At 32.7% G+C, this 55,928-nt stretch overlaps 1 long non-coding RNA gene across 1 annotated transcript; it reads right to left on the minus strand.

Annotated features, from left to right (window-relative positions):
* Positions 1–18,082: 18,082 nt before the first annotated feature.
* LOC143075520 (uncharacterized) lies at positions 18,083–50,069 on the minus strand. Its single transcript, XR_012978335.1, has 15 exons — positions 49,895–50,069; positions 48,114–48,386; positions 46,895–47,053; positions 46,128–46,675; positions 45,087–45,152; positions 42,189–43,059; positions 40,538–41,748; positions 36,794–37,204; positions 35,643–35,739; positions 33,848–34,045; positions 30,388–30,698; positions 28,442–28,594; positions 26,916–27,138; positions 23,115–26,275; positions 18,083–20,659 (listed from the first exon to the last, which is right to left on the minus strand). It is a non-coding gene; the product is annotated as an uncharacterized LOC143075520 (long non-coding RNA).
* Positions 50,070–55,928: the final 5,859 nt, after the last annotated feature.

Consider the following 55,928-nt stretch of genomic DNA (forward strand, 5'->3'; position numbering starts at 1 on the left):
TTTTCTTTTACTCAAAACTCCTGTCCTGCCTATTTTTTTCAAATTTCATCCTAGCCCCCCATAAAAATCAAATGGTAGCTCCCTTACCGATGACAAAATGGAGGTCAAGTTCAATAATGACGATTTTGACTTTTACGGTTCAGGAGTTATGGTTCTTGGAAGATTGAAAAATGGAGTTTCCAGTCGTGTCCGTGCATTTACGCATGAACTGTTCTACCAAAGCTTCCCAAATTTTAATATATTGTTACTGATGACAAAATGGAGGTCAAGCTCAATAATGACGATTTTGACTTTTACGGTTCAGGAGTTATGGTTCTTGAAAGATTGAAAAATGGTGTTTCCAGTCGTGTCCGTGCATTTTCTCATAAACCATTCAACCAAAGCTTTTGAAATTTTTATATGTTGTTACTGATGACAAAATAGAGGTCAAGTTTAATAATGACGATTTTGACTTTTACCGTTTAGGAGTTATATAGTTCTTGAAAGATCGTAAAATGGCGTTTCCATTCACGTTGTTGCATTTACTAATGAACCATTCAATCTAAGCTTTTCAAATTTTAATATGTTGATACTGACTACAAAATGGAGGTCAAATTTGATATTGACGATTTTCACTTTCAGCATTCATCAGTTATGGTTCTTGTGATATTGCCAGGACACAAATAAATGTTAATAAATCCGGTTTGCTGTCGTTGTGACAGCCTCTTGTTATATTTTAACGTTGGGTGGTTATTTTGTTACATATAATCTAATAATTTCAACTATTAAGGTTTTGGATTTAAAAAAATAATACATTGCAAAATTTTGTATATTTAAATAAGAAGATGGGGTATGAGTGCCAATGAGACAACTCTCCTACCAAGTCATAATGTATAAAAAGGTAACGATTAAAGGTCAAAGTACGGCCTACAACACGGAGCTTTGGCTCACACCGAACAGCAAGCTATAAAGAGCCCCCAAAACGACAAGCGTTAAAAATAAAATCAAACTGGAAAACTAATTTATTACAATAATTCAAAATTCAAATTGATAAGAACCTGTGCCTATAAAAGGGATTTTTTTAAGTTATTTTAGTTTAAATAATTATTCTACATATATTAAATGTACCTTAAATAGAAAAAAAGTTACTAGTATCATATCACATGAGTATAAAATTGTCTCGGGCCATGTATGATTGAAAAAAAAAAAAATTTTGGTCAGTTTAGGTCATAACACATATTTACACATAAAATACCTTTATTTTTCCTATTTGCACATTTCTATGCTTAGATGTCATGATACAATATACAATTTACAATATATGCTGATGCAATGTTTTTTTTTTCCAACTTTTTGTGGAAAACTTGCTGAAATTTGAGTCCCAATAGGCATATACAATGGTGAGCCCAATGGTAGTATATGAAATGACACATATACACTTACCAACATAATTTTATTAACGGTTGGAAACTTTATTCATCAAAAAAATCACTGCTTTCAAAACATTTTTTGGTTAAAAGCTGTTAGAATTTATGTAATCTGGATAAATAATGTATGGGAACTTACATTTGTTTATAAATAAATACTTACTAGAACACACCCGCGAAATCGCGGGAAATGGAGCGTATATAAACTGTAAAAAATAAAACAAAATAACTGGAGAATTCCAGGTGAGGTATCAAAAGTCAAAGGTACTTGGGGACTGGGCACATTTTATTTGTTGCCCTCCCCCTTTTTTCCAAATACCGATTTTTATTTTTTCTGTTTTTCTGTATACTATGAACATACATATATATATATATACTATAATTACTATATAAAAGTGTCACTGATATATTATAAGTCACCCCAGTAAAAAGTAAAATCACAAAAAAACTATTGGAATTTATAGTAAATTATAGCAAATTTATACAATTCATTCATAGTATATATGTATGTAGTATACAGAAATATTTCAGTGACCACCGTGGATAGCAAACTATTGGAATTGATAATATATATAAATAGCAAATACACTTTATATATAGTATATGTATGATCATAGTATACCGAAAAACGCAAAAAAAATAATTGTTCTGTCCCAAGACGAACTTATTGCTTCGCATCACGGTGCGGAGCTATTAATTTCAGTAGACATACACGCCATCTTGAAATAATTACTGATCACTGATTGGTTACTTTATGGTGAGGCTGAGAATCAGCAACATCCATTGGTTTAAATAAGATAAAGAATTACAGACTTTTCTCGTTCAGGATAAGTCATTAAAAGCCGGGATATTAACTATGTGTATATCAGTTCCGATCAACTGTCATTAATTCATGTTCGTTTTATTATGCATATATTTCACACTGAAATTCGATATTAAAATATCAATTTTCTGTACACGTTTATTTGCTTTGTCAATCTGCAATATGCACGATTTGTTTTGCTAAACAATATCCATACACAACGTTTAAAAAAAAGCATTATCTGTATTTTATAACTTTTCCTAATCTAGGCACACCTCAAGAGGGGCACACTCATAACGCACACTCTCACAGATTTTTAGAAAGCTCAAACTTGTGCAATTTATGTTTAATTTCAAAAAGGCTTAAAGGGTAGCGGAAGTCTTTTATATTTCTCAAAATGTCAGTCCGATGACGGAAACAATATATGGACGCCTATATTTTCGTTTTCCTCCCAAAATAACCCAAACTGAAATACTTTAAGCAAGGATGATAAATGCTAGAACACACCCACGAAAGCACGGGCATCCAGAGCGTGGTTGAAAGTATGTAAAGTGTTGTAGGATGAAGTTTTGTGAAAAAAAATAATGACTTGAGAAAGGTAATAAAAGTTATAGGTACTTAGGGACAGGACAATTGTTTTTCAACCCCTTCTCCTTTTTCTATTTATTTCAATATGAACATACGTTTAGTATGTTATGAACGTACATTACTATAAATAAAGTGTGTTTTCTTTTTACTATCAATTCTCAGTTACCTAATCAATCCACGGCGGTCATTGATGTATTTATATTACATAGACTCTCTCTATTTAATATTCTTAGTGACTCGATGAATTTTTGTAAAAGATTTTATGACTGAAGAATTTCAGAAAAGGTATCAAAAGTTATTGGTACTTTGGGACATGACAATTGTTTTTCTAGCCCGGCTCCTAATTTTTTCCCTCAAAAACTCCTATTATTTTTTTTCTATTGGTTTCAAAAATGCGGTTATCGTTTTTTCTGTATATTATGAACATACATTACTATGATCTACTACAAATAAAGTGTATTTGCTTTTTACTATCAACTCTCAATTTACTAATCGATGCACGGCGGTCATTGACATATTATATAGACCCTCTCTATTTAATAAACTCAGTGACCGCCGTGGATAGTAAACTTGAAAATGATAGCAGATAGCAAAATAATACACGTTATTCATAGCCTTTGGTATATACAAAGTACAGAAAAAACGCAAACCGGATGTCTAGTCTGACTTAAAATTTCGTCCAATGACGGAAAAATATCCGGATGCATTTTTTTCGTTTTTCTCCCAAAATAACCCAAACTGAATAATCATAAGAATGGATGACAAATGCGACAATACATGGTACCTTTCGGACACAGAGGCATGATGATTAATTTATTGTGGACGGAAGAGAAGCGACACACAAAATGAGGTCTTCTCGTTTATTAGTATAGAAACCATAAGAATGGATGACAAATGCGACAATACATGGTACCTTTCGGACACAGAGGCATGATGATTAATTTATTGTGGACGGAAGAGAAGCGACACACAAAATGAGGTCTTCTCGTTTAATAGTATAGATAGATGTCACCTATACTGCATGTTGGTTTTTTTATATTTGAAGTAGATACTTAGATTGGATTTTATTATACTCCGCCACAAATATGACTAGATTATGTAGATATACCCGTGTCCGTCCATAAGTTTGTACAAATCTAACACACTATTGAACCTGAAATGTTTTATGTATGTTATTTCAAAAGCATAAAACGGATAAATTGACAGATATGAAGAAAAAAAATGTTCATTCAATACTGCATGTTTGGTTTGAGACCTTCCATTGATGAAGGTCACAGCAGTGATCTGGTGTATAACATTCAACTATCTTATTTGTTTTTATACATAAACAAGAGTACTCCTGTGGAATGAAAGCATTTGTCTATTTAAAATGACTCCTCTTATAATTAATTCATTGTACAACAATTATAGAAGCTGTCTTGTGTGTTATACTTGAGAGCATTATGTCTTAAAATATATATAAAAAGATGCGATATGAATGCTAATGCATGATGCGGTATGATTGCCAATGAGAAAATCCGATACTGCATAGCAAGCTGTAAAAAGAAATGACGAATGTAAAGCAATTTAAACAAGAAAACTATCAGCCTGATTTATGTACAAAACACCCACAAAAATATAATATACAGCAACAAAAGTCAACCACTGTATTACACGTTCCTGACTTGTGACAGACACAGACTACAATGTACATATTAATCTAAACCTTTTTACTTTTGCACAAAAACCAAGAAAAGGTTACATAATTCATGCAGATAATTATTATGCAGCCATTCAAATTTGTTGATGAAATTGATGTTTGGGATTTCCTATATATTAAACTTGGAGGAAAGAGGATGAATCAATTTTGTTTTGCTATGTTATCATTTAGTTGACTAGTAAAACTTGTTAATTGGTATGTCCTATTGACATTAGATCTAATAAGGAGCTTTTTGTCCAATGGGTCATAATCTACAAATTTTGTACTTTTCCTTTTAGATATTTAAAATTTCCTAGAATGTTTCCTACAATCTAACATGTCTAAGTCAGACTATTTTAACCATAGTTATTTTGCCAATTCAATTATATAATCAAAGGTCATGGTCACACCATTCATAAATTAATGTGCTTTTATGGTTGTGGTCGGAGTGTGAAACGAAAAAGTGATACGAAAATCTGCGTTAATTTGATTGTGATTTCTTCAATAATGCACAAAACACTCAACCATTTCACCTGATGATCTTCTTTTTTGTCAAATTGTATTAAATTCTGAAGCGTACAGAAAGTCTTAAAATGTTTTTAAAATACATCTTTGGTGTAATTGATTTAGAAATCAGTTTGGTTCTTTACAAAGTCAGATTTTGTCATGACTAAAACAAAGAAATTGTATCTACATTTCTATGTTTTATGTGTGTTGAAGAAGCTCTGTTCAAAAAGGAAAGTCCCTAATCAAATGGCAAATTCAAAAGCTCAAACCCATCAAACGAATGGATAACAACTGTCTTATTCCTGACTTGGTACAGGCATTGTTTTATTTAGAAAATGGTGGATAAAACTGGTTTTAAAGCTAGTTAAACCTCTCACTTGTATAACAGTCGTATCAATTTCATTATATTGACAACGCCTGACGATGTTTGAACACAACGAACAGACACAAAATGTAAAAATGTCAAAATAGGGGTACAGCCGTCAACATTGTGCTACAATCCTTATCAGCACAAAAACAATCAAATATGTAACAAAGAGGCAAAACATGGCATACAGACCAAGCATACTAGCAAACATTAACGACAAGAATACACAAATTTACCATAGTACAATAACACAATGACGGGATGTATAAGTACAGAGCCACGTCATATATGTATCAAAGAAACATAAAAAGGCATAGACAAAGCGTATTAGCAAAACTGAAAGACAAAAATACAAAAATGTTTTACAATAGCACAATAACGGGATGTATAAGTACAGAACCACGTCATATGTATCAAAGAAACACCAAAAGGCATATAGACAAAGCTCATAAGCAAAAATAAAAGAGAAGAATACCAGAATTATCATAGAACAATAACAAAATAACGGGATGTTCAAGTACAAAGTAGATTACAAAATTTGGCTCTTTATGTTTAATCTGTTTTTGTTGCACTTTGGTGTCCCTGTTGTTCCTGTTTTTATACTATAGTTGATGTGTTTCCTTCGGTTTTGGTTTGTAACCCGATTAGTTTTGTTTTTATCCTATAGTTATATGTTTCCCTCGGTTTTGGTTTGTAATCCGGATTAGTTTTTTTCTAATCGATTTATGACTTTTGAACACTAGTGTTGCCTTTATTTAAACATTGATATCATATAACTGCATATGGATTATATTGAAGATATACTCTTAACAAATATAAAAATATAACAAAGGTAAAATACAATCACATGTATGCTGATTTTGGTAAATCCCTATTAAATACAGTTGATCTTTAATTATCGCGTTCTCTTTAACTGTTTTCAAAAGGCAGCAATGCACCAGTTCTAATATTAAGTAAATAATATATAAATACATTACACCATATATTTGTTCTTTGTAACTGCCTATAAGCTACAGTTGACCCATTAGTAGTTAACCAATTACAGCAGATTCCAAAGAGTATGAAGCTACAGGTAGATTCTTTTGTTAGCTTCCTTGCTAGCTCAACCATGAAATCATTATTAGGTAAGGAACACAAGCATTTGGGAGGAGTCAATAGTTAAACAGTAAACCAATCAGAACTAGTGAAAGAAATAAACATTGTAAAACTAGTTTTACAATTAAGTTTCAAAATAAGTTTTCAATCTAAATTTAAAATTTATTTAAAATTATAAGCTAACTCACAAGCATGTTGTAGGTGTGTTTGATTTGCCAATTTTATTTCAATCAATTACTCAGTTCATTTATAAATCTAGTTATGTGTACGTACTCAAGTTTACAATGGTACAATCAAGGCGTAAATATAAGGTTTATGATTACTTCTGTAGCCTTTGAATAAAGATTTTTCAAACAGCAGTAGCATAAAAACAGAAAAGAAAAAAAATGTTTTTTTCTCTGATTTAAAAGATAAAAATAGTGAGAGATGTATTTTTCTAACAATGTTTTAAAATAGTCTACTAAATTGAGTTTAGATTGAGGATTCAACAATACGAAATTTCTTCTTTTATAGATACTGAATCGTGCTATACTCATAATAAAATTAGCGAAATAAGAATTAAAAACTTTACAAAAAACATGAGCCTCGTTTGGTTATAATCAAGCGTATTTACAAAGTGCACATAAAGTTAACTAAACATTCCTTCAGAAAATCTGAATTTTGACAGATTGACACAATTAATAAACACATGTTCTAAATCTCCTACAGATTGTGCACACACTGGACAAGTGTCATTATCAGACATGTAACATTTAAAAGTTAAACTTTGGTAAACAAAGTTCTATGAAGTACTTTAAAATTAAGTTCCCTGCATTCACCAGACATACTTAGACCACTTGACAACCCAGGCCCCCTCTTCCTTTCATATAAAACATATATAGATCCTGCAGATCAATACATTGCAGGTGACTAAAATTAAAGGAATGTAGCGTTTATTAATTGTAAGATAAAATGGTGTAAAGTAAATTGCTTTCTCATTGGTGTAACCTTTAATCAGAAATAAAATAAACAGACCTTTGTGCAAGATCCTACAACTTTCTTATAATAATACATAGTAGAGGGAACTTTTGTAAAAACACTTATAACTTTTATCAATACTGATTGTGTTTCTGTTTAAATTTCACAGTTGACATCTGGTTTACAATTCTACTAAAAATGCCTTATAAGGTACCAGTCAAATAAAAATAAAACTTTGTATTTACACAATGACAAACCTTACGTTAATATAATTATGTTATTTACACAAGTTTATGCCAATATTATTCCAATACTCTTACTTTATTGACTAAATTGTTTCAATGTTCCTGTCAAATTTATTATCAAATACACAATTCACAATGTTTCAAACATTTTGCGATATAACCTTGATGCAATTTTCACCCTTGTTTAAGGTTCATCATAACAAACGGACAAATAAGGCTGTTTTTACATGCCAAAAACTACTCTGAGTACAGACTTACCTGTGAAGTTGGAAAAGTTTTAATGCCTAGCATCCACTAGATATATTAAAGTTAAATGCATTTTCTGCTTCAGAAAGATAAAATCTCTTTTGGATTTTGATGGGCATTTTTTTCCTTTATGCATAAGGTGTGAAAATTAACTAAGTTGTGGTACAACTTTGAGATGCTCCCTCGGGTAAAAAAACTGGTTTGTATTGTTTTGATTGTCCTTAATTGACATGGACAAGAGGTATCTTCACAACTACAGGTGAGTTTAAGAGTTTATCTGAGTCAGTGAGTGGACAGTATCAAAGTTATTCAGGTGTTTGTTTATTTTTACACCCTCTGCAGAAAGGAAAAAAAATGTTCATCAAAAACCAAGAAAGATTTTATCTTTCTTAAGCACAAAATGCATTTAACTTTTATATATCTAGTGGATGCTAGGCCTTAAAACTTTCCAAACAGCACAGGTAAGTCTATACACAGAGTAGTTTTAGAGGTGAAAATACGGCCATATTTGTCCATTTGTTATGATGAACCTTAATATAGATTCCCCTCATCAAAAAAAGCTAATATGGTCTGTACTTCCAAACAAGGCCTCTCCACACGAGCAATGATGAAAACAAATTAAAGAATTCAATCATCGAATTTTAAATATGCGTAAAATACAACTCTACCTACGGGTCCTGGTTTGAGAGGTGAATGTAAGATGTTTGGAGTTTTTATTTTGTTGAGAAGTACATTAATAGCCACTTTCATGATGTTTATTTAGTCTATTCATACTGATGCAATTTTAAAAGTAGACTAATAGGTTGCCAAATGATTCCTCATGACCAAATTTATTTTGACAATTTGACAAACATGAATTTCTGTTGGTAAAATATATTTTTTTACACTTTGAATATTTTCAAAATTATCCAAATATGTACATTGAAGGACGCCTCCGGGTGCGGGAATTTCTCGCTACATTGAAGACCTGTTGGTGACCTTCTGCTGTTGTTTTTTTCTATGGTCTGGTTGTTGTCTCTTTGGCACATTCCCCATTTCCATTCTCAATTTTACATACATATCATTAATATAGTAACTTTCTTTGCATCACGGATTAGAGATAGACGAAATAGATGCAATTGGTTGATTTTTTTATTGTTAACACAACTCTCAGTTTTCAATTTAAGAAAACAATCTTTATTAAGATTGGGAACACATCATCACTGCAAAGGACCAATGCAGTGGCATATTTTACGCAGTGTATGGTCTTTAATGCATTTTGAGCTGCTTCCATATTTATTAACTCGACTGACGTCGCCTATTACATGATATTTAGAACAGTTTTTGTTACACCTTAAAGTTGCTTCAAACTTACCATCTCCTGGCTCCGTTTGAATAGTTACTCTGTGTTTTGAATGCGTAACACCACGTGACAGTAGCCTTACGGATGAAACTATTGACTTTAAATCTAATTTTGAACATATTTTTGCGTGATTTTTCAACAAAGAATTTAAATGATAAATGAAAAAGGAGGCTAACTGATTTCTCATTGTACTATTATCCATAGCAGATAAATGATAATTGCACGTACACCAGTGAAGAGATATTCCAGCATCCACACATGACCTCTCATGTGGTATCTCGCGAAACAATGATATTCCATAATTATGCGTTCGTTCATTATCCTGATTTAACAAATGAAGCAAAGTCGAAAACATATCAAAATGAGTGGTAAGTCGTCTAGCATTTCTTTTCAGATTATTAATTAAATTACTGTATTTATTTTTAAACCATTTTGGAACATATATAAACATCATAGGCAGCCTTTCTTCCAATTGTCCGATAAATGTCATCCTTACATTTCCAAACCGCATTCCATGATCTCCAAAGAACGCTAGAAATGTATTGTTTAGCAAATTATTCTCAAATAATTTTGTAAAAGTGTTCAATGTAATTGTATCCAAATTTCTGAGACCTTCTAGATAGTCATGTGACATTCGTACATGTTGTGAAAGAGAAAAATAGTGTTTATTCTTTAAGTTATATGCAAGGTCATACATTCTCTGGTGAAGTGTTTCAGATGTAGACTTACCATGCATGCATATATCCCATTGCGTAAAACCCTTCTCGTTAGCTTCATGGAACGGTCTGTCGTAGTAATCCGTTGGTTGTCGTTTAAAGCCTGCTAGAGTATAATGGAAAAGTCCGCCAGAAGTCAAATCTTCAGTAAAGTGAGTTAAATATCCATCCTTTGCATATTTTTTCCAAATGAAAGAACAATTATCCACTCCTTGTTTACTGTCTAAGCATGGTTGATTTTCATAGTAGTCACCTGTCAGTAACGGTACCATGTTGAGCATAGTATTATCTGCCACCTTGTTGTAGCCAAGCATTTCAACAGCTTCTAATGTGTCTGTAAGATATTTCCGTGTCTTAGGTAAATATCGCAACGAATTAATTCGAGAAGCTGAATCAATCATAACTAGTAAGACATTCAAACGGTCTTTTATTCCAAATCGACTATTTTGATTTGACAAAACAGTTGACTGTGCATTAGTTTTGCTATTGACGTTTTTAGTTGTGTTGCTTTCTGATAATTGTTTGCTGTTGTTATTTGTCTCAATGTCGTTTTTAACCTTAAAGATGAAATGCATATGAAAATTTTCAGAAATAACATCCCCAGAAAAGTTGTAGCACTCAACTTTTATAAACTCGTCCTTTATATCAATAAAACGATAAAATGGTTTGCTTCGTTTCCCGAATTCATAACTATCTTTCTTTCTGTAGATTGGTTTTAATCGACAGTAGGATAAACTTTTAGGCTTCCTAGTCTGATTCAACAGCAATGTGTTTCCTCGGATATAAGTTAATTCTTTCCTATCGTCACACGTATCAGCCTCTTTGTTTAACTTTAAGAGATGCTTAATGCTTATATGAAAAGGATTCACATTTAGAATTTGACATTTCTTAGAATCGACTAGAAATTTCCATGTTTGAGGGGACCAATTTTTCAAAGAAACAGTTTTGGCAGCCGCGGTCGCTGTTAACACTTTACCGCTCCCATCAACTGGGATATCTCTGTTCTTATTAAAATGGAAAAGACTACGGTAAACATAGTTATCAGATAACAGAATAACAGAGAGACAAAGAACAAATACTAGTACTTTAACGCGTTTTAACATTTTCTTAAATGACGCTTTAAAAACAGGAAACACTTTGGACACAATGTACATTCCTTTTGAATTTTCTTCAGATTTAAAACTTATACATTATATGTAAAAGCTAACCAAAATCAGATATTTCACTCTGCTGCGTTGATTTTTATGTTACACACAGTAGCAACTTTGAAATCTGAACATAACTTATTAGGGGTCATGTTTAATGACCTTTCAGCAACCAATCAAATATCTCCCATATAAAGGTTTCGGTATTTTTACTATACTGTAATCTATAAAAATATTGTATTAGTTCTAAATATAGTTCTGATCGTATGTACAAACCTGATTGTAAAAATTTCTCAAATTAAGAAAACAATATTGTTTTATTCATTTTTAGAAATATCTAATCATTTAAAAAATGGTGACATCTGTTAATCTTTGATGCGGTGAAAATTTTACCAACCATGAAAAACAAATACAACTGAGTAAACTGACATATCTGTTGTATTCTTTATTTTTAGTACGAAAGAATTGATGTGATCAACATAAGAGATGTTCTGTGCATCAATACTTTAAACCAAACACTACACGTTTTGTTATAAACTGATGAAGTCTTAAACTGAAACTTGAGAAGATACAAATTTATAAAACTGATCATGACATTTGAAGAGGCAAATAATTTGTGTTTTAATATTTTTTTTCATTTTGAAAAACTATTCCATTTATCATGAGGGCCAAAAAACCTGATGTGATTACTTTTTTTTAAATATATTTGTTATTTGCGAAACCATATTTTGTTGGTAATGCCCAACGTGATGAATTCCTGGCTCAATATCTTAGTTTTAGCCTTTATTCCATCGCTTACACGTAATCTTATCGAAAAAAATATTGTTAGCTAGTTACAGAATAAAAAAAAAAGGTAGCAACATGACACCTCTCCTATATATATATGAACGTATCGCATATTGATTCCAATGAAGCAATTTAGCTCTCGAAAAATCATCTAAAAATGTAAATTTTGTACATTCAGAGCTACACAACTTTTTCATCGAGTTGTATTGTTTTTTCTCTCTCATAAAGTCTTGTTTAACAAAGTAGGGTTTGCTCCTCACATTTAACAGTCATTTTAAACTACATCGGTATTTTTTTTTAGAACAAAGTTCAACTTATTATTTCAATGTGTCTTTGTGTACCAGTCATTGTAATAATCCCGAAAAAAGAAATACACTGATAGTTGTAAATAAAAACGACCGTAGTTTACCGTAGATTATCGCTGTTCTAATCTCGTAAATCGATAAGAATTGAATAAACTTCTCAAAGAGACAAGAACGTGTGTTGACAGGGTAAGTGTCTTCTGCTAAGCTGGCATTACTAGCCATGCAAATTCTAAACACAGTCAAAATGAAGTGGTATAAGTGCCGAGAGACAATTCTCCATCCAAGTCACAATTTGTAAAAACTAAACCGGTATAGGTAAAAGAACAGCTTTTAACACAGAGTCTTTGCCCACACCGAACAGCAAGCTATAAACGGTCCCATAAATGACTAGTGTAAAACCATCTAAACAGAAAAACCAACGGTCTTATCTACATACATGTAAAAAACGAGAAACGAGAAACATTTATGAGCCACATAAATAGACGATAACCACTGAACATCAGATTCCTGACTCAGGACCGGTGCAAACAATTGCATCGGGTATAAGCGTTTTAACAGGCGCAAACCTTCACCTAAACCTAATACAGGTATCAAGTATTCCTGTCTTTAGTTACAGTTTCGTATAAAAGGAGAGATATTTCTCTTCAAATTGTTAGATGTCTATCAAACACTTAAATTTTTCCCTAATACTTAAGTTTATAAGCCCTGGTTATTAGATTTGTTAACTTATTTTTCAACAAAATAATAAGTGTTTCCTTCACAATAATAAAACATTAAACACTTATGAACAGCTTTCAAATAACCTTTGGTCAATGTGGTTCTCAGTTTAAACAAAATTATTTTGGTTATAAAAACAAAGAAAAAAAGTTTAATTTAAGAGGTTGCAAGGTTACAAAGTGAAATTTTATTTTCATATTAAAAAACAAAACAAAAAAGCTGTACGAAGACAAAAATTCAAAGGTCAACCAAAGTTTTTTTTTTTTTTTTTTTTTTTTTTATGTCTAATCAAGGTTAAAAAGTATATGACAACACTGCATTATAGACCTTACTGTATTATTCCCTTGATTTGTGTAAATTGTACAAAGAAGATCGACTTGGTCCCCTTAGTATGGATGAAAAGTATCATTTTTGTCACAGTGTACTGTGAATGTGAAATTACAGTGATTTTATGTTCAACATAGTCACTGTAACGTTAGTCCTTTTAATCGCTCAACTTTAGGCAGCCTTAAGATATAATATAATTCGGGTTGACCTTTATTAGTTTACGATGCAATTGTATTAATGAAGCATTCATTATACTGTGAAATATCTTATGCAGTTTACATTATTCATTTTTGGAAATGTTTGTTGTGTCGTGTTCGCTTTGCGAAGATACAATTTAGGTGTTATTACCGGATGAGAGGTAATGAGCATAGTAAGACATACTGAAGCTAACATAGCTCATCATGGAAATAAAGGTGAGATGCTCCAAAAATTTAGTTATCGTCGACCTATGTCATCATGAAAATCGAAATTTAAGTTATGTGTATTTGAAACATACGGGAAACAGATATTCATAAATGCCAATATAAACAAATTAAGAAACACATCAATTTTGAAATCGCCGTCAACAATAATTCAAACTAATCAATAAAATAAAATACATATCACTACAACTATATAAACAGAAACTGTTCGAAAATTTTTAAGACACCGTCCATATTCAAAACATATTGACAAGCTTCATGTCTATGCATTTGTTAACGATAATGATAACGAGGATGGTATGCAAAGCATTATTAAACACTTACCATAGGTAAAAAAATGTCTTGTTGAAAACAAACTATTTGTAACTATAAAACGGCTATTTTTTTAAATGATCCAAGGCAAACTATTCCATAAAACCAATGTTCGTATCTTCTGTTTTCAGGTGCAGTTAGACTTCTACGTTCATATAATGTAAAACAAATGAGATATAGCAAATGGGATTTATTTTAACAAATCTAGCAAATTGGGGATAAATTGAAGATGTATGTCTCTATATAACATCCACTCTAAAATTTCAAGGAGCTCAACACAGTTCAACAATGCCGTGCTGTCGGGACAACCAACTATTTCAGAGTATTGAAAAGAAACTAGGATCACTTCCGTACAGGCTTGAACTATTTTCTGTAAATGATAGACTAAAAAGGAGAGGCGAAAGTTACCCAACGTTAATTCAAACTCATAATTTGCAAGATTTGTGACGACAGCAAACACTGAAATGTCTTTCTAAATCAATTTCCGTTCTTGTTGAACTGTTTGGTTTTGAAGAGAAGTGATTTTCGTATCTATGTTAAATAACTAAAAAAAACCTCGTTAGCTTTAAGGGAGCTAAAGAAATACACGGTAGAACTCGAGATATTTTATAAATGCCTTATATGCTAAATGTTGGCCATATCAGTTTTTGTCAAATGGATGAATGTATTAAAGGTGTCGATGAACCTGGAATTAGTCTGCAGCCTGGCACAAAATTTCTATAAATGGATTGCAAGAGGAGATACTTTACACATGCAAACCATATAAAACCATGTGTGCTTGTTCGGATTTCAGGATATTTTGTCAGAGGATAACGATTTACAAGAATATTCGACTATTATATGCCAAAGACAGAATTACAAGCTGATATGAGTACCCTAGGATTTGAAAAGTGACAAACACGTGAAGTCACAGAGCCGTCTCGCATATTATAAACGCGAGGTTACATGACACTTGAGAAGTCATGAGGTTGCAATTTAATACTTTAACACGAAGTCACAGTACACAAACACCAGAAGTCACAGTACCCTTATACAGATCGTAAACGTAAAGTTACAATACATTTGCAAAACTGTATCGACTAAGTATATGCATTCGGAGTAAAACTAATTGTAACAGGATGCTGTTACGAAGTCTCCAGAACAAAGCTTCAATAACTCGCCATTCCTATGGTCCCATATTCATTTGATTTAAATGTTTGTCTCATACAAGAATATATATGGTTTATGAATGGGGATTTCCACCATTTAAAGTATTCAATCAGAAGGGGGTGGTGGTGACACCCAAGGACTTTACCTACATTTCATTTGATTTGTTTTATTGTTCCATACAAGAATATATATGGTTTAGGGGTGGGGATCTCAACCATTTAAAAGTTTTTCAAACATAACGGGTTTGGCTGACCCCTATGAACTCTCTATATTTCATTTGTGTTTTATTGTTCCATACATGAATAAATATGGTTTAGGGTTGCGGGTCTTGACCGTTTACAAGTTTTCAAACAAGAGGGGTTGGGGCTGACCCCCTGGAGACTTCCCTTTAATTAATTTCATTTATTTTATTTTCCCCTACAAGAATATATATGGTTAAGGGATGGGGATCTGGACCGTTTACAAGATACTAGCACTTTCTCAAATTTAACCGGGTCGGGATGACCTCCAGGGACTTCCCTTTGATTTGATTTGATTTGTTTTATTGTCCCATTGAAGAATGTATATGGTTTAAGGGTGGGGATCTCAAACATTTACAAGTTTTTCAAACATAACGGGTGGGGCTGACCCCTATTAACTCTCCCTATATTTCATTTGATGTGTTTATTGTTCCATACAAGAATATATATAGTTTAGGGGTGGGGATCTTGACCGTTTACAAGTTTTCAAACAAGAGGGGGTGGGACTGACCCCTATCGACTTCCCGTTTATTTTATTTCATTTGTTTTATTGTCCCCTACAAGAATATATATGGTTAAGGGGTGGGGATCTGGAACGTTTACAAGAAACTAGCACATTCTCAAATTGAACGGGGTTGGGGTGACCCCAGGGACTTCCCTTTAATTTCATTTTATTTGTTTCATTGTCTTATACAATAAAATATATGGTTTAGGGTTGGGATCTGGACCGTTTACAAGATAAAAGAACTTTCTCAAATTAAACGGGATGGGGTTGAACCTCAGGGACTTCCCTTTGATTTCATTTGATTTGTCTTATTGTACCATTGAAGAATAAATATGGTTTAGGGATGGGGATCTGGACCGTTTACAAGATAATAGCACATTCTCAAATTGAACGGGGTGGGGGTGACCCCAGGGACTTCCCTTTAATTTCATTTTATTTGTTTCATTGTCTTTTACAATAAAATATATGGTTAAGGGTGGGGATCTGGACCGTTTACAAGATAATAGCACTTTCTCAAATTAAACGGGATGGGGTTGAACCCCAGGGACTTCCCTTTGATTTCATTTGATTTGTCTTATTGTCCCATTGAAGAATATATATGGTTCAGGGATGGGGATCTGGACCGTTTACAAGATAATAGCATATTCTCAAATTGAAGGGGGTGGGGAGGACCCCCAAAGCGACTCACCCTATATTTCATGTGATTTGTTTTGTTGTCCTATGATGATTTCTGAAAACTACGTGTTTCTATCACTTACAGTTTTCAAGTTATATCTATAATACTAAAATAACGAGGCCCAATTTATTAGCCGTCATCACGTTAAAACGACGAATCAAAGAATTCAACTTTATATATAACTAATATTGTACAAAGGTGTAGATTAAAAATTACACCACTCCAGGCCCTTTTGTTTTCCAAGTAATTAATATTGCCAATAATTAAGAAGTTCCGTGTCGAGTCCGATACCGATACCAATAGTATATTCACCTGTAACAGTTAAATATTACCTTATCTGTACGTTCCGCATCTGACAGGCGCACCACCAAACGGTGTATTTAGGATTATGCTTTATACACGGGTCATAATCACAGGGTTGACACTACTAAATTCGATCACTCATTGTCAAATTGTTAACGATTGTAGTATTTTAATCAGTAAGACTTTCTAAGATAACAATACGAATACTAAAAATCTGGACTGAAAATAAGGCGTATAGGTACAGTTTTCAATTTGTTAGCGGGCATGACGTAAAACAGCGAATCAAAGAATTCAACTTTATTTATAACTTATATAGGACAATGCTGTATATATACTTTAATTCAGTCACGGACCCGCGATATCACGGGTGTGTTCTAGTTCATTTAAAAATTTTAGAAAAAAAATTCCCATTGGGTTCTATAGGAAACCCCGCCCCTCTTTCTGCCCCCCCCCCCATTTAAAAAAAAATAATATCCCTTAATAGACCCCAATGCACAAACGAAAGATTGATGGCTCACCTAAAAATATAAGTCTAACATTCTTTGAAATCCTAAGTAAATCTGACAAGCGGTTTTGGAGAAATGCTGCGGACAAGTTCATTTTTAAAGTGGCGGAAGAAAAAGAATAAAGATAACTAGATTTGCCATTGCAAGCAATAGCGGATTAAAGTATTCTGTTTTATTTGAATCTGTAAGTACTCTGCTAATAAACCGAATCCGTTATCAGAACCTAAACCGAAACCGAAACCTAGGAAACTTGAGTGAGTTTGGAATCTCCCTTGTAAGATTCAAATAATTATTATACTTCTTAATCTAATAGTACTATACCGAAGATTATGTGCGTAATCAATTTATATGAATCCTTTTGAACAGACGGTTTAATCCACCATTTTCTACATAAGAAAATGTCTGTATCAAGTCGTGAATATGACAGTTGTTATCCATTCGTCTGATGTGTTTGAGCATTTGCCCTTTGATTAGAGACCTTCTTTTTTGAATTTTCCTCGGTATTCAGTATTTTTGCGATTTTATTTTATTTTTTTGAAAGTGTTGGCTGAGCTCATGGTGTAGTATGATACATTACGATGTACTGCAGTTCTTTATAATACAAAGAAAACGAATAAAAAAATAACTCCTGAAACTGAAGTTTAAGTAGGGCAAAAAGAGAAAAAATGTTATAGCGTTAAAATATTTGCTGCGCCTGATTCAATCGTTTTGGCAATTGGAAATTCTAAACATAACTCCAAGTAAAAAAGTAATAACTAAATTTATTAGGTCTTTCTACAGATAACAATTACAAAGCCAGTGGTCATCATAATAACTATTTTTCATATTAATACTATACTAATATAAAAAAAAAATATCGTTACATGAAAAAACACAATAGAAGAACATGACAAATGTGTATATTAGCCTATGTAAAAAAAAAAAACACTCAATACATGGTTTTGGAATTTATATCTTGGGGTAGTTTAAGGACAGTTAATTATGCACATTTTACTAGGTTGCCATGTGGTATTCATCAAACGCGCGCAATGACATATGTATTTTATTCTAAAGTGAAAGCGGATGAAAGATATCAATTTAATGTCAAGCACATTTTACTAGGTTGCCATGTGGTTTTCATCAAACGCGTGCAATGACATATGTATTTTATTCTAAAGTGAAAGCGGATGAAAGATATCAATTTAATGTCAAACAAATGCAGAACGAATAACATAATATGACAGTAATTAAGCATGTTGTTATGCCAGAAAAAGAATGTGATCTAAGGTCAAATTCTAAGATCTAAGAATGATTTTAAAGGGGAGCAGAACGTATTGAAAAAAATGACGATACTATTTATCTGAGTATGAAACAAATTAAGGCCAAGATTCTAGATTTAATTTGGAAACTGATTATGTTCTCAAATATGTATCTTTTAAAGAGTAAGTTTACTTTTGACTTCGTTTGTGTGACCTTTTAATCAAGATTCGTATTTTAGTCGGAAATGTGTGTGTAATCAGTTGGTGCTCAGACACAATTATTTTCACCCTAAGAATAATGGAATATGCATAACATGTGCATACTGTTTATTAATAATGTGTTTGATAAATCTCAATTGAATAATTAGAAATCGGGATAGAAGAGGTAGAAGATGATACCAATTACATATTAAATTAAAGAACCTTAGTGAGCGCGCTCACATACCCCACGCCCCCACATTGTCACTGGACAAATGAATAACTCATAGAAAAAATTAATCATAATTTCCTGTCGATATGCACATCTACATAGTATGTCATTAATATCTACAAAGTTTCATGAAATTCTGTTGCGTGGTTTCAGAGGAGTTGCGATGACAAGAATATGACTGACGGGTCAAAGCCATTATACCCTCCCTAACTTCGTTGCGAGGGGTATAATAACAGCTCGTGAGTCGAAGAGATAATCGCGTCACTGTTAGAAAACTAAAGTTTGAGCTACATGAATACCACGAAAGACTGGAGTAATCTCATGTGATCTGGAAGAACAGGCAGATCCTGATTTGTAATAATTTCATAACCTTTTATGGAAAGAGCGTTAATTTTAATAACGTGTATCTATTGATCAGTTTATGATGGCTATTATAAACCTAAAATTCCCAACATTTGTATTATTACAATACACATGTATGTGCGTACTTTGACGAATATTTATTGGTCTCAAAGTTTGATCAACCAAACGAGAAGGTAATTGCATATTTAAAATTGCATGTGTTATAAGTAAATGGATCTTGAAGTATAAATTTAACACTGGTTCCGATCAACAGGATCAAACCAAATGGAAAAGATTGATATTATGTTGAAATGTGTATATTCTTTAATTTTCTATACCCCGCTGATTGCAATCGCGTTACCGTATTGTTTGTTTGTTTGTTTTGTTAATAGGCAAAAGTAAACACTATTAAACTAAATTCAACAATTGTAAAACATATTGGACACATAAATTTAAGTGAATATGTGGTGCCCAGGTAAAAAATGGTTAAGTGCGTAACTTTATTCTTGCTGTCTAGTTTTCGGTAGCCACGATTTACTTATAACATTTGGAATACTTATATAACTGACAAATACTGTTAATCTTACAAAATAAAACTTGGTTCATAACGTCCAGTTATACAAAATACTTAATATGGTGTAGTTTTTGGAGGACTATACAACTCTTGAATTACTTACAAGACTTTATCTATTTTCTAAATGATATATCATCGAAAAAGAGACCTTTCGAATGCAAAACCAAATATTGAAGTTAAAACTTTTAAACATAATTAAACAGCAAAATCCATGAGTTTTAAATAGGTAAAATCCTAAATTATCCTATGAAATATTCGATGTATTCAGCTATGTACAGTCTGTTAACTTCCAGTTTAGTGTCATTAGGTTACAGTGGGAAAACAATACTTAATGTCTGGACGTGGTATGATTGCCAATTAGACAACCATTCACCAAGGTGCAAGCAACAATAAGCAACCATACGGCCTTCAATAAGTCTCATCTCACAGCAAATTTCTTTAAAATTATGTAATGGGAATTTAAAGATATAAAATAGTATTTACAAAATTGAAAATGTCGCGTCGCAAGAATCTGTATGCATGATGTATTCTTTAAATAAAGTTCATTTGACGGTTTGACAAAATATTGAAACAGTCTTATTTGTATATGACTTTGTAGAGTTCTAATCAACAACATTCACATCAATTTTGCGCCAATTATTCTTTCCTCTCCCTTTATTTCTGCGTTTCTTCATTTTGTTCTGTGGTTTGTATTCTATTTCAACTATATCGTTGTGTGGTTCTGCAATATCGGTCTGAAACAATTAAGAATATTGAGAAGATGGGAAACGAATAACATTCATATATAGTATATACATTTATATATAGTAAATGCATTGCGTAAAGCGATAGATCAATTAAAAACTCAAAAGAGACTGTACTTGTTATGTTTTTCTATTCAGACCTAGTTAAGGTGGTACCCAACACTACAGGGAGATAACTCTGTAATATCAGCTAAACGTTTTAATTACGTTATGTTGTGAAGGCAATACTAAGCTTCTCAATGATCAAAATTGGTGTTTGTCAAACTGCTATATAACCAGTGTATTTTTTTCTGATAAAAGGCTTGGTTCAATTTTTTTTTATTTTTCTATATTTTTGTAAAAGTGTCAAAGTGAATACTTTGTCAAAATTTTATGAAAATTAAACGAGCCAAATTAATTTTAGTGAAAGTGTTGGGTACCACCTTAAGTCATTTGAAATAGATATTGTTATGACTTGAACCCGAAGGGTAATCTAGTTGATGTTATGTCCCATTTGACCCTGTGGATACAGTGGAGCTGAATTTTAAAAGTCAAAATATGAAATTTTCTGTGAATTTTTGCAGAAATGTTTTTACAAATTTTAAAGAGGACCATCATTATAACTCTAGAAGTGAGTAATAGATTGCAATCACCTTGTCCGTCAGTTCCTCTGACTGTCCGTTCGTTCGTCCAAAAAATATATTCATCACACTTTTCTTAAATATATTCTACTATAATTAATTACTTCCCATTTGCCTGACAATAATGAGTTGTAACGTGCACAGAATTTTCGGATCTATCAGATATATATATGTACTTCTTGTTTGACAACATGTTGTATGTATTTTATCACTTGTGTGGTTTAAACCCACCACATTATGTAGGTGCTTGTTCCAAATTAGAAGCCTGTAATTCAGTGTTTGATGTTGTTGATGTTGTTTTTTTTTTGTGTTTTTTTTTTAGGCTATTTTTTGTGGACATAAATCAGGCTGTTAATTTTCTATCAAGAATTATTTCGCATTTGTCATTTCGGGGCCTTTTATTGATTTCTTTGCGGCATATAGTATAGTCCTTTACACATCCTCACAAACAATATTGCTACAGGTAACAGACTCAATAGTTTCTAGGAGTTTGTATTTATGACAATTAAAAGAAATTTTGAAACTAGTCATATATTAAAAGTAAGCGTGTGATATACGATAATTATGCAAATGCATCTTGCCCTATCCCTTCATTTATTGAGAGTATTGCTTTAGAAGCTTGTTATACATGCTAATTGGTTTTTTTTTTTCAAATGTATTCTATATTTTGATAAAAAAAAAATCCCCCCAAAAAAATCAAATCCCATGACATACAAAAGCTACAGCTTCTTATATCAGTTTTAGAGTGTTAAACATACACCCTCACATGGAATAGTTACACAAAATCTACTTATTTTTTCTACAACTAAGTTTTAGAGCAGATTGGTGTGTATTTTCAACTATCAATTCGTGTAAATAGATAAAGGAAGATGTGGTGTGAGTGCTAATGAGACAACTCTCCATTCAAATAACAATTTATAAAAGGAAAACATTTTAGGTCAATGAACGGCCTTCAACACAGAGTCTTGGCTCACACCGAACAAAAAGCTATAAAGAGCCCCGAAATTACTTGTGTAAAACCATTCAAACGGGAAAACCAACGGTCTAATCTATATAAAAAAAACGAGAAACGAGAAACACGTATATATTACATAAACAAACGACAACTACTGTACATCAGATTCCTGACTAAGGACAGGTGCAAACATTTGCAAATGTTTGTTGAAAAATTTAAGGTAAAATAATTCTATATAAACTAATAATCAGTTAAAATGTCTTACTTCCTTATATACAAGAAAAAACATTAATTTGTTAATTTTAAGACATTTTAAAACTATTTTACAATTTTTCAATTATCATTTTTATTCAAATAATAATTTCTTTTCATTGCCATTTATTGACCAAACACAACAGTATAAAGCGTTTTATGGACTGTTCAAATGTCTTCAAACTTGGGAAAATCGCAACTCTTTTAAGTTGGAGGTTTAGATGTAAATTTCGCATCAAGATTTTCATGTCACAACGTTTTACCATCACACTTCATCGTCAATAGTAAAAATCGAATCGCTGGGTCAGGCAGATATATGTACTCCAGTATGCAATGTAAGAATCAATGTTCGAGTAATAATGAAATATAATGCTAAGTAATATGAAATAAATATTGAAATGTATAGCTCAGTCAAGACAATACAAAACAATCTTTTCCTAAAAATGAATTTTAAAAGTATACTAGTAGCAGTCAATTTACAGTTTACGTATAAAAAGAAAATCAGCAGATATAAAGTAAACGTATCTGCTCAAAGTCCATTAGATTATAAAGTTACACAGATATGAATAAAAGGAAAGGTCATGTTGATGCATACAATGGAACATACTACGTTACATACCTTAAGCTCTACACTGGATAATTCTTTAACGCTATCTCTTAATTCAGATTTAAGCTGTAGAAGTTGATGCAACTTTTTCTCCACATTTTTAATTGTCTTCCATTGTTTTGATTTTATCATTTCAGCTAACTCTGTATTACAATCTTCAAAACGTGTGAGCAGTTTGCTTATTCTGATTTCATCTTGTCCATACCTTTCACTTATATCGCCGGACGATAATTCGTATTTAGCTATAAATTGACCAACCTTTTCTAAACCGGGTTTAATATACTTCTTATAATCTTCATAAAATATCTGAACCTGTTTCATATTTGTCTTATGAGAAAGAGATGTTGTGTGTTCTTCGAATGCTTGCATTGTCAATCGTGCTTGATCTTCAGAGGTCGACGACAAAGACCTTACAAAATCTCGGTTATCCTTGGATTCTAACGAAACCGATCTCTGTGACAAATACCGAGCGGAATGTTGTTCATTTGGTATGCTAGATTGAGATTTTGCTGAAGTTGCTACTGGGAAATGTTCCGTCGTTGTGGAAGACAGCGACCTTGCAATAGATTTCAAACTCATTGAAACTGTTGATGATGTTTGACTTGCATGGTCGTGCTCATGATTTGTGGTTATTCCAGCACCGTCTTCTTCCTCGTCGTTACCAAAACCTTCAAAAGAACAGCCACAAACATAACAGCCTGCTTCATTTACTGACACGACAGCAAACAAGAGATCATCTGAATCTAAAAATTCGTCGTTTCCAATGGATACTTTGGATTGTAGGTTTTCCTTAACCTTCAAAGTTTGTAATATGAAATTTTCTATTTTTTTCTTTTCAACTGTCACTTGATCTTCACGAACGGTTCTTATTTCTTCATCGTCGATTTCAATTTCTTGTTGTATTGTTTGGATCTCTTCGTTTGTCTCTTGAGCATAAGAGGTGGGATCTGATAGTATTCGTATAGTTTGTGGAAGGAAAAAACTATCTCGAGTATTAAATACCGACTCAATTTGTTCTCTTGAAATATGCTTCTTCTGATTATCCCATGCACATTTTATCAAGCTATCCCCTTTTTGCTTTAACAAATTGTTTACACAAACGCAGATATTTGCTATACCAGAGGAATTCTGTATTCCACGTATAGCTTCATAAATATTTCTTGGATATCTTTCACTATTTTCTAAAAACGCAAATTCCTTAAGAAGAAATGGCTCCAGTTGGTATGACATGCCTTCTTCCATATTTATGATGTATACCATACTCAATAATATCACATCTTCTGCCATGTCAATTATTGAGGACAGAGCTTTATCGTCTCTTGTTAATTGTTCTGACGACTTATTTAAGTGCAGATATTTATCAAGACGTTTGAAAATTATACCTAAGATGTTGATATTTCCACTAATTCCGGCCAATATCTCAATATTTTTTTCTAAAAAGTCTGGTATATCGTCACTAATTGACGTTTCTTTGCTGGCGCAAATTATTGCGTCAGTTGTCCATGCGTTTGAATAAAACATGCATCGCTCGACGAATTTTGAAGTTGTGATATATGACGACGGAATAACAAAATGACATTTCTTTCCAGACTTCTGCATTCCGCAAAATTTCGATTGCATACTGAGACCAATTAAAGTGAAATATCTAACCCAAATTAAAAGTAATGTCAATTCTGGCATTGTTTCCTCTGATTGTTGTTTATTTATCCTCGAAATAAAAATGCTGAACTTTTTTAAGGCTCTGTATGGATTGTGGTATAACTTTAAATAATCAACACTTTCTTGAAATGATCGAACAACGGACAACGCAAATGGATCTTGTACATTTATTTTTGAGAAGAAGCCACTGATATAAGCTTCCTGTCGAGTTAAAGTATTTTTCTTTCTCTCATGTAAGACTGTACTCTCGAGATTTGTCAGACAGTCGTTTACTTTCTGTTGTAGACCGAATACCTTTTTGAAGAAAATTAATTCGAACAATCGAGCTACACTTTTCTCTATCTTTTTAGAGGATGCCATTTCCGATTCAAAGTAAATTTCCATTTGAGACCGTACACCAATCAAGATTTCGAACAAGTCTGGTTTTGTATTACTGATATGTGGTACAGTATGAATCAAATCTTCCATTAGTCGTCTGCATTTTAAAAACTGGAAACTTCTTTGTTCAGACTGATTTATCATAAGGTTTTGCTCAAAGTTAAGGTCTAGCTTTGTATTACAGTCGTTTAAAATTTGTTCCAGCTTTACATTGTGCATGTCCAAACGAATGAGCTGCAAAAAATCACTATGAGTGAAAGAAACTTTGGTTTTAATGACTCTCGGAGAGCTATCTTTAAAGTGTGGCGATTTTAGAGTCGGTGTAGACAACGTTTTCAGTTTTTGTCGTTCCTCCTCAATTGATTTTCTTATTTTATATAACCATAATTTGGTTTTTTTTAAAAGGTCTTCAACAATCAGTTTATAAATAGCAGGTACATCATCGACAACTGTCTTAACAGTTTTGGGAGTTACTGGATCGCGAACCTTTGTCAGAACTTCAAGTATACGAGGTTTGTGGATAGGATTGTAATAATGTTTGCCAATTTCAATTTTTACACCATTATCCCTTAAAAACTGTTCCTTTTTTTGCTCCGTAAATCGTGTTGATAGTTTTGATAGTTTTGATAATGGGACTAAAATGAGAAAGATTTTAAACAAGTTTTCCATTCCTATCATAACTTTTGATAAGTTTGTGTCTACTTTTAGGTTGGAATTATTGACCATCCAACTAAGACACTCCAATTTTCCTACTTCATTTGAATGCGGTTTTCTTTTCACAAAGCAATTGAATGCAGTTCCAATAAATCTTTGCTGACCAGTTAGCCTTCCAAGAAGCAAGTTTGATTTCCCGATCTCGTCAGTTACTTCTCCGTAATTGCATTTCCGGTCCCTGTTCTTGTTTCGGCATTTATTAAAGTAAAAAATTGCTTCTTCTAACTGTGTAGTCATCTCCTTCGTATTCGTACTGTAAGAGCATAAAGCACTCCCATCAGGTCTAATGGTGATTTGTGTGAGAGAATCTAAATATAAACATATGCCTATCATATATGTTTCTTTGTCTTTTCGAAACAGCGGAAGTGCTTCTTGTGCATAACCGTAGTCAACATATAGACTGGCCGCTTTTCTTGTCTGTCCTAGGAATAAAATAAATAAAATGAAATATGAAATATCAACATATATATCACAGCTAAAAATTAAACTTGACTGTGGTCAAACCTTCAGATCAATGATCTAGATGATTGGATCTTATCAAGTTATTGTTAATAATTTTCTTTCACACGTTTTGAATACAATACAATATATTGAAAATTGAAAAATTCATGTATATCACTTTGTGTCAATGGTCTAGGTTCTTTTTGTTTTTGTTTAGATTAACTCTATAATAGTACCACCATTTGTTTTTGTTGTGATTGATTATCGTTACATGTGTTCAATAAAATATGATAAGTTTGTCAGTGGTGTTATTATTGAAGTTCGGTTAATTGCAATTAATGATAAATGAATTACACTTATTGTCAGATAAACAATGATTTGGCTTTCTGTAGTAGTAGTTCACACAAGGACATAAAAGAAAACAAGTAGTAGATTCATTAACCTCTGATATTCGTTCTGTAATTTAGTGAACTAGTGTGTTATTTAAACAAACAGTTATTTCCTATGTAACTTTTCAAATCTCCTTATAGATACTGGTTATTATAATTTTAAACAATTGAAATACAATAATGTACTATTTGATAAAACTGGTTTAGAAAGCAGAACTTGATAATCATTTACCATTTTCCAATAAAATAGATGCTGCAAGCTTAATATAATCATTTTCACCATCGAATTTTTTTTCCAGGAACATCACTCTGCAAGAAATATCACGAATTCTATTCAAAGCTTTTTTCATTGCGTTGCGATTTCCCTGTGTATGATAATACTCAGCAGCATTCCTATTTATTTGATCTTCAGTTTGATTATCCCGTACTTTTGTTTTTTCTGGGTTAGGGTTCTCCTGAAACATCCAATAAGACGTTATAAGAAGTGTGCATATAAATAGACAGGTGTACATATTTTAAAAAATCTTGCATTTAAAAGAGTCATATACACTTTTTACCTCGTTAAAATGCTCAGAGAAAAAAGACAAGACATTCTTTATGTATCTTGATTCTAGTCATTTGAAAAATTTACAAATGAAAAAGGTAGGTCAAATATTGACAGTGAACTTAGTGCATGAAATCGATTAATAACGCTTAATACGGATGTAGATTTTTGTAGTATACGCATCAAAAACAATATCAACATGTATTGATATAAAACCAATATCAATTTCATGATAACGATTGTTTTGGGGTAATTTTAGTAATAAACTAGAGGCTCTCCAGAGCCTGTATCACTCACCTGACTCTACTTTTGAAATCATATAAAAAAGGTAAAATCATAACAGATACTTAAATAATGATTGAGGCCAAATTTGGTTGAACATTGCATTCCATTTAGTGGTTCTCTACGAGAAGACATTTATATTTATTTCCTAAAGGGTCCTATGTTAAAGTAAGTCCCCCGCTGGTGGCCATCTTGGATTACGGATCGTCTTCAAACTAACAACACTTGGTCAGAATCGCATAAGAAACATTCATGCTATGTTTGAATTCATTCTATTCAGTGGTTCTCTAAAAGAAGACATTTGTTTGTATTTCCCTTAGGGTTCCTATGTTAAACTAAGTCCTCCATTAACGGCCATCTTGGTTGATGGAAAGGCAACAAAGTAACAACACTAGGTCAACACCTCATAAGGATCATTCATGCTATGTTTGGTTTCATTCCATTCATTGGTTCTCTAAAAGAAGACATTTGTATGTATTTTCCATGGGGCCCTAAGTTAAACTAAGTCCCCCGCTGGTGGCCATTTTAGATGATGGATCGGCTACAAAGTAACAAAACTTGGTCAGACCTCATAAGGAACATTCATGCCATGTTTAGTTCCATTCCATTTAGTGGTTCTCTAGAAGAAGTTCAAAATGTAAAAAGTTAACGACGACGACGGACGACGGATCCAAAGGGATGAGAATAGCTCCCTTCGGGCCAGGTGAGCTAAAAATTGTAAACATGTCATTTACAGATTTACAGTTCTATAGAGGGATGTGGTCGTCAATTGGCGTTTTGACGGTCGAAAAAAAAAAAGTTTATATTCATCTGCGTTTTTTTTTAAACATTTCATTCGTTTTTATTATTAGCTCAAGAAAGTAGATAGTGATTTTGCATTCAAGCACTTAATATAATTTAAGACAGTCCAGTATCTAAATTGTACTTCTCACCTGATATCTGTGTAGTGAATGAATAGCTTCTTCAAACTGTTTGTTTTCAAGATGTACATCAATGGATTTTTCGTAACGTCCAGCACGTTCGTAATATTTACAACTTTCTTGGGGTTTCTTTGTTCTTCTATACATTTCAGCGGCTTTTTCGAACTTTTGAAATAAAAGAAGAATCTTAAATACATGAAAAACATGACCCAGTGACACTACTCTATATTGAACAAAAATAAATCATATCATTATATAAACGACTTTCTCATGTTTATTTCTATTTGTGTTTTCTACTGTTTTTGACTTTACAACTTTGAAAAAAAGTGCGGTCGAAAAAAGATTATCTTGCCACACAATCATTTAATGCAGTAAAAGTTATGAAAGGCATATAGAAATTAAGGTGTATTTCGAACTAGTTTAGCAGGCTGGAATTCACTCAAATTATTTGCTGAAAAAAACTTTTGTATTACATAGTTGAACCGTTTAGAATCATGTTAATACCCATGATTAGTAACCCTCTTCAGAAGAATTGGACAGCGGTCCCTTGTGTGTTATATTTGTGTTAAAACATTATCGTAACTATAAAGACAAATAGCTAACGTTAAATCGGTATCGGCAAAATCAGTTACAGTAAATCGATATCGGTCAAACAGAAGTAGGTATCTGAAAAGTGATAACACGTGACACTTCAATACTGTCAAGCTATAATTTACAAATACATTGCGTAAAACAGGATCTCATAAAATTGTGAAGAAAATATGTGTTTGAACACACGCACATGCGAAGAGATGGATACGCAATAAATCTCTACTCAAGATTGGATATAAAATATAATTGCGATATGAAAAATTACATAATTGTGACATATTGGTAAATTCAAATGAGACAGCAACATAAGTATTTAAAAACCGAAAAAAATGTAGAGTTCACTATGCATCTGAAAGAGAGACAAAAGATACCAAAGGGGCGTTCAATCTCATAAGTAAAAAATAAACTGACATGGCTAAGAAACAGACACACAACAATGGATGTGCCAAGTGATGAGAAAAGCTCAATTAAACCTCTGTGTCTTAGAGTCTTTTGTAGACGAGTTTATTTACAACCACTGGGTCGACGACACTGTTGGTAAAGTTTTAATTCCCCGAAGGTATCACCAGCTCAGTAGTCAGCACTTCTGTGCTAACATGAATTATCATTGATATGGTCCTATTTCTAAATGAAAAGTTTTGAATTTTTGAAATACTAAGGCTTTTTTATTAGGAATAGATAACCTTAGCTGTATTTGGCAAAATGTTTAGAAATTTTGATCATCAATGCTCTTCAACTTCGTACTTTATTTGGCCTTTGTAACGTTTTTGGATTCGAGCGTAACTGATGAATCTTTTGTAGACGAAACGCGCGTCTGGCGTAAATACAATATCCAATTTGGTATCCATGGTTTATTTGGGCCATGTGAGCTAAAAATGTAAGCTAAGGTTAATTGGACGATATTTGCCATTTCGTGATGGCATTATGTAACTTTACCGTTATCCTCTTTTGAAAACAATCAACTTGAGTTTCATAATTCAATAATCTAAATAACTGATTTTAAGAAAAAGAATTATGATAAAGATGCAATTGCTACTACCAAACACAAAACATGGCATTGTGTAAGGTATGAAAGCACAATCTGGTCAAATTCGAAATTCACATTTGTTTTTGAATAAGTCTTTAAACATTTTTATAATAAAAAAATGATAAATGCCCTTTTAATTTAGAAATACATATGGTTGTTGGTATTTTTATTTCAATTCTAAATTTGTTATCGCCTGAATATATATTTGGCCATCATTCATAAAATACAGTACCTTACATAATGGAAAAATGTCTGTGTACGACTTTGTACGTATTGACAGATTCAGTTATTGAAACTATAACATAAATAACGATATCAAAGAGTTATCTTTTATACTAACCTGTTCTCTTTTCTCATATAGTTCAGCAGCTAGATCAAATTGTTTTGCTGTTTCTAGACATTTTGCAGCCTCCTTGGTTTTTTTTGCCTCTAAAAATTTCAAAGTTGCCTGAAAAAGTTCCTCTTTCCATTGGGGACTATTTTGAGATAGAGTGCTATAAATGTTGTAATGTTGATAGGCATGTGCTACGTCTTCCATTCTTGAATCGCCTGCAGTTTTAAAGCATTTTACAGCCTGAATATACATCTTCAATTTCATAAATTCCTCTCCTTTATCAACCCATTCTCTTGGTGTAGACTTTCTTGTAAAAGCTGAAAACAAAGAACAGTGAATTTATGAAGCAGAAACTAAAGCCTCGGTCACACCTTACCGGATAGCACGAACGGACGCCTAACGGATGAAAATAAAAGTTGTCCGTTGACAAAATTGTTATCCGTTGGGAGTCCGTTGATGTACTGACCGAATGAAACGGACGTGTAACGGATGCATAACGGACACACATCGGATATGCAACATACGAGAAACGGACACGTACCGGACAGAACGGATGTCGAACGTACATCCAACGGACGAATACCGCATAAAACGGACAACTAACGGAAGTGTACCGGATAAAACGGATGAACAAGATATACGGGAAAATCAAAAGCGACAATAATAATACACGTAAATCGCATAAATATTCAAAATGTTTCTGTGTAACTGGTTTTGGTTTGTTCTTCAAAATTCCGCAAAAGGGCAGTGTCTGGCCTGAATAAGAACTGCTAGATTGTGAAGACGTGCCTATACTCTAAGATTGATTATGAATAATAAGAATTCATGAACCTTAAGAAATCTGACATACCAATAATTGGCATTTTTGACGCGAAATTTTCAATAGGTATTTACCCGTTTCAGATCTGTTCATCATCCGTTTTATCGGTTATACGTCCGGTAGAAGTCCGTTTCTCATCCGTTCAACATCCGTTTTATCCGTTAAACGTGCGGTAGAAGTCCGTTGGTGAATTTATCTTCCAGACCTCTAACGGATGTATAACGGACACGTAACGGATACAAAACGGAAACGAAACGGACGAGTACCGTACAAAACGGACGCCTAACGGACGTTCAACGGACATTTTATCCGTTGGACGTTCGTTCAAAGTTTTGAACATGCTAAAAATTTTCCACCGGACAGAACGAACGTCAACGGATAAAACGTACACTTAACGGACATGCAACGGATATGGACGGACGTCTAACGGACATGAACAGATTGAAAAAAAGTTATACTTTAGGCGTCCGTTCGAGCTATCCGGTAATGTGTGACCGAGGCTTAACACAGATTTCTGAGAAACACTAAAAGCACTTTAAAATAAATAAAAAAAAACAATAAAAGGTGACATACGATGTTCCCGACTTACGACAGTTGCAAATCTATGTGTCGGGTTAACAATTTGTTTTTGTTTATAAATTTAGGTAGCACTCCACAGTTAGGTGTGTAGTTTCGCATTTTGGCCCCTGTGGATTTTTCAAATATGAGAGCTAGTGTGCAATAATATTAATTTTTGGATAGCTGAGTATTAAAATAGCCTTTGTATTGAGTTTATATGAACATCAGGGTTATGTAATGCATGTAATATAGGCTGTTTTCTGTATGACAGTCCGTATTTGCATGTCCCTACCATACATTGGTCCGGCAATTATTGTAATGTTTTTTTCCAACTTTTTATCGCACGAACTTTGTGATTGGATTTTACGAAAAAATGAGGCGAAAGACACCCATTTTTTATTTGATCATTAGAAAGATTTATGAAAACAGTTTCTAAAAAGGTATCACTCAAAGGCATTGAAATTCTAGTTTGATCCAAATTTTGGGGGGATATGTGACATGTTCACCCCCCTTTTTTCAATATTTTATGGTAAATAAATGCAGAATGTTGCCATGAATACACATAAAAGGAATTAATTTTCACCCTTTTAACTTTTGAAAATCAAATCTATGGAAGATACTGATTACATACATATGTACATGTACAACACAAACAGTTAGGTTAATGTATTAGAAATCCCGGAATAGGAGATGATAAAACATTTTGTGGCTCAGTTTTAATTTTATTTTCTAACTGTGGAGTGCTACCTTAGCTATCAAATCTCAATCAGTTGACCAACAAGCTATAAACAAGATAACATTCGACAACAACTAGTACAATCAAGAACTAAACTCAACTACTTACAAGAAGATAACTAAATCGGATAAATCAACTATTCTGCATCCAAAAATAATAGCAAAAAAAAAATAAACCCGGAGAGCAAAGCAAAATTACGCGAGTTGCTGATATGAAATAAAGCTGGTCTACAATTTACCTACAGCAAGTACTATTTGTGTCATAGTTTTTATATTTTGTCATTTTGCTGCGTATCTACTACATTGCTGCGACTACTTCAATATATTTGGTATTGGCAAGAAAATTGTATGTTATTAATACTTGCTGTACAAAATTTAGAATTTCGAATTAAAAAATATATCCTCCTCATGCAAAGCTCATTAACTTGCCCATGTTTGGCTATACTTTTTGTACTTTTAATTTATTAATCTCTTAATTGTATTATTATGGCATATTGGAACTAAATTTACAGTTTTAGAATAGGTTGGTTTCAAACCTTATTAAATATATGTCTAAGGAGATTGTAAAACAAGCAACTGATTCAGCAACACAACGACTTAATAATAGTAGTACTCTTAACCTAATCATTCATGTCATGTTGAACTTTCAACACTATACAAATATAGCCTTTGTATGAGGTCGATACAAGTATATATTGACCTGAAAGAAGCATATTGACTGAGGACGAAGTCCGAGGTCGATATACTTCTTTGGGTCGATATATCCTGTATTGACCTCACACAAAGGCTATATTTGTTATATTATTAATTTCCGACAATGTTTGTATCAAAATCGTCATTTAGGTCTGTTGGAACTTTATAGATATTACATTGTCTCCTTGACAATAACAATATATTAGTTGTTATTTCATTTACTTTTTTTTTTTTGACATCTTATGTATTTGAATATTTTTTTTCGTCTAACAATCGATCACAGATATCATTTGTTTCAAAACGTTAAACAATATCCTGAAATTCATTACATGACGTCAAAAAGTATATCGGTTTTTAGATATCCTAAAAATAACCGTGCAATATGCTTTTTGTCGGTCAATATGCTTTTTGCTATCCGCCGTTTTCTCTCTACCTTCGAAAATACAGTTTAACATGTGACTATCCCTAAACGAATCAAATTTGTTAAAATATACGAATTAATAATATTATATTATATTATGAAACATAAAAAAATATCACTATCAATATCCTACTTGCCACCGTTTTAGCCATCCATACTCCAAAATACTAAGCATGTGTTTACCCCCCCCCCCCCCCTCCCCCCGATGATTTCTGAAATATGCAATATTTTGATTTTACATTTCACTTCCTTATCTTCTTCAACAAGTTCAACAAGATGTAATGCCTGAAAGTATTCGAACATTGGCTTCCTCTGTTCTTTATCTTCGTCATATATCCAAACATTTTGCCTGGCTCTTGTAATTGCTGTGTACAGCTGCTTTAATTCCGAATTTAATACTTTATGTTGTTTCGGATTGAACGGCAAAGGTCGTAAATCTGAAATGTTTAGAAAAGGTTTAGAAACATCAGAAGTAAATTACAAAAAAAAATATCCGACATACATGTTTTTTCTTTAAGAATCTTTTTTTCAACAGAGCTGTTTGATTTCATGATTACTGTTTAACTTGTATGTTTGTTTGACCGGCATTTTTTTAAACAAATTTAGTGAAAAACACAACCTGATATTTTCCCCATACGTGTAGGATTTAGTGGTTTTGCGAATTGCGTGGTTTTGAACTAAAAATGTATTATTGACGGATGCATGTCATAATTTTTCCTCAGTGAACCTCTGACACTCTTTTAATGTTTTGTATACTTTAGACTACGTAACACAGTAACATATGTTATGACATAGTTGTTGAGGTTCCAATTGTGGTAGAATTGTTGACCAATCATAAAATTTGGAACAATTGTAATCCGTAATATAAATATAAGAAGATGAGTGCCAATGAAACAAAAGAGGGACGAAAGATACCAAAGGGACAGTCAAACTCATAAATCTAAAACAACTGTCTCATGTTCTTGTTTGGCTTTATAGATATTTTGATATGAGCGTCACTGATTAGTCTTATGTAGACGAAACGCGCGTGTGGCGTACTTAATTATAATCCTGGTACCTTTGATAACCACAATTTGTAAAACAAAACTATTATAGGTTTGAGTACGGTCTTCAACACAAAACCTACACCGAACAGCAAGCTTTAAAGGGTCCCAAAAAAGACATTTGTAAAACCATTCTAACGGGAAAACCAACGGTCCCAGCTTGAAAAGAATTATGTCTTTGTAATTGGACCTTTCAATTTTAAAATGTAATCGTGCATTAGCTACGAGTTTGACCAAAACAAATATGTGGATTTTGTTTTATTTCAATCATTTCTAAGGTATATATTTATATATACATATTTGTTTGGTTTAATTTCGTCAAAATAAGCCCAACAAAAAGTGTCCATGATGTATCCATGGTGCACGGATGCCCCATCCGCACGATCATTTTCTATGTTCAGTTGACCGTGAAATTGTGGTTAAAAATCTAATTTGGCATTAAAATTAGAAAGGTCATATCATCGGAATATGTGTACTAAGTTTCAAGTTGATTGGACTTTAACTTCATCAAAAACTACCTCGACCAAAAACTTTAACCTGAAGCGCGACAGACAAACGAACGGACGAACGGACGGACGGACGGACGAACGGACGGACGGACGGACGAACGGACGGACAGACGAACGCACACACCAGAAAACATAATGCCCATAAAGGAACATAAAAAACCTTCGCTAGTGTATTTAATGGCTTGCAAGTTAATATTTAACTCATTTGAATCCATTTTAATGTTACCTTTTAACTTGATCGTTAGTGGAGAAGGATGAACGCGTGTTTATCATGTAGGTAATTCATTAAAAAGAAATATATTAGAGCACTAAAAGTGAAACAATGGAACAAGCAGCAAAATTGAATTTATATAACACACTATAACTATAACTGAAACAGATTCTAATTTTTTTCTCTTTCCATTTTGTAATAAAAGATTTATTTTGTTTACATATATAAAATTGTCTTCATATTAAATGTATGCTAAATCCATTGTTTTTACCTGTTGACATTTGCAAAGGTATGTTTGATTCATTTTTGGAGTCTTTCTTTACAAGCTTTTCGAGAAACGATAAAACAACTCTCCATTCTTTTGTGGCCTGAAAATACATGTTATTTTGTTAACGGATTTCAAAATAAACATCAAAGTTTGTACAGCCAATTACTTTAACTTATTTATAATATATAGAACAAACCCGTTTAACCCGTTACATCGCGCACAAATGACTGAATGTTGGTCTAACTTTAGCCGTAATGTTAAGTATTCGCATTGTCATCTGATTAAATCATGTAGTGAAAAAGGTTATAATTTTTCTCTGTTTCGATGGCGTTCTTTCTGTTCTTGATTTCTTTTTGTTAAACACTATACTTTTTGTTGGGAGCTATACGGAAGGTATAGTGGGAAAGAGATCGCTTTTCTTTGTGAAGAACATAAGTGCTAATCATGACGATACTTAACTATTAGTTACATACGATTCACCCACCATCTTGATTTTATTACGTAACAAAAGTCAGTTCTGATTGGTTTCGAGATTAGTTTTGTTATATTCTATTAGCATAAATCGATTATACTATAGAATTGAGAATGCCGTATGAAAATGAATAGATCCATCAAAATGTATAGCAATATGGGCGCTGGAGATCCGATTGAAAAATGTAACTGCTATATATCGCGGTGAATACACACTATTGAATAAGTGAATACTTCTCATTTTTATCGGAGTTTCTTATAGCTGACTATACAGTGTATACACCATCGGTTTTGCTCATTATTGAAGAAAGTACAGTGCATTATCGTTGTTTACATTTGTGTTTTTTAGTCTCTGGTGAATGAGTTTTGTTGATATACGTTTACGCATGGTTGAAAATATGCATGAATAAGTGTATGTTGTGTCGTCGTAGTTCTCCTCTTATATTTGAGGTGTTTCCCTCAGTTTTATTTTGTAACCCGGATTTGTTTTTTTCTCAATCGATGTTTTTAATTTCGAACAGTGGTATACTACTGTTGCCTTTATTTGCTCATTTTGTAAAAGAAAGGACCAATATCTGTGTTTTCCCTTCCCCAGATTTTTTTTTAAACCAAAGTGATCATCAGAAATTCAGATGACTAACACTTTTCAATGATTTTAAAATTACTTTAGAGACAATCATTACCTCTGAATCGGTAAATATATTGTAAAGCAAAACATCATCAAATTCCAATCCTTTTGCCTCGTATAATGTAAGAATAAGTCCACTTTTCATTTCCTCTGGAATATTGTCACGTGCTTTGTCATTAACCACTAAAATCGCTTGATGTGCACCAAATTCAATTTTTGAGGTTTCTCTCACGTTTTCACATAAGATAAGACTCAGCGAATTAGAGGAAATCGTCTCGAGAAGAACTGGTTTTGGTCCTTTAAATAGACATTGATCACTTGGAAGACTGTCGAAGGAATCTGGAAACAAGTCTTTTAGAATATCAAGTACACTTGTAGCCAAAGCTGTAATTCCTGAATGTGACCTATAGTTGTGCGGAAGCTCATATATATGATCTGGTTGAACAGAAACCCCGACAGTTTTAACCTACAAATGTTGAAGCTCAGATTAAAATGTCTGTATTTTAGACAAATATGTTATTAAACCAAACACAATGTCATTAATGGTAAATGTTTTACAAGTTTTGAAGCTCTTCAAAACCTCATTACTATATTTTATCGACGTTCCTATATAGCTACTTGTATTTAATTATAAGTCCTCATCGCAGGTCCTTGTTTCATCATCACTGTGCTTAAACGGCTGTGGGTAACTTAAGTTACCCACAGCCCAAGATGGAGCCGCCTTGCGTCGGTTAGATACTTTTCTTCTACAGAATAACAATACCACGAATGCATCAATTAAACAACTGAATTTAAAAGTTGTATTAATCGTTTAGGGAAACCCCTAAACTGGAAAGGTGATTAAATTCTACAAAATAAACAATCACAGCACGATTTTAAAAAACACTTAGGCTGTCCGTAACTTCAAAACAACTTGTCCGTAACTTTTTTCATCACACCAATAGAGATGTCCGTAACTTTCAAAGAATCGACATACGCGGATGTAATGTTTAAACTGATGATAGAGATTGCATCGAATACATATTCAAAAAACGAAGTAGATGTTTAGTATGATATAATTCATTGTGTCGATGGAAGACAAAATTGGGAAAAATATGAAAAAAATCACGATAAATCCGCAAAACTCGGGTCTCATTTTGTATAACGTTCGGAGGGTTGTTTCCGATCATAGCAGATAAACTGTTGAAACATCATTGTTCATTTTTATTTTTGAACAAGTAGACTTCACAAATATTTTTTACACATACATGTAGCATGTATACACTTACTGATTTTCTGCCAGCAACGACAAGGGTAGCGTGAATCCGGGATTTTGGAGGGGAACCCAAATTGCACAGGCATGCAGTGGATAGACTATACGAGACTTAAGTGCACAAACTTTTCCCGTCTTTTTGAAAAAGCCAAAAACACTTTTCTCTCATCCCCACAAAAACAAATCCCATCAGCATTGACAGTAAAATAAAAGGGGTGTCAATCTGGACACACTGGGACGTTGCGCACGGTGATATTGCGGCACCCTGGCCAAGATTTACAGTAAATGGGAAAACTTAAAAAAAGGACATTTTGTATAAATAAATAAACCTTAAGTTTTACAGCTAGCTGCATATTTCATTTGTATGCAAGTGAAGTTTCATTAAATCTCATTAAACTGAATAAAACTAAAAGACATAATAGGTAAAAGTCAGTGACAATAAAAGAAAAAGAGCAGTCAACATAGTGTAACAATTCGACATACATGTAGTATATAAAAATATAATTAACTACGTAGGACAACAGGGTAATTTAATAGTCCAACAACCCTTGATAACATACAAAGAGAGAAAAAAAAAACATACTAGGAAACATATTCAAAAAATCATAACACTATAACTAACTGGTGGGATGTATAAATACCGTCAAAGAGTATTCATCAAAATACACATAGAAAGAAACAGAGGTGAAGGTAAACCGCAAACATATAATTAAACTCAAAACTTTAAAGAGTATGGAAAAGCCTTGGTCTGACAAGCGAAAAACGTCGATAAGACGCACATCAGTAAATAAAAGTTCATGCAAACCATAACCAGGATAGAGTACCACAAACCCCACATAAAACTTCTGTGGTGTAAGTATGATGCGTTAATAAAATCACATTTGGTGGTGAATGAGTAGTATAAACGGCCGCGAAGGTTACAAATATGATGTTAATTGTCTTCTAATTGTTGAAATTATAATTCTTAAAATTTTAAATCAAAAGTTACCCACATCTAAAAATAAAGTTACGGACAGTCTGCTTAGTTTCGATCAAAAAGTTACGGACATCTTATGCATTTTTTAAAGTTGACCTTGCGCTTTAGTGAACTCTATGTTAACAAATTTATGGTAATTGTTAGTCATTTCTTTATTCAATAATCCTATAAATATTTACATTCTGCATGAAAAACGTCGCAAAAGGTACATTTTGTATGAATTAAATATCAACGAGTTTAGAGTCCGCCATCTTGGGCTGTGGGTAACTTAAGTTACCCACAGCCGTTTAAGCACAGTGATCATGACTTTGACGTTTTTGTAAAACGAAACAAGAGGCTGTCACAACGACAGCAAACCGGATTTATTAACATTTATTTGTGTCCTGGCATTATCACAAGAACCATTACTGATGATTGGTGAAAGTGAAAATCGTCAATATCAAATTTGACTTCCATTTTGTCATCAGTATCAACATATTAAAATTTGAAAAGCTTAGATTGAATGGTTCATGAGTAAATGCAACAACGTGAATGGAAACGCCATATTACGATCTTTCAAGAACCATAACTCCTGAACGGTTGAAGTCAAAATCGTCATTATTGAAATTGACCTCTATTTTGTCATCAGTAACAACATATAAAAATTTCAAAAGCTTTGGTTGAATGGTTCATGAGAAAATGCACGTACACGACTGGAAACACCATTTTTCAATCTTTCAAGAACCATAACTCCTGAACGGTAAAAGTCAAAATCGCCTTTATTGAACTTGACCTCTATTTTGTCATCAGTAACAACATATAAAAATGTTGGAAGCTTTGGTAGAACAGTTCATGCGTAAATGCACGGACACGACTGGAAACTCCATTTTTCAATCTTTCAAGAACCACAACTCCTGAACGGTAAAAGTCAAAATCGCCATTATTGAACTTGACCTCCATTTTGTCATCAGTAACAACATATAAAAATGTTGGAAGCTTTGGTAGTTTATGCGTAAATGCACGGACACGACTGGAAACTCCATTTTCAATCTTTCAAGAACCATAACTCCTGAACGGTAAAAGTCAAAATCACCATTATTGAACTTGACCTTCATTTAGTTGTCAGTAACAACATATTAAAATTTTAAAAGCTTTGATTGAACGGTTCATGAGTTAACGCACGGACACGACTAGAAACTCCATTTTTCAATCTTTCAAGAACCATAACTCCTGAACGGTAAAAGTCAAAATCACCATTATTGAACATGACCTTCATTTAGTTGTCAGTAACAACATATTAAAATTTTAAAAGCTTTGGTTGAACGGTTCATGAGTTAATGCAGGGACAACATTTGCTTGCCGCCCGCCCGGCCGTACATACCCAAATCAATAACCGACATTTTTGTCACAAAAATCCGGTTAATAAAAATTAAAGAAAATTGAACTTCATTATAATAAGTTTTTTTTATTTTAAAGCTTATAAAATCGATGTAGTTTATTTAAGGCAATAGAACCAGAGTTAAAGGACTACACATATACAACAGCATCAAACAGTTTTGTGCTTTGTTTTTATAATTTGAATTTAAACTTACTGATGAGTCCTTACTGGCGTAATGGAAAAGACTGACTAGATCTTTAAACCGGAATGCTATTCCTTTCATGATACTTTGAGCTGTGTCACCAGTCACAAACATTCCATGCGGACTTTCACAAAGTTTGATAAGCAGAAACAGTTCAGCCTGGGCAAAGTCCTGAGCTTCATCAACATATATTTCATTTACTTTCCATTTTGGATTTTTCTGTTTCCGAAATCTTTGATACAAATTTTGGACTAGATCTGTTTGATCGAACATATGTTTATTTTGTCGAATATGTTCATATTCAAGGAAAAAAGAGTAAAGTATTTCTCTTTCATCGACGAAAGCTGGGGCTTGCTTCTTTCCTATTTCAAAATAGCTATTCTTATCCAAAAATCCTCCGCCATAGATTGCTTCATAAGACCCTTTGATAATAGACATAATTTCGGTCCAAACTAATGACGGATGATATTTCCCTTTATGCTTTTTAAACTTTCCAATAATGCGAGGCCAAATAACATCTTCAAACACCTCGTAAGTCACTTCTCGTCTCGGATCAACTTTCTTCATACGAGTTCTTTTGTTTTTAACGAGAGTTATATTTTGATCTACCTCTTCTTCCTCTTCGTCACTTTCACTGTCATCACTGTACTCGTAATCAAATTCGTCATCTAGAATTATTTGCATATCATCGATGTCCGTCCATCCTTGTATTTCTGACTTTGGACTCCCGTCAATATGTCTTTCAAAATAGTATGGAGGCCCTAAGGTAGCATCAAGCATTAACCAAAAATGTTTAGCGGTTATAAACACTGGGTACTGAAGTTTTTTCATATCCTGGAAACGATTTGGTAATTCGTCATCGTTCGTTTGGAATAGTCGTGATGTCATTTCATCGCCTTCGACAAAACCTTTAAACATTTTCTGGACTTCCCTGCAAAGCACACCATTTTTTGTTATGAATATTTGGCGTAATTCATCATCATTTTCATCACATCTCATTTCATCTTTGGCGTCTTTTTTTCCAATGCTGCATTGATTACTTTCGTCTTCATCGCAAGCAGAAGAACTTTTGTTAAAACAAGCTTCACTGCTCTTTACATTCGTTTCACGAATTTCTGCATGTAAGCTTTCATCTACGACGTGGTCATTCATTGATTCCTGTTTATCAGGAAAAAACGTTTCTTTTCTATCTTCCGTCATCTCTGGAAATGAAAGACCAATTCCTCAAAATGAAAATGTAAATAATATGACATTTAAATTCTATATTGAGCAGTGTTAGTTTTTAAAGTATAAAATAGTTGAACATTATACTATTATATGACTCGACTAACAATTGTTTATGTATGCAGTATTATGATGTTTGCTTTTCTGTTATGCAAATATCGTAAATTGAGGCGATTGTTTAGTTTGATATTCACTGTCCATTTTATATTTGATCGTATCTTCTTTTACTTACCAGGAATGCAAGAGAGTTGTATATATAACTCATAAATCCCGCTTGAAGAAAAAAAGATTTCGTGGGGGTCGGTCTTTATTAGATTGCCCGGAAAGAACTACCGATCTTCAGCATGTTATAAAAGACATCGCTCATGAGCATTGGAAATTAAAAAAAAACCAACAGAATACGAAGTATATGATAGAAAATTTTATATTTAACAAATACCTTTAAAATCGTCTGTATGTTCGATTTGTAAATCGTCCGGTGTCGCCTGGTCAATAATCTTCGGCCACCAAAACTGTTGAAACCTGTACCAAAGGCGATAAACACAGCATGTTGTTTTGCCGGTTCCACTGCGACCAATCAAAACTATTGGTGCGTCGAATGGTAGGTTCGTTATCTGATATTCAACATCTGTGACTCGAAAAGGGAACTCTCCTTTCATCCGATGCAAAATGTTTAATGCAACATTGGAAGAAAATGTATAGAATTTGATAGTATTGTACTCCGTCTCTTTTGAACTTGCAGGTGGGAAAAAAGATATTTCTTCAGCCAAGTTCTCCTTGCCTTGATCTGATTCAACATAAATGTTTGGTGTTTTTAACTCGCGATTATCGTTTTGGTTATTTTGTTGTGTGTTAAAGTCAATATTCCCTGCTTTCATACCACAAAGTTTTTTCTGAATGAGACACGATGCTCCTTTTTCGTGAGATTTCTCAATTGAACTAACAATTCTTTCCACGGCTTGATGGATGTTTTTGTGTTCCATTACAACTTCCCAGATTCTGATAATATCTGTGTACACATTCACGTGTTGTTCACATTGCATTGTTAGTCGATCTGAAAATTGTTTACCTATCTCCCATATAAGTCTACTTGCAGAAGATATTTTTGATTCAAAAAGTTTTATTCTGTCAGAACCCGTGACTAACGGTTTGAAAAGACTTTTTGAGTAAATCCCAGAAGCCAAGGCGTTGACGATCTTCACTATTCTTTCCTTATACACTTTCTTAATTCGATTACTTTGTAGACTTTTTAAAACACCAGAAGTGCATTCAACTTCCCATTGTTTCCCCTCTAAGCTCCCATGCCAGATCTATAAAATATATTTCAAATATGATAAAAACAAATAAGGTATAATTTTGTATATGTCCAAACTTTAACATCATGTTAAAAAAATGAAATTAATGTTTTAGGCTGCAACAATAATGAATTAATCCCATGACTACCACATCACAAAAAATTTAAATAAAAACATGGAATCTTTATGGTTATTAATAAACTTGTTTTAAGTTTTTATGGGAAAGCTTATAATTGTATTTTCATGTGTGCCAAAGTTGACCTTAAGATTTGTTCGATGTTCTACTTTTTTTTATTCTAAAATGTTTATGTTCTGAAACTTTTACAATTAGATTTTCATGTCATTGTTTTGGCACACCTGATAATGTTTTGCATAGTAATATGCTGTATTGTTCGCATTAAAACGATATCGTCTATCTTCTATACTATTCAACCGATAATACTCATAAGAAAACATATACAACACATAATTCAGTAATTGTGTGATACTATTCGATCTCGGCTGGTTGGCTGAAGAAAACTTAAAATATACTGTTTTGATATAGGAATATTATTTAAAAGAATTGCTTTACTTTACATAAACATGTTGAGTTTAAGGTAGGAAGAGTTAAAGATGTTCATACATATATTAACTCGAAAAAAAAATGATATTCATGAACTCACAAGGTGATTTTGTCGCATACAAGGTTGAAGACTTTAAATTTAAGACACTAGTGGTAATACATAAAATATCTAAAAAAGCTATTTTTTTTATCATAGTTAATGCTTTATACATCGTTATTCTTTTCAGTTTAAACACTGTCAGTTCTTTAATAAACCAGCATGTAAATAATCTCAAAATATTCCATGCTATTACTGAAACACAAACCGACATTCTTAAAAGATTCCATACAGCATTTTGACTACGCTCACACAACGATGGTAGTTTTTTTTTTAACTTCTGACTGCTCTTCAAGCATTCATATTATAAAGCCTTTTGATGTTGTATACAATTCACTAAACTTGATCTTCTAACGTAGATATACTATTGATTGACATATAAAAGCATACTATAAACCACAGCTGTATAGACTATTAGACTTTTGAATGCTTTCCTAAGAATGAATAATGTTTATAAATTCTAGGCCAAAGTATAGAATTTTAATGATTGAAGAATATTCTTGTCGAAAGTAGAATTAAATTGAATGTTAGTTTATCGCAACAATGTCATATTATTTCTTTTTAAATCCTTCGATTGTGATATTAAATAATAACTCGTTTAAGAGAAATAGACTATCAATTTTCAGTATAATTCATTATGTTTATATTACAATATTCAAAACAATGTTCTGAGTGTTTAGTTAAGCAGACTATTTACCGGGTTTGTAATAACATGAGCAACACGACGGGTGTCACATTAAGCAAAAAACCGTAAGTAAAATTGGTATGATAGATCAAAAGTTTGCTTCATCGAAACTCAAAATGTCACAAATAACTTAAGACATAAAATTATATATTATATGCCTTTCATATACTTACACTTTAGAGGACAAAAATGTTACAAAATGTATATATATGTTGCAAAAAGTGGCTGCTGCTACTTAACCATAACGCACGTAAACCCTTAACCTTGTGTTTTAGATTAAAAAAAAAGTTTTAAAAGGGACGCCGAACACCGAGTGAAGACAAAATTTTAAGGTTAAATTGAAAACACAGTAATTTCAAGGCTTATTGAATAAGTGAATTGATTAAATTTTGATTTATCAATATTCATTTCAGCCGCATGATCATTTGTTCAAATAGATAAAAAAAAAAATGGTACACACAATTAAGTTCGGTTTCTTATTTCTTTTTTATTTTGTTATGGCAATGCAAACACCTGTCTTTTATTCTATTAAAACATTTTATTAATCAATGGCATTTGGAAATGTCTCTGTATACATGGTATTCGATTAAGAAATATCTAAGAGATCAGTGTAGCCTTGTCTGATGATTATTTCATATACAAGAGCATATATTTAAAATTATCATTTAATAACTGAACAGTATTTTTTTCCAACTTACTCCTAAATCCATCTGATCAATTTCTGATTCATCAACATCTTCCTTGTCTACAGGTATTTTTTCAACCTAAAAAGAAAACACTTTGATAATCATCCGATGATTTATTTAGTTGAAAGTATATTTTAAAAGAAAAGTACTAAAATGAAAACATTTCAATATGATATGGTGTATTTATTATTGTGTGTAACACGAAAAAATATATAGTATAACTAAAATGCAAAAATTTATAAAGCTTTCTTTTTTGGCCCTGATTTATAGTTCCCTAAAGGTGACAGGTTTGAGTATTTATAGTTTCATTTATGTTTTTGCAATTTCTGGATCCAAATGATGGCTCTTAACAGACTTCATTTGTTTGTGATACATTCTTTGGATCGAGCGTATAGTCAATAACTAATATACAAATTAAAAGGGGTGTGGGTTATATGTCAAAGGCAATATTACTCGATAACACAATAAAACAAGAAAAGACGAAGGTATTGTACAAAAAGAAGTGGAAGATACCGTAAGGAGAAAATAATTAGCCGCAGAAAGACCAAGAATATCATGAAAAACATATGACTCATTACTGACTAATCATACACCCGCTGAAATTTTAGGTATGCATACACTCTTAAAGGGGCGAGATAGGGTGCACCAAAAAGTTAAGCGTCTCCTGATATGCGTGCTTTCACTTCGCAAATAGACGACTATACTGGTGTTCAAAGATCTAAGACCTCAAGGTCATGTCGCTAATGTATCTCAGTCGTTTTTCTCATAATACATAAGCAGCATTTTTGTTTACTTTGGGTATAAATAGCATATCCCTAGAAATGAAGTCCGTATATCAATAACATACAAGAGAGTTATGCAACAATAATTAAATCGCACATATATGAGCTGATTCTAGATTCTTTTATTTTACTTTGGACTGCTGTAAAATGTGGGTTAATGAGTGACATTGTTTTTATTACACCAATTTGGTACACACGTCAACTAGTCTGTTTACCTAGGAGTTAAAGACAGTAATTAATCAGATGTTATTTTAGAAAGAATTTAACTTACATTTAGATCCCCACTTGATTGATCCAATACGGATTGTTTTGGACTAATTGAATCTATCAGTTTTCGAATTTGTGAAAGATATGATTCATTTGTTATTTTTGGTTGTATTTTGGGTTTGCTGTCAATACTTTTATCATATTGCTTCGGTTTATCTTTAATACGTTCCATGTTCAAAATAGATGGGTCTTGTCTTTTCTCTACGGTTGGCTTAGGAATTGTAGGTTCATCAGTTGTCTTTTTTTGTTTTTCAGCAGTTTTCATTTGGCTTGTGTCGTACTCCACTGCTTTCTGAAGGATTTTGTAACGAGGATCTTTCGCTATAAGATAATCGAGAGGAAATTTTCCGTCCTTGTTCTGTACCTTACATGGGACACGTTTCTGTTGTAATATTACAGCCACTTGCTTCAATTCGATGCTATATGTTTCTTTGGCAACTAAATGAAAAAGCGTGTCTTCATTTCTGTCCAACTGCTTTGGATCCAAACTTACATATTTATCTGGATTTTTAGCATACAATTCGAGACATTTATTGAAAACAGAGAAGTTTCCTGCAATGGAACAAAATGTGTATTTAATTGATAAGTAAACGTCATTGACAATGTACGGACACTGCTTTTTTAATTGTTTTGTTGTGTTGTTAATTACATATATTCATATCAAGTATGTGTAAAGGGTTTAAAATATATGCAAGTTTACTGTTCTCTTTACTTTGCATATTTCAGAAAACAAACGCGTTTATATATTAATGGTATAAGAAATATTCTTACCTGGATCTTTATGCAATCCAAGAAATAATGCAGAATGAATAGGAGTATTGCAGGATTCAAGATTTAAGTATTGAGGATCACAATGATGGTCACAGATCAGTGTATTCAGCAAGTTATACCACTGTCTTTCAACAGCATTTGTGATACAAATCTGGCCACCTACAAATAAATAAAGGTTTCCTCATCTGATTTCTATGAATTATTGTAGATGCTTTTCGTCATTGATTATGTATTTTAACTGGATACTATGTGTCATAAACAATACCATGATCAGCATTTCCTAGTGGGACAGAAAACACTAGTTACCCTCTCAATCATATAAGTTAATTTCCTGTTAATGGTTGCGTTAATTTTATTATGTTCAGTTTTTATTTTCTATGATGTTTATTTAGGGGTTTTTTTTATAAATATTTTCTTATTCTGTCACTCGTTTTATTCTTTTAATCTTTCTTGATACTAACGTGCACGGAAATTAATGAAATGTTCTTAAAAAAATCACAGAAATTACCTTTTTTTCGAAATCATATAGTCTTATTTAAATGTCTCTAAACAAATCACTATTTTAGGTCATTCAATGCGTCGCATGTATCAATTTGGATGCATTGTTTTCATTTTGTTTTTATTTAAACGTTATTATATTCTTTATTAAACAGGATATTAATCACCAATTGCTAATGCAATTGCTAGTTTACGAAATTTGTGCTTTTTTAAAGGAGAGAGAAACATACAGTGAGTTTTTCTTGGGGTTAATGATTGTAATACGTATGCATTATACAATGAGTAGCGGACAAATAGTTACAATATTAAGTATATCTTATTACTCATGATATTTTCTGATATGTAACTACTACCCCACTATTGTAATACATGTACTTGATGCCGGGATCTATCAACATGAAACTAAAATTCGCTCAAATTGGTGGTAAGTGCAGCTGGAACGTTATGTGTTATATGCTCTGCGCTGGAGGTTTCAATGTCATTTGAGGATGGAAAAGAGAATCAATTTATTATAGATTTTTTTTAAACTTAAAAATTGAGTGAGTGTCATGAATTATTCAATTAATGCCGCATCCTCTTTTCTTAGTTTTAGTTTTAACGATTTTATGCATATCTTTTTCTGAGATATATTGTGAATCATGTATTTAAAAAGCCTCTAATATAAAAGTCATTGTATAAAAAATAATTTTACAAATATTTAAATCACATGTGTAAACTTTACCTCGGTCTACTCTTCCACCATTCCGGAGAAAACAGTCTACTACCTTCTCAATTAAGTGTGGAGGTTTTTCATTTGGAAATTCTTTTTCTAGGTGAGTTATTAATTGTTCAATTTGTATTGCAGATGCAAATCCAGGAAGACTCTGTATGCCATGCACCTTGTTATGTGTTGTTACCAATTGGTATAACTGCATCCATTTTTCTTGCTCTATTAAATGATGCAATATCTTCTCAAATTGTTTTTGAGCTATTTTGCATAATTCTTCAGGAATTTCTGAAACGAAAATTATTTATTTAATTTGTAGTGATACTGGAGCTTATAAAGTAAGAATGTTTAATATCTAGCTCCGATTGATAGTCATAATGCTTCACCTAACAGAAACAATCGATAAAGTCATACTAAAAAATCGCTTTTTTAATATATTTCATACGCCAGAGCTTTAAATAGACAATAATAGTGCATTGACTTGACATATCAACGATATAAGGATGAGGCTTAGAAACGGGGAAATGCGAGGCTGTGCCGATCATTTTCCCCGTTTCGGGCCGAATCCTTATATCGTTGATATGTCAAGTCAATGCACTATTATTGTCTTTATACTGCAATCTAAAAAAAAAAACATTTTCAATTGTTGTTTATTGTGTTAATGTTATTTTTTTATTTAGATATTGAGAAAAATCCCCCTTTAAAAAGGCCTCATATCACACAGACGGAGAAATATAAAACACGATGAAATGTAAATCATTACCGCAATCAATGGTGAACGAATTCGTTGCAGACTAAAATATCAACAATAAACATAAAGCATAATGATCTATAGGTTGCAAACAAAAAAATATTAAAAAGTGAAATATGTTATCCCGAAAATTGCAAAAGAAACAAGTTTGAGTCGTTAAACGCATCGTTGTTTACATTGAAAACAAGAACTGAGGAAAAATGATATCAGGTCAGTGACTGTATATGATATAGAAATATACGGTCAACGCATTTTGACTGCTCAAATAGAACGAGTGCAGTATAAGAATATTGAAGATGGTTCTGTTTTGCAAACAAGTCATTAAAGACGTTACGAATATAATGTAGTCGCAAGACGCGCGTTTCGTCTTTTTCAGACTCATCTCGCAAAACTAAGTATGAAGTTGGGGAGCTTTTAAAACAAATATTTTTTTTACTAAAGCCGTTTGTTTTACTTGTTCTATTTTTAAAAGTAATAAAACATTCGCAAACTTTTATTTGAGTCCCTTAATAAAAGAAAGTAGACCTACATGTAATTGATTAAATGAAAAAAAAACGTAAAATACAGATCTAGGAATACTGGCTCAACATCATCATAAAATTGAAAGTTTTCTCCGTTTATTGCTATTTCATTGAATTGCTGCAAAGAAAAGTTTGCCCAAAGAGAAAGAATCAATATGAACAATCCGACAACCTTCATTTTATATAAATTAATTTTTATTGAACCACGTTATCCTGTACCTTGATCATTTTGGAGCTGATTTCATTAATTCACATAAATAGAGCAGTGAGACTCGATACGTGGAATGTGAAATTATGTCATCTTCCAAAGTGAGAGAGACGAAAGTAATAATTTGCTGTTGATGGTATTTACTGGGTAAACGTTCTATCTTTATCCCAATTATTTTTTAATTTCAATTCATTCTTTATGCCAACTTAATATAGTTTATTATTTATAACTTGCTGCATTCTATTGAAATTATAGATGGACATTTTTGGTCTTACCAGTGCATATTGTCATAAAAACCTGATACAAGTTTACTTACCGAAATCTGGTGTTTTAGCAAGAAAGTCAGAAATCATTAAAACTGATTCCTTTTCTATTTGTTTGTGCCTAGGAGATCTATGTTTAGACCTAATAAGTCTTAACAGATCTTTGAATGCTAGTGATGGATCTTTTAAGATTATGGCTTTGCATTTATTAAACGTTGTCTGACATGGTTTGCATTTATCTTCAACCTCATGCTTTTGTTCTTCACGTTGATGGATTTGATTTTCTGTTCGCTGTTTTTTATTCAATGCTGCAGCTGACTTTGATTGTGTTGCTGGTGAATTTTCTCTACCATGATGGTCTGGTTTTTCTATAAATACAACATAAAAACGGACTCTATGATAAAATTGCAAAGAATGACGATGACTGTTCAGATTTGAACCTTAACAAGGTGTAGAATAGTATCTCTGAACGATTAATTAAGTTCAAATTTGATAAGTGCTGCTTATGCATTTTACTTCATAGCGATCTGGTTTGCTATTATTCATATACAAATGTAAATACTAAAAAAAAATGCAAAATATACATACGACAACACTGTTAGTAATGAAACAGACCTGGGATTTGTCATAACTCTCCACTCTTCGTAACAACAATCCTATTCTATTTTGCATGATTGAGACAAACCCCTATAAAATGATACTTTTTTTTGCATGCAAAGAGTAGCACAACAGATTCCACTGGTGGAGCAGAAATTGCTTTCCTTTACGGAGAACTTGAGTTGATCCCCAGTGTAGTCTCGGTTATTGGCATGCTTTTTCAGCTTTATATGCATACTTCATAATGTTTATTTTATATCTCTATTGTTTGTTCTTTTGATTGTTATAATTTAAATTTTGTTTTGGTTACCATTTCAATTTTGTATGAACATGTTGATATATATGTAACATCTGGTCCTCTTGTCGTGTTAAAGTATACTCTGTCTTTACATTGACCTGTTTGGATTGTTTTTTAAAACGAAATTATCAATTGCTATTAAAAACATTCTCTAACTTCATTGCTGCTACTGTTAGATATTTCCTGTTCTTTCTGAATATAATTTGATAAATACAATATCGAGTCTTATCCATTAATATATATAGATGTATGACTATGTTAAAGTTTATATGCACTTCACCAAAAAGTATTTTCTTAGAAACTGGAATTATTTTTTTATTAAACTGAACGCTAGAAAAAAAGGACTATTCCAGAAAAACTCCACAGTTATCTTCATTGAATTCTAATACCACATTGTCTTAAGCATGGAAAAGGATTATTACCATCAGAACTAAATACTTGAATTTAAAACCTTGACTTAAAGTCGAGATAATGTACAAACCTTCAAAAATAGTCATTTTAATCATATGCTTCTGAAGGACTTTCCTTGATCTTTTGTCGTCTTTAGGAAGAAGGTCAATAGCAAGCTTTCCATCATTATTATTCAGAAATGGGTTGATATTAGTTTGTATCAGTATTTCAATAACCTCATGCCGTCCTATTTTAGGTTTTTCTATTTTTTGCGCAGCTGCAACATGAAGACCAGAGTTTCCTTTACAGTCTGTAATACTGCTATTTTCTCTGGTTTGCAGGTGATTACATACGCCTTTTAGCACGGTTGAAATACCTTTTATGAAAATATAAATGCCTTCATGATAAGTCCAAATTAAGATTCATGCAAAAACACAACGATGTCATTTAATTCTTTAATTGGTTCAGGCTCGAAATTAGTGAATCTTCATCGACACTTGTGTTTTTGTTGTATGATACATAGGAACATTTTTTTTTATATGCTCTTCAACTTCGTACTTTATTTGGCCTTTTTGATATTTGTTTTTATTCGAACGTCACTGGTGACCTAGCTCAAATATAAAATCGCAATCCTGGTATCTATACTGAGTTTTTTTTATTACCAACAGGAAAAAAGGTGATAAACAAACATACAATTTCACAGTATTGTAAATCGTTTTATACAAAGAACTGCAAAATATGCTATGCTACAAATGGCTCTCATAAAACCGAGTTTCTAAAATTCAAAAGTGACCTGATCAAAGTCGATATTTGGAATATAGACAAAATTTATCGCTGGTTTATATATGCACATTTAACGAAAATTTTAGCTACTAGATTACCACCTCTGGGTGCGGGATTTTCTCGCTGCGTTGATGGACTTTAGCTGTTGTCTGTTCTTTGGTCGGGTTGTTGTCTCTTTGACATATACCTCATTTCCATTCTAAATTTTACTAATCAATATCAAAATTAATTTGTCTTTCGATGTTTCATTTATGTTCCCTCGTGTTTAAAACTTTTACTTTACCTTTTCCTTCTACCCTTTCTGTTGCATGGACAATGCATGCATTGCCAAACATAATGCAAGTCAATAATTGATAGAGTTTTTGACGACCATTTAACGATCTACTTCATATGATTGACTCTTTTGTTAAAATATCGAAAATTACAGTAAAAGTTAACAGCTTATAATACAAACAAATTTGCAAAAAAATAAGGACAAACCATTGCCTAATAGCCTCATTCTTTTCAACTTGTCTGTAACTACGCTTTGCTTGCAAAGATCTTCCAACGGTTCGTTCTATTTTTCTGTTCAAATAGCTCTAATGACAACCAATGATATTTCAGCGGACGAATTTGTTGGGTGGTGAATCAAAACGGCAAAAATCCAAGGAACCCGTACAAAACTTCAGATTATAAAAAAACGGTATCATATTAAAATAAAAAAAGAAACCAATATCAGATCAGATCCATAGAATCGAGACGTAAACAAATAACATTTATCTCCGTCAGATTTAACTGTGCGATTGATATGTTATAACAAAGAAGTTAAAACAAGTATTAATGGCAACTATACGAAATGGACGATTTGGAAATGTTTTATATACATTTGAAACTCTTATCAAATATAGATATGTTTTAAAACAGCATTTTCACTGGATCAGTTTTATCTACATATTTCAGTACCTTTGATAACTATTTTTTAACACTGGGTCGATGCCACTGCTGGTGGACGTTTCGTTCCCGAGGGTTTCACCAGCCCACTAGTCAGCACTTCGGTGTTGACAATAATATGGTCAATTGTATAAATCTACTGTTCGCAAAAGTATGAATTATTCGAAAAAATAAGTATATTCTCAGCCCAGTCTAGATTATCTTTGCCGTATTTGGCACAAGTTTTTGGAATTTTTGGTCCTCAATGCTCTACAACTTTGTTTTCATCACTGATGAGTCATATGTAGAGGAAACGCGCGTCTGGCGTATTAAATTATAAACCTGGTATCTTTGATAACTATTTGAGTTTTTTTTTAACTATCAGTATAAATGATTATACAGAATTTAATTTGGTATCAGACACTAGAACTAATTGTTTAGGAAACAGCTTACCAGTTAAGCAAGTCATTCTAACAGCTGCGTTGATAAAAGTGTCGTCTTTTTGTGTCGATAAATTGGTATATTTACAGCCACAGCTTATTAAGTAAGCAATGAAAAACATACATTCAGGAAACTTTGACAGCAGTTCCATACCACAGAGCGGTTCAAGGTCAAAATCCAGCTGTATATAAACAGCATCTATAGTCCTAATGAAATTTTCGATGTATGTTGCTGCATCCAGTTCTCTTTCCAATATAAAACTATGCAAGACATAAACCCATATGTCGAATCCCACTTTAAACGGAATCATTGTTTGTATGTTTGTCGACACTGCAAAATTGAAAATTTCATTATAATAGAAAAACAATTCATGTTTTAGTTCATGATTATTTTTAAATTTCAATTTTTTACTTCACCTGTCATTTTATACTTCTTCACCAAATCAAAGATTTCAGTCACAAAAACACATCTGAGACCACTACCCTCAAAAATGCAAAATTTAAACATCCCAATTGAAAACCATCAAATTTATTTTTTATCACTGGAAAAATAGTCAGTTATAACTTATACGCTCCTTTATGACGTTATTAAACAGATAGAAGGGATCGCCTGTATCCCAGCACTTTTAATGTTAATGAAGCGTATTTGTGGTCGTCACTGTGCAGGATAAAATAGAAATAATGTTTATTTCTTTTATTTACTTAGTCACATTCCCTAATGAAAGCCTTGCTGATCTTGAAATATATGAACTTAATTTGGCGAACAATTCGTGCTATATAGCATTATATTTTTCCAACCACTAGCTCAACATAGAAACAGAAATGACCATGCCCCTAAACGCACGAATGATGTTTACTAAAACCAAAGTTTTTGACGGAAATGCATTGAACTCGAAAGTTGTCCGTTACCCATCTTCATTGTCCAAAAACTATAAAGTCCAAATTGTCATGTTAAGATTGGAGAAGTTTAACTGGTCATGTTTTAAGTGGGAACCAATTGTGTCCTTCTTCTTGCCGACCTATTTCTTTATTATTGTGAGGCTGACTTTTTACAGGAACTTCTTATGATATAAAATAAGAAGTTAGCAATATCCTTTAACTTTACTTTCCGCTATAAAGATGATGTTCTCACATTAAATAATTCAAAATTTGGTGACTATGTTGAACGCATCTATCCCATCGAAGTAGAGATATAGGATACTACAGATACAGTTAAGTCTGCCTCATATCTTGACTTGCATCTAGAAATTGACAATGAAGTCGGTTGAAAACAAAGCTTACGACAAACGAGATGATTTCAGCTTCGCAATTGTAAACTTTCCATTTCTTTGTAGCAACATTAGAGCAGCGCCTGCATACGGAGTATATATCTCCCAATTGAAACGATATTCCCGTGCTTGTATTTCCTATCATGATTTCCTTGATAGAGGGTTGCTGCTCACAAGGAAGCTATTACCCCAAAAGTTCTAAATGGTTAAGTTGAAATCACCCCTTTGTAAATTTTACGGACGCCTTCACGAGTTGGTTGACCGTGAAGAAATAAACGTTTCACAGATGATATCGGATATGTTTCTTACGTCGTAACTACAATCCCCATCCCTTTTCATGAATGTGACCTACCGAATTAGACTATTTACCGGATTTATAATAACATGAGCAACACGACGGGTACCATATGTGGAGCAGGATCTGCTTACCATTCCGGAGCACCTGAGATCACTCCAGTTGTTGGTGGATTTGTGTTGCTTAGTCTTTAGTTTTCTTTGTTGTTTCTTGCCTACTATTATTTGTCTATTTGTCTTCTTCATTTTTAGCCATGGCATTGTCAGTTTATTTTCGATTTATGAGTTTGACTGTTCCTCTGGTATCTTTCACCCCTCTTTTCTTTTACATCATTATTTGTGCTTTTCTAATGTTTTGCCCAGGGTGATGGGAAGGGTAAGGTACAAAAAAGTCATGTCAAACCCCGTCACATTCTGTATGTGACTGTCCATGTCAACGGTTTTCGTTTGTTATTGTATATCGTATTTTTTTCCGTTTGTTTGTTTAAAACATAAGTCTGGACGTTGGATTTTTTGTAAGAATTATATAACATTTTCATGTATCAGGGCTTCTATAGCTGGCTCATTACTCAATTACTTAGTTCCTATACAGTAAAATTGAGAAGGGAAATGGGGAATGTGTCAAAGAGACAACAACCCGACCATAGAAAAACATACAAAAGCAGAAGGTCACCAACAGGTCTTCAATGCAGCGAAAAATTTGCACACCCGGAGGCGTCCTTCAGCTGGCCCCTAAACAATATATATACTAAGTTCAGTGATGATTAACGCCATACTAAACTCCAAAATGTACACAAGAAACTAAAATTAAAAATAATACAAGACTAACAAAGGCCAGAGCAACCCCCTCCCCCCTATACCTCTAGCAAACGTAGAAAAGTAAACGCATAACAATACGCATATTAAAATTCAGTTCAAGAGAAGTCCGAGTCTGATGTTAGAAGGTGTAACCAAATAAAATAAACAAAATGACAATAATACATAAATAACAACAGACTATTATCAGTTAACTGACATGCCAGCTCCAGACTTCAATTAAACTGATTGAAAGAGTATGTCTCCATCATATGAATATCAGGTACTATCCTTCCCGTTAGGGTTTTAGTAT

This window comes from Mytilus galloprovincialis, chromosome 1, assembly GCF_965363235.1.
Source record: "Mytilus galloprovincialis chromosome 1, xbMytGall1.hap1.1, whole genome shotgun sequence".
Taxonomy (NCBI): domain Eukaryota; kingdom Metazoa; phylum Mollusca; class Bivalvia; order Mytilida; family Mytilidae; genus Mytilus; species Mytilus galloprovincialis.